Raw genomic sequence first — 59,759 nt, 5'->3', positions numbered from 1 at the left:
GGATCCATTTAAGTGTTTACACTCATTATTTTGAAGTTTTACATTTTTTTTTAAAATAATTTGATGTCACTGTAAAATAATTTTTCGAAAAAATTATCAACATTTCTTAAAAATAATGTTTACATCATATGCTGGTATTTTTAATTCTATATTTCAAAGCAGAATATTTTTTTGGAGTATTTTAATACATAAAAATCGAATTTCGAATAATTAGTTAAGTAAGGATAAGTGTTAAAAGTTGCGATAAGTTCACTTACGTTGGTCCAACATTTACACCTAACTCTGCTGAACATTTAAATTAAAAATACTTATAAGTTATAACTGATTGACTAACTACTCGTTTGAAATTCGATTTTTATACATACTGTTATCAATATACTACGAAAACTATTTTGTTTCAATTATAAAATAAAAAATATGTTTAGTCATTTAAAAAAGTGAAACACTTAAAAATTTAAAAAAAATGTTTTATTTTAAAAAAATATCAAATTATGTAAATAATTTTATATAATTTTTAAAATCATGATTAAAGATACATAAATGATTCATCTTGCATATAGATGACCTTTTATTGTCTACCTGAAATATATAAAGATATACTATTAAAAGAATTTAATTTATATTTAAATTATTTATTTAATTATAATTTTGTATATATGTATTTATTAGCTGTAATTTTATAAAAAATATTTACCACAAATTGATAGAAATTTGAACGAAATAGTCTCAATTTATTTATATGTAGAATAAATTTAATTTACACTGACAACGATATTTGATGAATTTATGTGGTAGTAAGATATCTATGAGATATGACAAAATATGGCGGTATTGTCATGTTTTTGTGTGTGGAATTGGGAAGTGTTTATGCGGGAATGGAAAGTGTCGGTTTTAATAAACCAAATTTACATCAATTAAACAATATTATAGATAACTGAATGTTATAATTACAATGTAGAATTTTGTATTTGAAATATTTTGATACATAAAATGCCTACAAATACATTATTGTATTACATAAAAGTGAATATTTTAAATAGAAAAAAAATACGATGTTTAGAAAATGTTATAAGTAATAATTAGCTTACCCATATAAAAATAATATTATTCTAAACCAATTTTAATCGTACAATCACTTAAAATAAAAAAACGAAAATAATAAATGTAGTAATGTAGTATTTGTTTCTAGCCAGCAATAATATAAGTACCCGGTTAATTTATTTGTAATACGTAACAAAATAATAATATACATTTACTTATAATTACTGCTCTACGCCTATTATTATTTTTATTACTGTAATTATTATTGTCACCGTCGTTATCATTGAATTATTTAAAGGTTGTTGTCCGGCGATATTTTATCGGTAAGCTTAGGAGAATGTTAGCACAATATTTATTCATCTCAAATCCTCAGGCAACATAGATACAACGGTATGTGTTTTGTTAAATCGTTTTATTTTTTTTTTATTAGTAAACTTAGAGAAAAATCACCTGTTGCAAAAATTGTAGAGTACCTATGTTATTTTTGAGGATTAGACATATTGGTTTGATATTTTAATATTATTTGACTTAAAAATTAAAGTTAAATCTTTTAAATTTTAATGGATAGTAAATTGTTTTGATACAATATTTAGATTAATTGATATGTCAAATCCTTAAAAATATTATTTTCTGTATATTTTAAAATGAGTGATTTTACTTAAAAATTACTCAAATTTATAAAATAAATGATTTTGCGTGAATGCGTTTTTTCTATGTTGGACGAGTGCCAAAAAGAGAGTGAAAACAAACAGTGTGCTGACAATCTTTTAAGTTTACTGTTTTTTAATTGTTCACATTTAATAATCATTTAAACATATTCCTTTTATATTTTTATAACTTATAAGAGTCCGTTTGCGTGTACACAGTTGCAGTAATGATCGTATATCTATGGAAATTATTATTTATTGCCTACTATATTGAAATTTGTATTTGGACTTATACTTTATTGTGATTTACCATAATATATTAGATTGTATAATATTATAATATTTTTACTGAAAATAAATAATTGTATAATTTATTTACGTACAATCGAGATTTTTCGGCGAAAGTAGCCGACATCCAAAAAGTATTGTATAATACGCTATGTATTACTTTTTTGAATTAAATATGTGATATAGACATTTTAAAAGGTTTGATGTACGATTTGAAACTATGCAATTTCTGTTAGGCTTGGATCACACTATGCGTTTTGTCGGTTGCCGACTAGGTATCCAAATGACGCCTATGTTTTTAGATCTGAGTTAAATATATTGTTTAAAACGTAAATTCTATATTATTGATATTTTTATATCTAAAATACATTTTATGCAATTAAATTGTTATCTGTTTAATTTAGGCATTAGATGAGGATGATAATAACTGATAACACATCAATTACATAATACATTTATAACTTACATTATTTTATCGTTGAAAACATTTAAATCGTTGGCATACCTACCTAAATTTATTAGTTTATCTAAGTTTTAATAGAAGTTTAATATTGACAGATGTGATGAAAATAAAAGACCGTAATAAACAAAAAAGATAAAAACTCAGGTAAAATGCTTTTAGATGGGAATTATTTATTGATATAATTTAAATAAAAATTAATAAATATTTTTTAACAACAGAAAGAACAGAAATGTACATTGTATACGCATTTTATATTAACATTTTAGTATATTTTGATACAAAAACCGATGTGGCATTTTATTTAAATTTAAATATTTCATATTTATCTCCATGTTATAGATATTTAAAAATATTGTTTATGACAATATTAGTATAAGTAAAAAGTGTATAAGACAAAAATTGGTTAATATTATACAATGTTTATGTGGTTGAAAAAGTGGTTCATTTATAGACACTTCATGCTCAAAATCTTTTGTTTTAGATAAGTTAATTAATTTTGAAGTATTTAATTGGTTACATTTTATATACGAAAATTATGTTGAAAATCGCTTGATCATTTAAATTTAACTAAGGAATTTATTTATAGTTAGAATCATTAAAGTATGTGTTCGTTAACTTCTGTATCTACTTAAATGTACATATTTTTTTGTTGTTCAAGATAACAGCTAATTAATCATTTTAAATCAATTAGATATTTTTATTTATTCATTAATTAATTATATCTTATTTATTTATCAGTGTATAATTTAGAATACAATTTCCATATTATAATCGACACACAATATCGTTGTATTGTCAAGGTTGAGGATAGTATAGTTAAATTAGTAATAAATGAATATATTGCTACAAGGCTATTATAAATATTATATTTTAAAGCATATAAAAACGCTTTTATTATTATATGAATCCCTGTCCATACTTATGCATTTATTAAGCATAAGCTATATATTTATAAATATTGTTTATTTTATCATTGCTTTAAGCATTCATCGCATGCAGTGTTTATAACATAATAGAACATCTTAAAATCCATAAATAAATAATATTGGCCATTTACGAAATCGACCAGTGATTTATGATTGAAATTGTTTTGATTATTGACATAAGTCGGAGTTAATAAAATAACCGGTGAATAATAATGTTGAAAATGTATTTTGATAATATTATTTTTGCCCGCAACTCTCAATTTCATGGAACTATAACTATTTCCCACGTTAGCCATATTTCATTTCGTCAACAAAATATTATATAAATACTTTTTTAATCTTAATGTTAATAGTAAAAAACTTTATTTTTTTAAATTAATTAATTTTTTAAATTTAAAAATATTTAACTGTATTCCGTATAACTGTTATTGTATACCATAATTAATATGACGAGTCACTTGAAACAATGGTGCATAAATGGTTATCATTTAAGTGCAACTTTTCAGTTGCTCACAGAGTTACCTACTATAAAAACCAAAAATGTCAAACCACACGTTGATGTTTCCATGAACTAATAATAGTTAAAATACAGTAAGAACTAAATGTTTAAACGATAACCTTCGACGATACTGCAAAAGTTTTATTGTTACAATAAATTACGTATCATTGCTGTATTGTTGGTAAAAAAATATATTTATTAAATCGATGATTTAATTATTTAATCATTATTATCATTATTATTTTATTATTTATTTATTTATTTTATTTTTTATTTTTATTGGTATAAAATTCAATATTAATAAAATATTTATTTAATTTGTTTAATATTTAAATTATTTGAATGTATATTAACTTAAATGCCTTTTCAAAAATATGTGCTCAGAATTTTCACGCCTGGTGTAATTTTATTTGCCTCCTTCCATATTCATAACTGTCATTATTCTATAATTAAATAACAAGATTACAGTACACAGAATATATATCTTTTACATTTATCGTTTCATGATTTATTGGTGTATCATGATTCATGATAACAAGATTAATAAAAAAAAAAATAAAGTTTCCAACAAGATCAGCATATTATTTACAGTAAAAATTATAAACGCAAATTCACCTATGTAAAAAGTGCCGTTCAGACCAATCACCATCCTCAACTCTATTAACCCCTTATATAATATACATCTGAATATGTATACCTACAGATTACATGGTGATAATTTAAGTACCCCCAAACAAATTTTGTGTTTAAATTATGCATATATAAATATAAATATATATATATATATATAAATTCTGAATTTTTGATTTTTGGAATCTATTTGTACAAACAATTGAGTACTATTTATTACTTTGTTAATTGTTTCAATATTATCAATAATATTATATGATTAATTTACCATTTCGCAAATATTTTCAAAGATATTTATTTGTTAGAAAAAATCAATGTTAATTGATTAAAATAAATCTATAAAAGAGTATTTTAAAATTAATAAATTCGTAACAGGAAAAATAAAATATATTAATATATTAGGAAATACTATAACTGTATGCCATATTATATCATATTTTGATACATAGGAAGGTATTAGATTACAAAAATTTTAATTGCTTTGATAAATCCAAAATAATTTTGTTGTGGAATTTTATATAAAAACATATTGGGCACACCTCGACGCACCCCACACTTGGCTAGCCTTGGGAAATCATTGAGAACACTCGTATATGAGACCCAGATTCTCCAAATTCATTTCTCTACTTTAGGAAATCTTACTCTTGCATCTCACCATGTTGAAAAAGGATACTTCTTTTATTTTTTCTTTTAAATAAATAAAAAGCGTGGGACGGAATACAATAATCGGTGCAATATGATTGTGCATTTTTCACTTTTTTATCTTAAAAAAAAAAACACAAAACGATAGCGTTTTTAACTTTTTATACTTGAGAAAATATACCTAATACATAATTTTGCATGTAAAATATGTTATACTGTTGATTTAAATTATTATAGTTTAATAAATTCACCAATAGTATATTTAGAACATGTGTATGGTATTATATTCATGCTACCATTATAATTTTTAAACATGAATAATTTTACTAAAATGTAATATAAATAATAATATTATCAGATATTTTAATACAGCTATATTTCATGTAGACATAAATTATATAATAAGTATATAATAAGTACATATTAGTATTGCAAGCAAATCATTATATATATTATAAGATAATAATTATCCTTGTATCTGAATAATTTTTATTATGATTTATTTAAAATTGATAATACTAAATATTTGTTGTGTTACGTCTTACAATAATATATGATTCAGCGGTACTTACTTACTAAACATCGAATTCCAACGATGTTGTGACGTCGCCAAAAGCATGCTGTTTCTTCGTTCTTCATGTTTACACGTGGTAATGGTTGTCCGTATTTTACGTCGTTCATATACTGTGTTTCGTATGGTCGCTCAACCAACGACGACTCATCATCGTTAATGAAATCAATATCACGATTTCCCGCGAGCTAAATCTCGTTTGCCGTGCACAGGTGCTTGTTAAATATTATGATCTTAAAGTCAAGGCGCATAAAACTCAAAGAGCTTAGATTTTAATTAATATAATTTGTATTTTATTATTTTCACATAATGATATAATATAAATGTCGGGAGGTATTATTAGTTAATTGTCAGAAGGTAATATTTTGAAAAGTTTGATTCTATAAATGTTAAGTTTTTTAACACTTTCTTGAAAATTAAAGACAAAATGGCCATATAATGGGTTTGGGAGTGTTGTATACATTAAAAATTTTACCTTGAGGTTTGTATTTAAATTATTATTTAAAAAAAGCGCTAAATAGTATGTGAAGCCGATTGTTAATAACCGAGGTCTCTTTATTTATTGAGCTCAAATTGGGCGACAATCTAGTACTATAATGATATTTTATAATCAAAGGGGCTTAACTCTCAAAAAAAATTGTCCGATAGATGGCAACACTTAATTTGTTTTGTCATTGGCATTTTAACAACTATTTTTGTGCTGCTGTAATTATTATTCTTCAATAAATAAAGTTTAGTGGGTTAAGCTGTTATGGTTCTATATCTTTACGTCTTGGTGGGAAAAACAAAGAATAAACAATTTTCATCAGGTTATTTCATCAGGTATCGGTAAACGGTAATACATAACATAAAATTAACAACTGTAGTGTAAATAATTTAAGGATATCGAATAAAATTTTAATGTCTTATCATAAACAGGGGGTCTGTTTTGCCTATGCTTTTACGGGACAGCCGGAAAAGGGTTTCTAAAATAGTTTTGCATAGGTCACGACACCTGAAAATAGTATTTTTGTGATATTGTTCACAGGAGTGAACCAATTGTATCAAACGGTGACTTTAATACAATTAGTGAATTTTAATAGTCACAAAGCAATAATTATATGTTTTTTTTTCAAAAAATATAATGGTATATTTATAGAAAATAGCACGTACATTTACCTAACTCAATAACAACACGTGAAGTGATAAAAAAATGCATAATTTATAATGATATTAAATTATTTTTATAATGGAGTAGGTTCCATTACGATAAATATTAATTTATTATTATTATCAAATTTAAGTAAACGCAATGCAGTCGTTCAAATTCATAAGAAATTGTATACAATTCTTAATTGCGGGTTTATCTAATAATATAGGTAAGTATTATGTTTATAAAAATATTATTGTTTAGTAAACTTTGTTGTATCTATTAAGGCATCAACAGCGATCGTTATTAACTTACTTTTAGATTATATATTATACAATTTATAGATAAAATAAGCTAAAAATAAATTACACATTTTTTTATATTTATATTATGGAAAAATAAATATATTGCTTCCGTGTTTTTTTAGTTAAGTGTATATTTGAGTAAGACCGGGTTAGTAATGATTCTTCATGCTTTGGTGAATTTTAGTCATTTGTTCACAATGAGATTATGATTGTAAGGTTTTTGTTAAATATGTCACGTTTAGGGGCCAGTTTTTGGTGATAAGGAAGGAGTGGGTTAGATTAATTTACCCTTATTCTAACTAGAGTGATTATTACTTTGCCTATTGATTTTAGAGTAAGCGGAACTTTTTATTTTATATTTTAAGGTTTTATATTTATTAATTTGTTTGTAAGTTGTAATTCATTTTAATTCTTTATTTTTCCATGCTTCCTTTGGTTTGTAGTTGATAGTATTTAGAGTTTCAGAGGTCGTGGTTAAGTTAATTTTTACGAAATATTGAGATGAAGTGGTTTAGTTAGCAGTCCTATTTTTAACTTTCAGGTATCTCAACATGTTAAGGTTATTAATGGACCAATATTTGGTATTATATTGTATTTTTTGTGTGATGCCTAACATTTAAGTATAAAATAATAATATAAATATAATTTTTATTGTAATGATTAAATAGGTAATACACATTGAAGTGGAAGATAATAAATTTATTGGTATCGTCTAATATAAATTCTTAATTTAATTTTAATGATCGTTTCAATTTATTCTATTGAAACCCTATCGTATGGAAATATTGCGACAATAATAATAACAAACTTAAAAGAAAAAATCCTGAAGCATTATTACGGCACTTCTACACGGCACGCTGCCTGCACGCACGTGTCCTAATTAGATTATATAAACGTCGAACGGCCTCTAACTCGTATAATTGTGATCGTGTCTGGCCATATTGCACGCATATGATAAATTATAATATGACGAAGACTTATCCAGGGAAATGTTAAATAAAATATAATCTTTTAACTCAACGCCTTGATATTATGGTATTATACGATAAATATTGTTTTATCGATTTTCGCGGGTTTTTTATTTATTATATTGTCGATGTAAAAGTTACTGCTCGTGATTTAGAATAATTTTAAATAATTTTAAAATTACAGTTGTTAACTTCAAAATATCAAAAAATTTCATGTTTATATGTACGATATAAATATAATTTTCAAAAAAAAAATAATTCGATTTTCTTTTATTTCTGCAGTATTGGTGTAAGAGCATTTCATTCAGTAGTCAATCGTAAGTTGTAACAATTACATTTTTAAAGGAAATGTTTCGCAAAAATAAATTTGTAAGTAAACTCCATATTATAAGCGTAACTAGGTGTTATTTATTAATCGAAAATTTTTGTGTATTAGAAAAAATATATAATTTTACAATATTTATTTTTTTTTTTTAGTCTTGATTTTGCGGCTTAGTGTGAATAGTTATTACTCGGCAGTGATAGTTCTTTTTTTTCCAACGTACAATACATTTGAGTGATCTTGTTTTCCCAGTTTCCCGTGGCGTAAAGCCGGTGAGACACGAAAACACCGTGACCCAACTAGTATACATAATACTATAATAATAATATAACGTATTACAGAGGATAACGTTGAGTGTGATTTACGTCCGAAGAGCAAACATACCCATTTAAATGATCCGTCGAAAAACCAATTACTCATCTCTCGCGTCGTTGTAATAATACGATATACTAAATACGCACATATATCGCTGAGTGCGTTTTTTTACCATCCAGTATCCACCCGGTCGAGGACATTGTGTGGATCAAGTAGAGTGTGACACATAATATTATTATAGCACAGTGGACGTCGCTTATAAGATTTACTTAGAGAGCAGTACTAAGTAAGTTTAGTAACCAAATGAACTTTATAAGTGAAATGTGTGTGTGTGTTTTTTTGAGGAGGGACATTTTAAACGAATTATCAACTTTATTTTGATATTTTAATTTTACATATTTATTTAAAAATTTTGTTTGTTTTTTGTTACTTTCAGCCATTGTGGCATTAATATACAGTTTGTACTCGTATTACTTATTAAAATGAGTGCGTCAGTTAAATAAAATGCAATAACGATTGCTAATATATACAGCATGGTTTGAAACATAACATAAATAATTTAAAAAAAATTATATATCTCGAAACTTAACCAAAAATGCCAACATTTTTTAAACAATTTTTTTGGTAAATTAAATGTTTTTAAATAATAACCTTAAGAAAAATTTGATTGATGACGAGAAACATTTTATAATTGATTTTTTTTTAATGTAATTGGATACGTCCAAACTATTCCGGGGAATTTCGAGTTTTGTAAGCGACCGAGTTTATATCCGCGAATCGTATAAACACTATAAGCGACGTCTACTGAATTATCATAACAATTAGGCATTGATATAATATTACCAATACTACATTACTAGTACTACATTAGATACCGAACACGTGTTCGATCCCGGGGTTTTTGGAAACCGAATTGGTCAATTCCAGATGAATTACAAAATGTATTCAATAAATACTCATACTAAAAGTTTTATAAAAAAACTTTTAATGTTATTGGTAATATTATGGTGTCGTAATAAATTGGTGATAATTTCCAGTATTTTAGTGAACTAAACAATAAAAATTATTACCCGAAAATCAGTCATTTACTGCAGTTCAATGTCACACGTATCGCACTATTTCATAAAACCACGATTTCGCGATATTACGGAACAACGCGGTATTAATGATTTTGTTTCAAGACCGTTAAAAATGATTTGGAGACTTAACTTTTGAAGGTATAATAATGCTTTGAGTTGACATGTTACTTTTGACTGGTTTCGATGGATCTCGGTTAGAAATGACTTGCAACGTCTTGGGCGACCTTTAACACAACGATGATACCACATTACTCTTGTTCGAGAAACATAAGACGTTCGACTTACTATATTATTACTGTGAAGTAACCTAGAAGTTAGATCACCAATTATCGGTTCTCGTCACATTCGATTTGAACAGATGAATTGCGAGGTATGAGAAAGGTGTCCGGAAAATTAGCACGCATATGGTGTGTAGGGGTACACTAAAACTGTCAACCGATGACCAAACGGTAGGTACATCGCGTCGACGAGTGTTTGGAACTGATTTCCAATGACTCAAATTCCATAAAATTAATTATGACCCGATGGTGAAACATATCGCAACGGATAAGTGATCCCGACCGATGTCCGATGGTCTAATCCGAGGGCGTTGTTAGAACGACGAGATGACCGTAAAATGGGTGACCGCCGCGGTGTTTGTGCGCGCAGAGTTTCCTTCTCGGACGGCACCGCGGCCCTCACGTGCCCGTTGACGTCATCGCCACCATCGCCGCAACGACGCCTCTGTCGCCGCCGCCGCCACCGCCGCAACCATCGAACTGCGCGCCGCGTAGCCGTGACCTCGGTCCGATATTGGTGTGGTCCAGGGGAAGGGGGGGACGGCTAGCGGCGCATCATCGGTCTTTATATGCACCGGCGGACTCGCGGGGCTGGCCAATTGTCGCGGAACCGTTGTCGTACATACTGCAACCGTGGTATCATATTTATAACTGTTGTGTGTTTGTTTTGCGCGCGTAACCGGTTTATCCGTTCGAGTCCCGTACCCGAGATCTCAGCATAGATCGATAAAAAGTCTGTCCGACCGTTTTTATTTTGTTTTCATATTATACTGTTCGCATTGGATTTCTTCAGATTTTTTGCGTGCCAACGATTGACCATCGAAATAAATAGTAATTAACCATCCGAAAACAACCACTCCCGCAAATTAACGTCAGATCGATCACGCAGAGAATTTCCTTGAGCTGTCCATACGTTGTCGCATCGTCGCTCCCGAACCGGTAAGTCGAACGAGAGACATGTCGCTATATTTTACTATACGCTTTAACGTTGTACTCGTTAGTATTATACGCTCGTTCTTTCAAAAACCATTGTTATTTTTAAAAATACGTTTTTATTAATTAGTCGTTACAAAATAACAGCTATGAAAAAATAAAAAAAAAATAAAAACTTATAAATTGTATTATTATTATTGAAGAAGATTAAGTTTATTTTTACTTTTTTAATGAAAGGGTATATTTTTAATTTAATATTTCGAGGTAGAATATTATTTAGTTTTTCTATTTATAAAAATCAAATTTTGGACGAGTAATCAAATAAGTAGAATGGCTTATGTGTTTAAATTTTTTATGAGAGGAGTAGTGAACCGACTATGGATGAGATACCCATGTGGCTATGTACTACCCCACTCCGTTCGGCGCTCATCTAAACTTTAAATATATATTTATACCTACCTACATTCATAGTAACTTGTTAAAAATTCGATTTTTATGCAATAAAATACTCAAAAAAACATTCTATGTTGAAATAAGAATTTAAAAACGTACGTTTTCATTAAAAAAAAGTAAAAAATGAAAACAATAAAAATAGTTAAGAGTATAATTTGTTTTAAAAATTATATATTTTAATGACTTATAAATAACCTGTCTGGTATAGTTGTGTTTCGTGGTAGGCTCTCAATGCATGTCCACCAAATTCTTGTGTTATGAAAACTATAAGGAAGGATCAAACATTACGATTTTAAATACGGAAAAAAAGGTTTTGATTTTTTTTTTTAATCTTTTTAGAAGCTGATAGACGTCTATGAACTGCACATAGTCTAATCGTTATATATCAAAAAACAACACACATGACGTGCACTAATATTCATCTCACACATGTAAAAATCTCAGTCTCCACCTTTATGCACAATTTTTAGAATAACGACAATAATCGTATTTATTTATTATAATAGTAAACGGAACATTATTAATACGTATTATACGTATAATTATATTATATATACATTGGCGATATTTAGTCGAACAAAATTATTAAACCGTCATCTACGAGACTTGGTTATCTTGTTATCAACCGGCACCGACCAAGCGGGTGTGCAACAGATGGCACGTGCCAAAGTTTGTTAGTTGTCGTCGCCTATAAGTCTGCAACGGCAGCTGCTGAGGGCAACGCGTATTCAGACGACCGAAAAGTTTTTCGACGTTTTTGAACAATACCACTTCGCCCCTACTGCTCGATAGGTATAGAATGTATTTTATTGATGTAAGTCGTTTTTGTCAGAAATTATTTCATAATACATTCCACAGTATTACGTGTAAAACGGACTTTTGAAAAAATAAATTTTTCGTTTTTGTCGTTCATTTATTTTTAACCTGTAATCACTACAAACGACGATATTTCTTTCAAAGATTTTTTTTTAATCCAGGATGAAATATATACTATTGTGTATAGATATATACATACTTTCCGTGGTGTAAACAACTAAGTACAGGCTTACTACGCAAAAAATGCGGACGGTTGGAAACTAATTTAAAATATTAATTCACAAAACGAACTGTTTCAGTTCCAGTAATTGTTTTGCAGTAATTAAATTTCATAAAAACATTTTTCCTATTTTACGTTTATTGTTAAATAACTTGGAAAACAATTTTATCGTATTTTTAATTTCTATTTCTATTACAATACTGTGTAGGTGTAGACGTTATACTGTATATAGAGGATGAAAGACAATGTTAGGTATTTGTCGATGTAACGTAATATTTTGCGCAAAATTGTAATTATAATGTTTTAAACAAATTAAACATCATACAGTTAAAAATAATATATCACTTAACTAAAATGTAATTGGTTATAATACAGGATTATTTAAAATGACTTATTCGATTTCAAATACTTATATATTTTTAGTTTTTCGGTTTAGAGTAATGTATACGATACATTAAGAAAAATTATAATATTTTAAATTAACTTCTCTTAGTCACAGGTGCAAAGCATTAGTTGTTTCATTTTGAATATTTACCATTATATAATGTGCGTTTATGTTGAAATTTTATCATAGAGCATGATAATATATATATAAGCTAAAATAATGAATATTAGTTAGCTCTTTTGATGTTGGATAAACATATTATATGTTATAATAATATGTGTCATATTCGTATAAATTGTAATTATCTTTAATTTATAATTGTACAAGAATTTCCTATAATATTTATGTAATATATGAATGAATGAATCAACAATATTAACGTAGTTGTTGAAATTAAATGAAATACTCTACGAAGTATTAATTTTTTTCAATGTTTTATCTAATCAAAATAATTTGATAATATAACAAAATAATTTATATAAATTCAGCGTTATTCTAATTAACTTCAAACGAGTATATTATTCATTGTATTAGTTATAAAGATTAAAATAAATTAAAATCTACTATCGAAAGTTAAAAAAACAAAAATAACAAATAATATTTAGTGTTATTTAAATTAGTATTAAACGGCAATTATTAAAATAAACGAACATTTCTTTGTATATTAATAATGCTTCGCTTATGATGTTTAATTGGTTACTTCATTTAATTATTAATATTTGAATTGTAAAAAGTGATTGTAGTTTTAAAATTGAAGTTACTTCTCCAATCTACCAATTTTCAACCCGTCGAGTGAGAGAACAGTCAATTCTGTTTATCCACACGTGACACAGTCATTGAGACTGGTTCCATGATGTTACGATATAGGTTAAGAATGCGCAGAAAAACCGATTGATTCTAATTGATTCGTTTTAATTAAAACTATTTAATTGTACAAAATATTGTTATTTGTTTGTAATTTGTATTTGTATAATTTCATTGCAACCTAAATATGTACATTTTTAATAAAGAATTTAAAAAATGTTCTGGATTTGATATACGTCCAATGGAATAATATAATGTTTACAATATCTAGTCTGGTACCAATGCTAAAATGTAATTGAATATTTTAGTAAATTGTTAGAAATATCTTATTAACATCACTTAGATAGTTATGTTATACCAATAGTAATTGTATTATATACGTTGAATATCTTCGCATTTGTTCCCATTATATGTATACTCGTAGAATCGTAGTAAGTGCGTTTTCAGAATTTTGTGTTTTGGGTGGTGAGTGGATGGTTACGAAGGCAAGTGGTTTATTTTTTTATGTGTTTGTATAACGTGTATATTATATGCTCATAACCACCAAACTACATAATTTACCTCTCTACTACCACTCAGTACTCCATTGACTATAGTATTGCGAAAAACGTGACCACAGCGGAAAAGACAAATCGACATAATATATTAAGACGACCATGGTAGGCATGCGATGTGTTCATGAGCTATCTGTAGAGTTTATACGTAGGAAAACTGAACGAAAACTTATTGAATCGCGTCAGACTGACGGCAGTGCGTTAGACGATTGTAATATTATGATCGTTGGCATATTAATGACGGAAAATATTAAATAGGTACCTGCAGTATTTCCTGCCCACACTACTACAATCGATCTGGTGCATACTTATGAAACGAGGAAAAAATAATATAATAAGTGAGTCCCAGCATGACGGCGTCTCACTAAAATCGTATCCCCTGTAAAAAAGAATAATATACTAAATAAGTTCATTGATTGGGAAACAAACATTTATGTACTAATTGAGTCCTTTGAAAAAGTAAAATACTCGTATATCAATTAAGTCCGTATAACTCATTTGTATTTTATATGTGTTAGAATATTGTGTATTCGTATATTTTCGGTTGAAATATAAATATTAAATTATAGTATATTAACCAAACTTAATAGAAAAAAGTATATCATATTTCAAGAAAAAATAAATTAAAGAAAAATGCAGCTATTTCATATAAAACAAATATCAAAATTTGAATGAAAATAAATATCGCCTTTTTTTAAGTTTTTTTCTATATGATGATGTATATCTGTATATGTAGTATATATTTAAATCAATTTATTTATTATTTTAGACAATATATTATGCATATTCATAAAACGTATTAAAATTTCCAAATTAACATTAAAAAAATGTTAAACATATTCAATTATATCTGTAGAATTTTTCTTACATATTATAGTCTTAAATTTAAAAAAAAAATGAATTTTTTGTCTGATGGTACTTAAAACTTGAGTTTTATTAGTATTATATTTTTAATTTTACTGAACTAAATTTGTAGTATTTACATAAAAAAATCTGGGACTCAATTTTTTGTAAAATGTTTTATTTGGATTAAGTTTGTATATACTTCTGATTGGTTGATCGCGGCATATTTCGACTCTCTGGAAACTGATGATTTGCGGAAGCGGCAGTCGTTCATCCTCCGCACGATGTCGTCATCCGGGGTTCGAGAAAAACTGCAGTGAGGAAGGTGTTTTGAAGTAATTAAAAAAAAACCTATCATCGTTAGATTGATGATTGGGTGGGGTACGAAATAATATAAAAAAAACATCGCGGTTCTATAATATCATAATAGTGTAATGCATTTGATTAATATAATATTGTTGCTTACCGCGACGGTCGTCGTGCACGCGTCGTTCAAGGACGCGTCTGTAACCGTACACAACGTGACCGGGTAGGATTCCCAACTATTACGTTATATATGTACATCGATTGGTCGTGATTTGGTACCACGATATATTTACGCGCGCAACGACGTCCGAAAAATATTATCTATGTATGTTATAAAAATGTTGTTATATTATGGTTAACACGTATGTGTAGCATCTAAACGGCGATATTCATTGTGGCAGTTCATCCCGTAGGTACAAATATGATTGATGTTTTTATTTTTAATTCCGTATTTATAACCGTCAATAGTATTTTATAATCATTCTATTTAATCCGCAACGGGTTGCCGCTAATTTGACGTGGATAATTATTATTATAATGTCGTCGTAGTGTATTACAAGACATTATGTTTGTTTTTATTGAACGAAGTTTACCGCATTTTTAAAAGGAAATTTTGTGACGACAGGTCAAATTTTATAATCAAAAATATTTATCATGCTGTGACTGCTGGATGCTGGAATATTTTACAATTTTGTTTCACATAATAATATGTTAATACTATTAAACTATTCGATTGATTGAGTTTGTTACATACTGTTTTATGTATATATTTATTTATTTGTGCATTAGATGACATATCATGAAAATTAATATTTTACTGGTTATGCTTTCGTGCATAATATACACGCCATGATGATTGCGCAATATTATATCCGAATTGTCGAGAACACTGAAAAGTTGTGAAACGAATAGATACGAAGATATTTTGCATGTGAAAGTTACCGGTTTTTAAGCGTGACTTATATTTTATATTTTCCTTTGTACGATAGACTCGTATAGGGTTATTTTTACGTATATTCAGCCCGAAATTGTCAATTTTTGAAATAAAACTATATGTTAATATAGTCAACGTTCCGAGAATTGTCTGTTTACAAAAAATATCTTCACTTAACTTTTTGAATAGTATACAAATATTGTTATAAGATATACTCATACAATAATATACGAATGTGCCTTAATGTTTTGAAATATGTTATTTGAATTAGTTTATTATAAAATCCTTTAATAATTTAACCGAATAAAAACCTAATTTAGCAACAACTTTTTCTCAATAAAATTTACATTTTAATTATTTTAAGTGATCGTCTCTCAGCTATTTTTATTTTTCGTAGGTATGTGTATATATTATACCTATTAAACCTCCGATAGGTTTATACACAATTTGTAATTGAATAACTATGGATAGAGATAGTGGTATTGCAGTATTATATAAATTATAGTGTCTTATAATTATTAAATAAAAACAAAAGTGAATATAATATTATTATACAATAAAATTTTACCTGATCAAATTATTTAAATGCGATTCGATACAATACATTTAAGTAAATATGTAATCACTTAATAAATAAATAAATAAAATTTAATTTATCAAACAATTTTAAATCGAAGTATTTATAAAATATTTGAACGATACATAGACATGTATAGACACTATATACATACGTAATGCATTAATGTCATTTATTAAAATCATTGCATATTATTATTTTACAATAATGAAAAATAAAATTTTGTACACTTATTGAAATTAAAACAAATTTAACTAAATAAAATATTATACAATTAAATATGTAGTAGTATATGTTTTAAATTTAAATATATGAACAAACATTATTGATACTTTTTATCCACGTCATATTTATCATATTATTATCATCTATATTCTATTTATATGGAGCTTGTAAATGGTAAATAATATTTTGGTATAAAACATTTGAATATCTAGTCAATTCTTTGCAAAATATTAGTCTTATTTTACAGTAAATGAGACTTAAATTAAATTAGTTTATAGCATATTTTAATATTTTTGATTATCAAATACTGACTTGACCTTTACCTTTAAAAGAGTTAAAAAAAAAAGTAGGAATAAAATTATAATTAAGTCTACATCCTGTTCGGACAAAGCTGATAATTATATAAAATAATATAATACTAAAAACGTAATTGTCTGTTAAATAGTAAAATATTATCTAGATACCCACGCTATTACGTTTGTTTGGATATAAAACAAATAATAATAATTGCAATATGGTACCTATTATTTAAAAAAATATATTGAAATGATAAAATAATAAATAAAAGTAAATATATATATATTTATAATTATGTATACATTATAATATATCCTATTTTGAGATGAATCATTTTAAATATACGAGTAGTTGATATATTGTAATGTAATTATTATTATAATGCCTAAATTTAGTTCTAAAATATTTGTATTTTACCCACATATAATATAGTATTATAAATTATGATCGATGTTAATGTTTATTAGAATTTCAACTATTTGGAAGAGACTTAAAAATTCTATAGGATTGATTATATTAAAAATTAATTGATAGAAAAACTTGAAAAAATGTAAGTAAACTAAATAAATGAAATGAATGTTTACAAAGTAATAATCTATTTTCATATTATATACACTTTAAATAGGTTTTTCTTTTCGATATCTAATCGAGTAAATTTATTAACATATTTTATTCCAATATGTTTAATTTATCTATGTTATGTTTTTATAAAACTTTAATTAATTCGCAATGAATATACACAAATGTTTATTAGGCTAATAATCTTAGCTGTTGAATCCTAACTAATTAATTACAAAAAAGTGTTTATCTGAAATTTAAAGCAATTGTATTATATACATAGTCACTTACAACTTTTTAATCGGGATAAGAATAATAATATTTAGGTATTTGTTGACAACAAAAACAATATGAAAAAATTAACTTCCTTGGATTTATCAAAGTCGTCCATGTTAATCTCAAATTAAAAAAAAAAATATTAATCGTATTGCATTTGTTTTTATAAAGAACGTCTTGGACGATGCTTTTTTTAAGGAAGGTACCTTAAGTAAATAACCTATTCAATCATCTGCTTAAATTAACTACTGTAGCTATCCAGCTTAAAATTAAATCTATGTATAAAATGTTTTCATGAAAGAGTGTTGTTGTTGTTAATTATTCTTGTGAAAAACTTATATTCCACTGACTGATTATACGTCATATCCACGGGAAATAAAATTTGATTACGATATTTGAAATAAATAATGTTTCATTAAATGTTATTGGTGTTCGTGATATTCGAAATTGATGAGATAAGCTAATTATGAAAGATAATCAAGCGTATAAACAATAAAAATTAATAATTAAAGGAAACTGCACGGAAATAATGGTGTTAATTACGTTACAATGCTTCACCTTTGTTTAACTTAAAAACATGCTAGTATAGTATTAGGTATAATATATGTATATATAAAAAATAAAAATGAACCGAAAGATTATAATTTGAACTACTTCTTGCTACTATTACTCCAATTAAGTACGGGAAAATGAGCATGAACTAATATAACATACTTTTTGGCGGCGAGTAACCAGTTTAATTAAATCATAATATATTGACAATTCGTAAATAAATAGATGTATTATAATATGTGTAATTATAAAAAAATAAATTAACAAATATAGCATAGTTTAATATGAATCTATTTTTATGAAGATATAACTTGTATATTATTAATTATTAATATCCTCATGTCCATATTTGTTTACACCAGGTTCAACCATCATATGGGTCATGGGGGTAGAGTTGTAGTATATACGAGTATACAACTCGGCATCAATACACCATAAAGTATTTTAGAAACTAGAATGCAGAGAACAAATGGAAAATTTGTATCCATATTTTTTTGTTCAATTTTATGTGTTTTATACAAAAAAATCCCAATTTTTTTTACTATAATATATTGTTTTTGTTGTGATTTCAAAAATATTTTCTTATACAACCATACAGGTGGGTTAAATATGTAGCAGTATATGTTTTAGATTTAAATATACGAACAAATATTATTGATATTTTTTTAGCTTGTAAATAGTAAATAATATATTGGTGTAAAACATTTGAATATCTAGTCAATTCTTTGCACGCCGATGAAATTTTCTCTCCGTACATCATCAGGTCGATTGGATCGTTTACAGACGCGGGAGTCGTGTCTGTCCATAGAAAAGCACGCGTGTGCGCCTCTAGTAACCTGTACAGTATATATATAGTTTATACATTATTTATATACGTGTATATTACAAGTACACGCAGAGAGAGAGAGAGAGAGAGAGAGAGAGAGAAAGACGTTTCAAAACTATATAATAGTTATAATGATAATAATAATAATCGATCGACACAGATATCCGATCCAAGAACAAATCGTCTTCTCTTTAAGATGCAGAGGCTACGCGCGACCGTTAAAATAATAATATTATCATTCGCGATCCCGTTTCGTGTCTTATCCTCCCGCCGCCGCCACCGCCGTGTGTATATTATAATAACATGTTATGATATACCTCCGTGATTAAATATTATATGTATATATTTATTATTGTTATTATGCGAGTCTTAAGTGCTAGTTTCTCGGCTTGCATGCCACGACCCTCCCCGGGGCGCCGCTGAACCGATATTATAATGATATTATTCTTGTACTTTACATAAGCGTCCACGGCTGCCCGAGTATTTTCACGCCGCGATCGACGTTGCGGATCCTTTGAACGTGGGCGAGAAGGAAAAAAATTCGATTTGATAATATGTTCCGTTGAGAAATCATCAACCTACCTACTGATACCTATTATTATTGCGACACAATATTATCGTCGTGACGGTCGTCCCATCACGAGTGCTGCGCTGCCGACAATCGAAATCCTATCATGTCATAATATTACTATGTATATATGTATTATATTAATATTACAATTATTACTGTACATACGTAATTGACTATTGGCCATGCCAAAATTCCTTGTTGGGGAGACCTGAATCTTAGATTGTTCAGACTGCAGAACTTTTGGTATAGAAATAGTTAAATATATAATCGCGAAGTTAGTAATCCGTTGTGTCTTAGTTATTCGTCTTAAATTCGCAAATTTAATTGTATATGGAGACCTAAAAGGTAGCATTGGATTGTATAGTTTGTTTTCTGGCTTGTTTCATACTATCTTATTATCGTTTTGATCTAAAATCTTTGACTAAAAGTGATTTTGTATTCTCTTAGATTACCGAATTTGATCCGTATATCGTGTAAGCTATAAATGTTGTACAAATTGTACAGTAATATTCATAGGACCGAATTTACTGAAAGCATTTATAACAATTTAATAAGACAGTGTTTATAAGTTAGGTTAAGCAATTCACGATATAGTTAACGATAAACCTATAATTGCCATATTCTGAAAATTTGTGAGGCAAGTCTGCATTCTGCAGTGTGTTTACCACTGTTAATATTTTGAAAATGATTTTCGTGTTTTATTAATATGGCATTTGGAATTTTTTTTTTTTTAAATAAATAAAAAAAATATTTTCAGATCATGTTGGCGAAAAGTTTTCCGTCAAACATTTGTTGTCTAGTCGAGAGTTTTTGGTCAATTTTCTTAATATTATTGGCAATTTATTATGACATGTAACGAATTTTTCATAACATAAACTTTGAACTTAGCCACCAAGTGACTACACTATTATATATGGTTGAATTCGTTATCGTGATACTATGTTCTTTTTCACAATCGCGTGTATTACGCGGGTCTGTGGAGAACATTATTTATTTGAAAAAAAATAATAAGAAGAAGAATTCATCCAGGTTGAAGTTCTTAATTTTTCTGACAATTATTTTTATCATTTATTTAATGGAAAATGCGTTGAAAAAAAAGAGAATGAGCGATGTTTATTTTCTTTCTTTGGTTTCTTTTTTTTTACTGTGCCTACGTTTTATCACGCAACGACGTATATTTAAAATATATATATATATATTTCTCGCAAAGAAAAGAAGAAAAAATCGCGTTCCTTCATAAAATTACTGCACACTAATACGCTTTTTGCGTTTTTTATTTTCACACATAGGTACCTACTTTTTTTGTAAATTTTTTTTTTTTTTACGAGCGTCGGCGTTTGCACTTCCACGTATTTCATCATTAATGTGTTTTACCCCTCATACCTAGAACGATATTAAAACTTTTGATGTTTCAATACTCTTTGTTGTTGCACATCATGTACTACTACACACACTACGTACTTCTGTTTATATATATAATAGTGTATTTGTTCACTTTACAGATGGCCCGTGGTTCGTACGTAAAAATTACGAATAAAAAAAAACGATATTACGCATTATTTGGTAATAATATTTTTGTGGTTCATAAATCGTGTTTAATAATATATATAAATAGTTTAAAAAAAAAATATATGTATATAATGAAGAAATATTTATGAATTGAAAATCCAAAATACACTGTAATACAGTGAAATGAGAATTGAACACATGCAGATTGTAATTTACTCCTCATTATCAAAATTTATCAATTTAAATATAATTTTTATCTTCAAAATGCTAATATTGGAAAGATATTACAATAATGATACAACAAAATTATAGTTAAGGTTAGCTAATATAGGAAATCAATTAATATGAGGCTGGTCAATACACAATAATATATTAAGTCCCAATATGCCAATCGTTACACTTAAAATGTTACACTTTATGACATAATAAAAATATGTTATATTGTACATGATAACTGTAGGTGAGAAGGGTTTGTGAATTCAGCCTTCCTTAAATTATTGACATAGGCTTAAATAAAATCGCATAATATAGGGGAGACTATAGACAATCAGGATACGGCCGACGGCCGTTAGGCTATATGAAATGTTAAGGGTCGTATGGATACGTTGATTTTCCATATTTTTAGTTACATAATATGAAATCATATTATAACTATCATATCCGGTTCACCGAGTCACGACCACCAGCTGGCATTATCTGAAATTTCTATATTAAATTTATATTATACTATATTAATAAAATAAAAAATTTTTTCACTAACACAGTAGTGTAAATATATTATAATTTATAATTATAATAATAATAATTTTATGCATTATTATGACAGCGTCGAATTAATATTAATATTTTTTTTTTCGTATTTTAAAAGATCTACTTATTCTATATTATACATATTATATAAATAGAGTGCACGGCTATTTTCACGTAAAGATAAAAAAAAAATTTTCATTTAGTCAGAATAACTAGAAAACTCGTGATTCTCTTGTATAATATGCGTAATTATAAAATAAACGTATTAACTTAAATAGTAGGTATAATCATATTATGCAGATTTTATACTGTGTTCCTTATAAATAAGTTCACATATAATTATTATGAGCCAATTATTCTATGTATTCCATTGACATTAAGTACGTCACAACTGACAATTGATTTACGACAAATCGTGAGCTTGCATATAATATTATATTATACTATTCAATAATATGTACACATGATATTATATTGTATTAAAATAAAATGTAAACACAGCGATCGGCGTGTTCCGGTTTCAAAACCTCATATCCTTATTGTGGCTGCTGTAAACCGTTTTGTTTGCATCGCGAATTTTTTAACCAATGCTTATAAAAAAAAGATAATATTTCAAACAATGTTAACCGTACTCAAACGCAAGCTGAGCGTGCACGTACACGCGAGTTTATCGAAGTCGTTTTCCCACTTTGTCAAACAGTAAATTATTCTTATACGTATTACGAACATAGCCTATTATAATGTATATAATAACATGTTATTATTATTACAATATTATGTACCACGCGCGTGTACAACGTAACAGATTCCGCGTGAATCGAAATTCTTGTAATTTTTCTCGTTTCGTTTTAACGAGTTTATTATTATTATTTTTGCAGTATCGCACGAGTTTTTACCAAAAACCGGATTTATACATTGACGTAGTTGTAATAAACAATGTAGTACCTAAACAATACGTGCACAGGCATCAAAATATTATTATCGATGGATACTTACGTATCTATGTGTCTACTGTCTAATGTCTATGTTGTTTGTTTGCTAATTTTTTACTCCTTTATTAGTACTCATTACGATAGTTTAATTGTTTTGTTTTTACTTTAAAACGTATTTCACAACTATTATTATGTTGTATGAATGTATTATATTATCATCTCGGTAATTTAGCCATGATTTTGTTTTTGTTTGTGGTGGTGAGGGGTGACTGAAAGGGAGAGGCTCAACTGGGATCATTCATACAAATTATAATTTTAATACATTATACTTTTTTAAATTGATCTAATGATACAGCTTCAATTAATATGGCCAATGGCCATTTAGCCACTAATAAATCCATTGAATTATGGAAATTTATTTTCTTTTACTGTATAACTAATTACATTCCAATTATTTTATTATTATTATTTTAATAATTGGACATTATTAAATTAACTATTAATACTATATACTATTGCGTGGAAATAAATTTGGATAAAAAAAATAATAATATTAATAAAAACTGTTTTAAAAAATATTGTGAACATTGTCACAAAAAAAATAAATATATTCATATATATAATATATTTTAGATGTACATCGTACTTCAGTTATTAGGTACATATGTTTAAATGCATCTACGGGTAAAATGTATAAGAAATAACTTAACACGATAAAAAAATAAACATTTTATCTTGTTATAAGTCTTACAACTTATTATCTATTACATATAAAATAATTCAGACAATAATATATTATATCGCATTCTAACACATCTCATCATAGCTATTACGATAGTAAAGCTGTGTCGTAAAATGCAGAGAAAAAAATACCAGTTGTTTACACGTTGCAAGTCTTATTATAATGATAATAGATATTATGAAAAGATCGAATTTATTTATATACGTATAAACATCGTCGTCGTATTATTATTATTATTATTATAAGTGTGCAATATTTTACGTCACAACGAAATGGCAGATAGATGTAAGCGCGCATAATAATAATATGATCCCATGTGAAGTATATGGGATCGTCATCGTGAGAAGTATATGTTTTTCTCAATTATGATCTTATACGTATATAATATAAAACAAACATTATAAAATATCATATTATAATAAATCAAACGACAAACACATGGCGCTCGGATGCGTCACACTCGGCGACAACCAATAATCAGGTCGTTGCTTATGACAGCAGTCTGTCAATCAAATTTAGATTTTTTCGTGGTGAGATGTGAAATATATATATATCACGAATTGATGGTATATTGTCGTGCTGTTATATTTCCGTAAGACTATTTGGTTTTAGGTTTCTTTAAGTCGTATAATATATTGAATACAATATATCTCAATATTATCATGTCCATGCGTGACGTTTCTTCATTTACCATTGGTTTTATTTTAATCTAATATATCATATGGTTAATTCGTTAATAGTTAAATTGAAATTACAGAATAGATTAAAATATTGAATTGGAACGGACGTACAATGCTGTGAGTTGGTTAATATATATATTTATATAGTTTCACCGTGGAAAATAATATCAATAAGTATCAAAGATATGTAGATATTATGATATTTTTTGTTACAAATATGAAATATTTATTTTCCATTTGTATGTTACAAATTATAATATTATGCAGATAAGGTCATCAAATCTCAGGAAATTGTAATGGTGGTCGTTATATAATTTAATAATGTATACATTTTGTTGTTAGAATTAAATGTTGCCGCTTTTCGAGTAATTTCATCGTTCAGCAGTCCAAGATTTGCCGATAATGGAAACTTACGCTTCCATCAGGTTGACAGTGGCGAGTTGACTACTTATCAACCGTGGTTTACATTATAATATTATTTCTTTATCTCAGAGTTTCGTCCGGAATGTGTTTTGTATTCGCTGTTTTGTCCAAGCGATAATATGAATCGAAACAATGGCCGTATATATCGGTATTATTATAATTTATAGTTGTCCGTCTATCATCACGTAAATATTCAGTTTTTGCCAAATTTTTTTACAGACAACAGCGTATTATAATATAGGTATATTATACCTATAAATTATTCTAAATTATAATAATATATACAATAACGTTTGTCTGCTGTTTTAAGTTTTTTGTTGCAAACGACCTCGATGAATTATTATCATGTGACATGTAATTATATACATCAGACTTAAAATTATGTTGCAATATAAAAATATTTTATTTGCTCGCATTATGTGGGAAAATCTGCACGTGACAATTATTGGCATTTCCGTTCAAGTGTATGACCATATGAAAATTGAGATTTTTCATTAAGATCAAGTAGACCGAGTAAAAGTTATTAAATTTAGTTAAAATTTAGCAGTGGTTATTCCAAGATCTGTATATTATAACAAATTTGTAGGCATCATTATGTAAATTCCGAGTTTGTACGATATATTTAAAATACAATCTAAGGAGGTTTCACCAAAAATGTCCACACCGATAGTTGATATTTGACTTTATTAAGTATACATTTTATCGAACTTCCAGTACAAGTATATATGTTTTAGTATTATTTCAATACCGAATGTATCTAATGATTTAAAGTTAAACTAAATTTAAACAGAGTTTAATGATTCAACTCTGTGTTACTTTATTATTATCATTTCAATATTAATAAAAAAATAGATACTGATATTTAAAATGCATTTAGATAAATACAAAATTCTATATCATTACTCAGAAAATTTTTAAGAATAAGAAAATAACGAATGATAAAAAACATATATATATATATATATTATCATTTGTATGTATCAGATATTTTTAATTGCCTTAAAATTTGAGATATTTCAATTTATTCGTACTATTTTTCAACAGTAAAATATATTGAATTTGTTTGTATTCACTTAAATTTCGATATTTATTAATTGATGACTACTATTATTTGATACAACTCAATAATTTTTTTTTTGTAAATTGTACGCATTTTTTTAGAAAAAATATATATATATAAATGTATGTCGATAAAATCTTATTCTTACTGAACGTCCCTGTGAAATTTAATGTAAATAATAATATTTGATTTTTTTCCTGAGTTCTTATAAAGCAAATACTAATCATTACGTCATAAACTGATAATTATTTGATCATGAACTAAGCAATTTAAACCTTAATAGTTAATCAGATTTTCTTATAATGAAGTCTTGAGAAATAGTTTTTATCTTGTGATACAAGTATGATACCTATATAGTAAACGACACGATGAAATGTTATTATTTTAACGTAACACGGAAAACGGTCAACTAGCTGCATTTACGTTTCACCGCAATTGTGAAAATGTTGTGTTAAATTTTCTAAAAATATCTACGCGAACTTCACATCTATATAATAATATGGATATTACGCCAAAAAACCATTAATATACTGCATACGAGTTACAAAGAGTTGTGTAATAATATATATAAATTATATTTTATCATTAGATCCGTATGCATATTATAATAATGATTCGGATGCGAAACAATTTATGATTACGATTATAAAACTCGGAATACCTTATTGGAGGAACATTAGGTTGTATGCACGCCCGCGATTCTACGAATTTAAAATTTTTCCAAATCTGGATTTCGCGCACGAGATATACACATACGTGCTTTCGCCTATACGTAACCTAACCTGATTGATCTGAGAGACCAGATTTACCACCGAAAGTAGATAATAATATACCTTTATAATATTGCGCTGTATAATGATATTTTATATTATAAGCTTATTGTTCCGTTAAATCCGCCCGCGATGAGACTGCAATAATAATAATATTATTATTTTGTCTGTTGCGTCATAAAAAGTCAGTCGTCTTCGTCGCGTGGCTATCGAATTTCGAGAAAACAGCCCGAGATGATTTTATTATTATTATGTCATCGGTATTCTATGACTTTGGTATTGCGGTAATATAGAGTTTATGTAATGTATCATACGATAGGGAGGACCACGTTATCGTGTTATTACACGTTTTTATATCCGATCGTACTGTAAAATCAGTTCCGAATCTTTTAGAGCTTAAAATCTTAATTCTAGACGTTCGTTCACCACTACCACCGATGACCTTATTTCATATATTATGCATAATGATATTATTAGGGGCTGAATTTTAATGTAATGCGCATTATTTATTGGGTATAGGTACTTTAATGCATAAAGCATTTCAAGTACATAGTTAATTTAATGAAACAGATGTATAAGATATTAAGATATGAAACTTTTGTTTTTTATTCTTCAGTATTTCCATGCCATTTCATTATTTTTTAGAGTATACCAATATATTGTACAGGATTTTTTAATGTAAATTAGGAAACTAAAAAATTACAACAGAAGATATTGTTTTCATATTTTTTCTCTAATAGTTTTTAGGCATTTTTCATCTATACCAAATATCAATTGTTCTTTTTATAAAGGTGATATTATATCTTTATCTATAAAATATGAATTAATTGATCAGCTTGTGTTACATCACGTATATTTTAAGTACCTATACTATTCATTATTTATTGTATTATGCGTGCCTAAAAAAGTGTTAAAAACTTTGAAAGTTATACCGTCGTTTTCCTTTCGTTTGCGAGCTTATCAACGAAATGTAGTTAATTTTTTGACATTGAATTACGTTGAAAAGGCATTTATAGCTATTTTGAAAACTTATTTCTAATAGTTTTTAGAGCATTCAAATTCAAGCCCTTATATTATTATACATTAAACGGGTGTTGGCTGTAAAATATAACAGCGTCAGCGTCTGTGTTGTTATCGGGATTAAGGTTTATTATTATAGATATTTTTTTTATTTTATGATTATGCCCACTACAGCAGTTGTAATGGTTTTTTTTTAATTGTCAGAATATAAAACATATATACATTTTCAACGAGACTGCGATTTTTCACAAAGGAGTAATTTTGAGAGAGAGAGAGAGAGAGAGAGAGAGAGAGAGTGAGTGAGAGAGAGAGAGAAAGTGTATAAAAAATGCCCGATGTTGATAAATTTGTTGTTAGAATAATCAGCAAAAAAATACAGTATGTGTACATTTTGTGTATAATGAATTTATTTCTATTCGTAACGCTGATATGCTAAATTGTCAATACACCACCTACGACGAGTGATAAAAAACATGTCTGATTTTATTGGACTGTATCGGCGTGTTGGGCATAATATTACATAATATCATACGTATTATAGAGATAAAGAATAAGAACATTTGTCTTACAATTTTAGTTAGACACGTGAAATGGAAAAAAAATATTCGAAACTCGACGCTGTAAGATCGATTAAATTATTGTCTTATGGTTTGTTTATAGATCGTAATATCGTCTAGTTTTCAACAATTACCTAAAATATGATAGGTCACACAAAAATGAAGTTAGTATACGTTTGAATTATATTGAGTTAAGATAACTATATATGCAGTGTATATTGTAATATATCTAACGTTCAAAAATATAGAGAATTTACATAGACGCATAATATCTAATGACGTATAATTTGTTTGGTAAACTTGCTGCAAATTACAATATTGTATTCACCGAATTGCAGAATAAAATTTACTCAACGTTGATCTATTCTTGGCATATTTAAGATATATTATACAATTTCGTTTCCAAATTGTTTATAGCTGCGTTGTTTGTTCAATAGCTTCACTATTTATCGTTGTTTAAATTAAACGTATCAGGTATGTATATAGTATTTATACATAACGTATAGTTGTGTATTTAATGTTAATTGTAGTTTTTTTATTTATTGTCTCCATCCAACACAAACGTTTATCTGTTTATTATTTGAATTTACAAACAATTATTGTTATTTATTAAAATATAAACTAAAATATTTAAAAAAATCTTGTGTATAGTATTATGTTGACATATTATATAACAGATAGGTACTTACATAATAATATTATAACCGAAAACACCAGAAATACACAATTCAACTTATATCATATATAATTTAATATATTATGCGGTATACGTATACTATAATATTATAATATTAACTAATAATTTCGTTCAAAATTTTGATTAGATTTGTAGTCAATTCAGACTACAAACTTTCAAGTTTAACTGTAGTGAACACGACCAGTATTTTAGTATATTACTTACGACAGATCGGTTATGCTGAACTATAACGACGACGTTATGTAAATGCTGACTTTGTATTTTTTTGTTTTCAGATTTTGAATATAGATAATTGAAGTCAAAATAAATATCAACAATATGGGAAAATTATCTTTGGCCGTGGTTTCGATTTTGGTGGCTACAGTGACCGCATATCCAAGCAAACCGTCGTTTCTCGGGTGTCAGAGCTCAGAAGACTGCGGCGCGGACGAATGCTGCGTTTTAGGTACGTACTTATATCTTTTACCAACGACAATATTAATAATAATATTGATAATAAATTATTAATCACACAAATATCACAATACATCTCAATAACGTACCATCATCCTCGTAAGTAATAGAATAGTCTTTTTCAACCATAAAATTCGTATGCGTTTAAAAAAATTCAACAAAACAAAGGTGTTATGTAGAGTTAAACAATATTATGTCATGATCTGTTTTATCATTTGGAATATAATACCAATACATTTTTTATCAGAAATAGATGTTTTAAATGTGATAATATTAGGTAATTAATAATGTTGAATTACCCAGTTTAAATTGAACTCTCGACTGCTGGATATTTGACATTGGTTTTTATCATTGAGTCCATTTATATAGCAGCAAAAACAATACATGATTAAGAATGTTTCAGAAATTGCATTGCTTATCAAAATTCCATAGGTATTAAGAGTTAATGGAATATAATAATAGATTATCATGATCTCATTAAAAGTTATTATTGTTTCAATCATAGGTGTAAAAATTGCTTTTCAAAAAAAAAAAAAAAATAAATAAAAAAAATTGGAAAAACTAAAAAAAAAACTCATAAAATGACGACCCCAAGGACACGGACTCAACATCAATGGGATATTTATTGTACGCACGGAAGAAAAAAAATCGGTTTCGATAAAAAAAAAAATCGTGTTTATGCGCCGCCACTGCCTCGTTGTACAAAATTAATTGTGCAAGACGCAAGACGCAAGTCATTCGTGTACGACAGAGCTATAATAACAGTGTTAGTGCAGTACCAAATATCGCAAAATATCGTGTGCACATATATATTAATATAATGACTGTATGAAATTGGCGAGCGTAAAACCATCAATAGCTTCTTAAACGGTTTTTTTCTATACCTAATAGGTACCAAGACTAAAATTAAAAAATATAATCGTGAGAATCGACGCCTCCAATATAATATTATGCAGCACCTACGCGCGGCGGATCTTCATCTCCGAATGTCAAGGAGGTATTGTCGTAGAATAGGTACTGTATATAGTAGTTACGTGATAATACAAACTATCGTATATTGTTGTTACGTTGTTGCCCGATGTTCTTTGATGATGGTTTTTTTCCCGATTGTACTGCGGGACCGGCGAACATTATTATTTTACAAACCCTTTTCAGATTGAGTCAAGATTTCTCTATTTTTTCAATCATATATAAGTAATAATGTTACTATTATTATTATTTCATGGAAGGACGTTTTATCTTGTTTTGTTTTTTTCATTTCGTTTTACCCGTTCTCTGCAGCTTGTACAATACGTTAAAATAGTATTGACTTTTGATTTTCAAATAGCAGTCATAGTTTTGGGTTTCAATACGAAGTCCCGTCGTGTCTGTCCTTCATGAGCTACCGTTGCCGTGGTTACCATTGTTGATTTTATGAAAATATTAATTTACCATATTTTTTGGCTTCAGGGTACATAATATTATTATCATCGCTGCCGTTATTTACAATGTTTCTCATTAAAGTAAATTAATTAAATTATTATCTATCTGCTACATTCATTGAAATATATTATGTTTCATTACATGTTTTATAAATAATAAACTACAAATATTCGATATCTATATTAAATACCTACAAGTAAAAATCTTTAAAAAATGATAATTATAATTTTCAATCAATAATAAATACATTAAATTTAAAAATATCGACCAAGAATACAACGAGGACAAGTTTTATCACAATATTATACTTACCTAAACAAACCACCTAGTTATTCGTAATTGTCTTTAAATGTCTAACGATAGAAGGTAAAATTTAACAAGTATGGTAGTGTAGGTATAAAAATAAACTTTAATATACTATAATATATTATTATTTTAATTGAATGTGTCGTCTAAGGAATTTTTGATTTCGTACACAAGTCAACTGTTAGTGGCGCTAAATTCCGTGCTATATCGGAACCGGTTACCGATATTATTATTATTATTATGATCTCCATCATCAGCATCATCATCATATAACCAACGAATGCTAACGGGCCCATATAATATTACGCGTGGCGTGTAATACGACTCTCGTCCGTCGGGGTCAGCTGTGGCTTGACCTTAAATGGCTCGGGCGCGTACCCGCCACCGCCACCCACGAAAACCGCGTTTGTGAGATTTTTCACGACCTCGGTGATGAGTGGGCGTCATCCGTTTGCCCGTTTAGTCGATTTCAGGCTGACTTAAAATAATATTTAACATTTTCCCCGCACCGTATGTAGAGAAGAACCGCTACAATAAATGCGTGTTTTGTTCCGAAGAACAATATAATCAACAGCCGGTCGTATCCATTATAGTATTATAGGTATACTTCGATACATTTATTAAACATTCACTCGTAAAATTAAAATCTTTAAAATTCGTTAGTTTATCTTTTTTAAATGTTTAAGGTGTAACGATGGCGGATGCTTTCAAAATTATTGCAAAAGGGAGACATTTTATCTTTTTAAATCAAAATAAAGGCCCTGAGGTGTTTGTTTTTTAATGATACTGTGTTTTTATAATTATTTTATGTCACACTATAACATTTTGTGTTTTTATTTCCGCATCGCTGCAACATTTATGTAGCGGTTTTCTTATATGTCAAACAAATGACACGTGCTGATAATTGCGTGAAGATAGGAGCTATAGAAGTCAGAAACTCACTTACAACATTTGCCTAAATTTAAGCTTTCCTACATGCCCTTTAACAAATAACAATACAATTAATTATTAGTTAAATTATTTTCTCGTTACGAGTTAGTGCAATTTTCAAATAAAAAATTGTGATTTAAAATCGTAATTATCGGTTTATCTCATTTTCTCCGAGAATTCCATAGTTTTTGAATATGGCACTCGAATTTAATTTTCCGAACAAAGAATCGAATTTTTATTGATTTGTATATTGAGTTATCAACGATTTCTAAATAAGAAATTCTATTTCAAAATTTTTTATACGGAGTGTAATTTATATATTAGTAGTTGACGAGTTCCATTTGAAATTGTTAAGTAGACGTGGTGACGCAGATGATTCGTCGCTTTAAAACTCGACATAACAACACGCCGGTGGCTCTTGTATCCAAAATAATGACGAACTCCACCGCAGCAAAGTTTTTTCCATGCGTACGAATCGTTTACGTAGGTATACACGTCTGGCTATGCTAGTCACTAGCTGACTATGTTTAATAATATCTTGTTATCAGCCACGCAACATATGAAACAAACAAGCGTAGCTGCAAACAAAAAAAAAAGTATAAAAGTATTACCTACCTAAATAATGGTTGTTATGTTTTGAATTTTTATCGAATAAAAGAGAAAAAATCTCATAGAAATTCACAAACTAATTATTATTTATTATTAAATTAACTGATGTACTATAAGTATAACCTATCAATAATAAAATAATAAAAATATAACCAAAATATTTTATTGTAGTATTTATAATATACAGTTGTTTTGATTACTTACATAAAATTCTCTTTTTCCTTATTTGTTATTATATAGTATACATATATATATATATATATACCATTTATGAAATTTAGAGATACATAAAATATTTGTTTGATTTTACATTTGCGACTACTCAATCAAAAATAAATCCTTGTTTCCTTGTTAACGCATTTTGAATACTCTCTAGTCTGAATAGTATTTTTTTGTTAGACACATCTTTGTTAGGTACTATATATATAGATATATTGCTAGCAATCGAATACTTGATTTCTGGTACTTGGTGATGACTGATGACAAAGATTCGTTTTGATTCCTATTTTATAAAATCTATCGTCAGTAATACTGAATACAACACGTAATATATTTATTTGCATCGACTTTTCTTTTATCAAAACAAGACATGTGGAATTTTCACTGTCGTCTCAACTATCAAAGGTGGGAATTGATTTTCACTCATTGAAAATGGTTTTATAAAATGAAAAAGATTCGAATAAATGTTGAGACCAATTCAACAATGACTAACAGAATATTTTGATGGTTTTCAAACCGAACTGTTGACTTAACTCTGCTAAGTTTACGGGCATAATATTTACGTGACATACGATGTATATATTACACGTAATAATATAATAAGTTATTTGAACGGCAAATTATTAACATCCGTCCAATAGGTGTATCACATATTTTATAAACAAAATACTGTTCTTTACATATCCTGTACATTTTACGTAAATATTATTATAATTTATTCTATTGCTAAAGTGAGTCGTGGTCATTGTATTGTGGTGATGAAATCGTTGTAGGCATCTCCGGGGTGGTGTTATAGTTGATCGCTCGAGTCATATTAAATTTTTTTTTTAGATCAGATTTTGTCGATGTTGAAAATAGTTTTAATATACAATATACGTATTAACGTTCGTGTTTAAAAATACCATCAAAAGTAATGTCTTGTAGACGATTGAACTGTTTCTATAATATGATATGTTTAATAATATATATTTAATATATTATATTATATCATATCATGGTGAAATTAGTAGGCCAATGATTTCGTTTATTGAACGAACCGTCGAGATTTGCTCATTTATTTTTTTGTTATTTATATTGTCGCTGAGGCCGTTTTTATAGTATTGTTACCGAAAACGGTTATGTGCAATATTTGCATATATTTTATTTTTTCTTCAACGATGCAGTTAATCAAAATATAATTTTTATAATTTTTAAATATATCTAAAGACCATATTTTCAAAATTTTCAGATTTTTAAACAGTCTGTATTACTCAATTTAAGTTCTATAGAGCTATAAGCTTCTGTCTTACAAATGAAAATTCCCATTTTTTACTGTAAATTATTTAGTGGACGTTTCTTAGACTATTTGTCCAAATTTCTAGTTAGGAATATCAACATTTTTAATAAAATTATCTAATATATATTTTACAGTTAAAAAGCAAAATTTTTTATAAATAGAAAAATAGATGTTTATATCGCCATAAGATATTCGTTAAGTAATACAAAAACATCTTAAGAAATTGAAATTATGGTCATAAAGTGAAGAGTTTCAGTACATTTATTATTAGACAAAAAAAAAAATGGGGATGAGCAATGCTCAGTGAGCGTGCTTGGTGATTCACACTGTATATATTTAATATTTATATATTATGAATAGTGTTATAATTATCATACTTTTTGTTTGATTATTTATTTGGTCAATGATGCAACTAAGCTGAAACATCAAAATAAAATAATGTTTACTTTTGTATTAATTCTGGGATATTTTAGTAATGCCAATTTGACAATATATCAAAACTAGTTCAATCAGGTAAATAAGCTGAGACGGCAGAATGTAAAAGTTCGTAGAAAAACCGTTAACAGTTTAACACGACGTGTAAAATAAGCAGTGTATCGCTAAGCCGGATGTTTTTTACAAATATATTAAAATTCTTTAGTTATATTCATTATATGATTTTTTGATTAGGAATTAATTTAATTTTTGACATACTCGTACATTGTCATTAAGTGATGGCCATATAACACAAAATAAAAAATACGTGTGTGTGTGTGCTTATAAATTATCACAAAAACGATTATACATGTTTATTAAAATTATTAAAAAAACACTAATATTATTGGTTTCCGGTTTACAATTAATAATATTTTATAGTATCCAATCAAGTAATATGAAACTCAAATATAATTAAGATTGTGCAATTTAAAAATATTTGAGATTTCATTTTTATCTGGTTGAAAAAATTCTGATTATTGTTCTAGATAAAGTGATTTTAATACAACAAATATACAATTATAATACACATATAGTTCGTTGAATTATAAAATTTTTATAGCTAGTGTTAATTATAGTTTAATTACACATATTTTAAGACTATCCATATTGTATACTTGTAGGTGGCTTACGATAAGCATAATATTTGGTTCGTTGGTTTCAATATTACTGAATTTCTAAAGATTTGGATATCAGCATCAAAATACTTCTTCCGAAGATATTTTGCTTAATTTTAAGATTTAGTTTACAATGCCAATGGTAAACATCCAGGAGTCTGATGTCGTGGTAAATATCACGCCGATTCACGCATAGGTAGACTACTCGTAAGTGAGAAGTTATTATTGTAGTAATGTATTATAATTTATAATATTTGATTCAGAAGTAAAACGAATGCACTTTGTTCACGCGGAAATCGAAATTGCGTATTATTATTATTATTATTACGAGTATACTGTTTTCGACATTAATCAATGCTGATAGCAAAAATCCCACGTTGTAATGATCGTTAATGGTAGACGGTATAATAACTACGATATTATTCAGCTCTATTCAATTTTCGCAATAATAGAATAACAACAAAAGTGTTTGTTATATGTACATTTAAATTTACGCGAATTCTCTTTCACCGGATCGAAGGTTAAACAATAAAGATTAAAACGTATAAATTAAAATATAAATACCAGAGAAGTAATTTCGATGAGCCATAAACGATGTATTACCGGAGTTTCGTGTATACCAATATATAGTATCGGAACTAAATGTATTTAACAAAATATTATTTACCTACATTATTTAATGTTTATCATTCGATTATTATGTTACAAAATCATATATATTGACTTAGAATATCTATTTATTATGAACCTTTTTAAGAAACTCATTTTTACAGATAAAAAGAATAAATTATACTACAAAAAACCTACTCATCTTTTAAACCAACATATAGCTTTTTCATACGCTGCATAAAATTTAAAAGCTAAGCTTTAATGGTTTGATAATATTATGATGTTATAATAATTCGCGAGCTTCATTAAATAGACAAAATATAAAGGATAATACATTATTACCATCAACTTAATATAAATCGATTTTCAAATGAAAATTCAGCCTATTTTGCATAATTTACTAAGAATAATTCATTATTAAGTAGTGTACCAATAGGCTTAGTAATCAATACATATAGTTATATTGTAGACAGTAAATTTTCCAAAAATCAATTCATCACGATCAACATAATTATATACAGTCGAAAAAACGTTTTTCTTGATTTATTTAAACTATACGACATAATAGTAATGAATTTCAACTCGATTAAACATTAATAATCTTATTACTATCATAACAATGTGTTTCAAAACTTATCAAGTTTTCAAAATCTATCGTAAACCAGTACTGCATACATGTTCGCATTTAAACATAAAATCGTTAAAACACTTTTGAAATAAAATGTTTTAATCATTTTAAATATAATTAATCAAATCATTCAAACCAATCATTTTAGAACATTTGTATAAAATATACTTCAATATTTTTAAATGTTAGTAAATTATGAAATATAATTTATAACCTTATTATTATAATTATATATATATATATATTTTTATAAGATTTGTTTATTCCGTTAAATTTATTTCCCTTAACAAATTTGTAGTTTGCAACTATTGTTTGACGTATCCGCGATAGCAATATTAACATACGGGCCGCTACCGTATACTTTGTCCAACTTCTTCGTTGGCGGAGTGCCGTGTTTTAAGTTATTTAGATACAATGCGAAAGACCTTGTGAAGCGAGTTGTCATCGTCAGTTTTCATACAATATTTATATTATTGTCGCATAATATTATTATTTGTGTTACTCATCGCACTGTAACAATAAATAACAATACATAACATTTCTGCAGCCAAAAGAACGTTAAATTGTTAGGTATTATGATATCATAATATAGTCGCTCTATGCACGCACGAGTGTAGGCCGGAAAATTAATGAGACGCGTAACTTATATTCGGGAGAAATTCGCATAATAATATACGTAAGTATAGTCATGAGCTATACGCCTACAGGAAATTTTATTTTTCGGCACAACTCTCGGGGACAACACCGCCGGACAATGGATACATTCAGTTCGAACCACTGTATATTAATACAATATACGTTTATTATATATTATATTATACATTATATAGACCAGCTGAGACGGCGTATTTCATTCCACCTACACGTCCATTATACACACGCATCGTTTATATTTATAAATATAATATTGTGACATTATCGCCAGCACTTATATAGTATACATAATATATGTGCGTGCTCGGTCTATCTTAGGGGTATCGATGACTGCGTTCATATCATCATAATATTATTATACGCCGCTACTGCACAGTCGCCTGCATTGTGGTCGTCCACGTAGTGGTTATGCAAATCGTCAAGGATGAGAAGTACACCGAGACTTGACACACGAAATTATACAGTGATTCACCGAGTACGCTCTACCCCATTTTTTATTTAATAATAAATTGTTTAAATTCTGAATTATTGAATTTTTAAATACAATTTGACCATATTTTTTAATTATTAAAATTGATGAGATTCACGTGCCTATAGAAACTTCTATTTTTCAAACAAGAATAACTTTTTTAATGCAAATTATTTAGTGAATATTTTTTTCAAAACTTTGAAGACTCAATTTAAAATTTTAACGAGTAGTTTTTCAGTTATAACATATTTATACTAATTATAACATTCCTTAAAAATGGTTTTAAAACTATGTGCAACGTGAAATATTTTTAAAAATTATAAATGTTGATAGATTATTATTAACTACAACGATTTTAAAGTCATAATAGCCTTCAAATACCATACGCATTGTTATAAACCTATTATTTATTACATCAAGTCAAATGCTTAAGAAATACTCATTCAATTTATGTTGATTTTGATATGTCAACACAGTTTGACCAATTTGATTCAAAAGTATAAAAGAAAAAATGAGTTATAACTTATAATGTTCTAACAAATTAGAATAATTAAACAGCTTTCTAGTAAAATTGTGTGATTATGACTTATTAATTTATTATTATTTAATATTAATTTGATTAAATTAGTATCATATAATTTAGTTAAAAAAATTACGAATGACAAATCGGTTTGTTACACACTTATACTGTTCAATATATAACACCGTGGTTAGGTCACTATACACGGTCTGTATATACAATGTGGATGTTAAAATTGTATTATATTATTATGTATTATATTACAATATACTATATTATAGTATGATGTTTTATGTATTTTTAAGGTTAACGATGCGCTGTTAAAAAAAAAGTTTTTGACTTTTTTTTTTAATTCTTTTCTTTATTTTATATTATATGTATCACATTGGAATTGGACTTACTACGAACGTATTATTCCATGATCATTTATTATTTGTTATTTATTCTGCACGATTGTTGATTAAACGTTACCTTCAAATGACGCGTTGGAAATAATAATAGTATTATGACAGTAAAAACTTGTTAAAACGTAATTTATTTTAGCGTGTGAAAATTGAGTTCCAGTAGAAGGTTACAAATTGTAATAATGAAGAGAATTGGCATTTTGACATTTTCTGAGTATATCTAGACAAATCATCATGATAAAAATTTGACCTATTTAACTGCTTATATTGTCTTGCGATTTATGTACATTCCAAAGATAATCAAGATGAAACATTAATGTAATTTTCATCAGTCCTATATAAATTTCAGTCACGCTTCAAGTAGGTACCTACTATTAACGAGTATATATTACACTTTGACTATTTTCGACGATTATTAATTATAAATAATTTGGATTTTTATTGATATGGGAAATATTAATTTTTATCTCGATATTTTAATATTTTAGGAATGAATTTTTAGTAATGAAACTTGTGAATCGTACTTCTTAATGTTAATGGTTGTCATTGTTTTGCAGTAAAACATTTAAAATGTATATATGTATATAGAAATTTCGGCATCTCTATAATATCACATATTTTTATAGTTATAAATTATAACAATATACGTTTTAAGCATATTGTATAGGCATACAATTACATAATATACATGCAAGATGTACTACAGTATAGGTGGTATACATATGTATGTAATACATATATATCTATTGTCTGGTGAGGGAGAGTTATCGCAAGCTGGTCCCATATTAAATATTACTATTATAATATATAGTACTTTAATTACTACATTATCACAATGTGTCTAATACATGTACATAGTATTATATTAGGTATATAGTTAGTGTTAACAACGAACATCGATCAATTGTTTGCTGCATGGCTGCAAAGTTTGTAGCAGCATTATCTTTAGGTAATAAATGTATATAAATCTGCGAAATTTTCACCCAGTGTCGTATAATTTGTTTGTTTATTATTGTGTTGGTCTAACGGGATGCTACCACAGCACGGTGCATGGACATGTTATAGTGTTATGCTATAATATAATATGCCTACGGATTACAGGGTGATTCATTAAAAACACGGTTCTTTCATTATAATCTCGGTACATTTTGTTATTTTCAAAAGATCATTAGTTTAAATAATTGTTAATATTTCACTTTTACAATTTTTTTTTATTAAACTATAGTATATAAAAAAATACAAAACAATAAATAATTTATTTACCTTTCTTCTATATATACAGAGATTTATTGACTCGTGTATTCATTACAAATAGGAAATACAATTAATTGATACAATGATGCGAAAAGTATTTTATATTATAATATATCAGATAAATGAATATTTCTTATAGTTTTCTTAATATTAGTATTGTTATTATTTATTCTTAGATATTTTTCAATAATATTAAGACAATATTGAAATATGTCGATCCCAAGTAATCAATAAATATTTCTGGTTTACTATACCCTTAAGCAAAAAGCATAATTTACATTAAAATAATGTTTTAGATTTACATGTTACTATAAAGGCATCTAAACTAAAATAATGTTTAATGAAAAAGATATTACATATTTGTATACAACAAATTTAGAAAAAGTATAACCCATTAATTTATAATTTTCTTTAGTAGAAATAACTGAGTATCATTACAATTACAAATAATTAAAATTAAAATAAATCGTTCCAATTTTTGATATTTACAAATTCTTTATTCTGTAAAAAAAAAAAACATTATTTTTTTTGTTTTGTAAAAATCACAAAAATCTTCAAATGAGTAAATTATTGTAGGCAGCTGATTTCATTGGATCGCCCTGTATGTTGTATTTAAAGGACTGCGATGCCCGCGCTGCCGTGAAAGTCCGTAAAATACGACCGCAGTCGCTCGTCGGGGTCCCAAACGGCCCACAACTATCATGTAATATATTATATGTGTTATGTATATCTATATATTTACCTACATGAAGTCTGACTTTCTAGTAGTAGAGTCGAGTTCACGTGCTCTTGTTTTACATTATTTACCGTTAAAAATCGGCTGTATTATAATCACAATGCCGCCGGTACTCTCCAACAGCCGTATAATAGATTTCAAGCAACAATATTTAGGTTAATTTGTAAGTACAATATTATAGTTTATAATAAAAAATCGATCTATTTAACCATTTTCAGATCATAAATCGTTCCTGTCTTTTTAGTGTTTACTGTGCAGAATAATAGTTATCTGAAATCAAAAAAATTATACCTTTTTGAAATCAATGAAACTTGAAGGAGGTGTTTTTTTTTCTATAAATAAGCTTGTTAGTTAAGAAAATGATAACAAAATATTTACTTAGTATCTAAAAAGTATTTTTTATAACTATTTAAAATTAATAAGTAATTGGAACTAGGTTTTGGTTAAAACTTGATTTACTCGTATTTCACAATAAACAAAAAAAAAAAAAATTCTAAGAAAATAATAAAAACAACATAAAACAAATTATAGTTTTTGTTGTAATATATGTAATTTAATATCGAAAATATTGAAAAGTTGGAGCCAATTATTTAAATAAGATTTAAAAAAAAAAATTTCGTCAGGTTAAATGTGAAATTTTTCCAAGTAATATATTGTACCTAATAGTTATTGAATAAGAGCTAGTTATATCGTAGTAGGAAGTATTAAGAATAAAGTTACAAAAGCGACTCTACTTTTAAATTCTCAAATGACTAAAAATGCTTTAATATTGTAATAGCCCGAGTTATACAAATAAAAAATAATAATAAATAATTATAAATTAGAAGTCTCATTAAATATCATATAAAACCATACTATCTTTATTTCACACTTTTCAACTAAATCAAATAGTTTATAAATGTCAATAAGTTTATCCTTATGATATAAATATATATACATCGAAAGTAATAATATAACTACTATAAGAATTTGATTGAGTAATAAAATATGTCCATATATGATAACTAAATATTTTTGTAATAAATACATTTTTTTGTCCAAAACTCTTTATGGGACCGGGATAGTAGAAAAACAACAACAAAAAAGTCCGAAATTCTATCTAAAAATGTTTTTTTTTCAATAAATATTATGCATCGGGTATAGTTTTTCACTATACGTTTATACAGTATTGATAAACATTTTATTAGCTCCAGGCTGATATAATATAATAGGTACTCTTGATATTTTTCAAATATTTACTTACATCAAAACGCAATACGTTGGTATATTATATTATTATTAAAAGGTTCTATTTGTGTTATCATCATAGTATTAAAATAATGACATGCGTTTTATTATACTTAAATTTGAATATTATCATCAATTATGTTGTTTAAAAAAAAAAAAGAATTTAAATAAACGGTTTAATTCTATATTAACGGTACGATTATTTCAATCCTGCATTAATACTAATCTGCATGTACGAGATTCAAATGATGAGCTTTCGAAAGGAATTCGACGTTAACGTATAAACAGAACTTGCTAAACATACATATATTAGGTATTATATGAAAAGTGCGTAAAATGGATAAAGTAGAAAGTCCTGCATTTTGCGGACATTTCGTAACGACCCTCATATAAATGCCCAATTAAATGTGTACATATTATTAAACCCGGGTTGATGTATATAATAGTGCACTATCCATAAAAGTATGGTAAGTGCATACTGTGCACAGTTAGACGGGTGGCGACGCATTAGTTATTACGGTGATAGCATGACCTGCATTTTATCGTAACTGGCGCACACATTTCTATTTTAATTAGCATAATTAAAAGAATTGTATCCACAACATATTTTATATTATTATGTGTGTGACGCGCGAGACAACAGACTAGTACAAAACGATATAGCTACTACGTTACACGGATTATGGGATGAATGAGTATAATATATATATATATATTATTACGAATATAATCATGTTGAAACAGTTTTCTGGGGAAAAAATGAATACAAATTGATTCTTGATACTCCTGTCTGTCATCAAATGACAAAAAGATTGGATTTCATCCACTTGGCCGCTTCATTATATGCATGTCGCGCAATATACATATTATATCGACTATCGAGGATATTACATACCTGGGTACAAGTAATTTGTCATATTATTTACGTTATTTGATAAACCCGACACAACCAGTATTCATGAGAATTGTCACTGCTGGATATTGAATTTGTATGAGTTTTATTTGCCACCTTTATGTACCTATACACATTTTGTTGAAGTTGGTGTTTTTTCGCTTCTAAGGTGCTGTTGTAATAATATTTTAGAGGACCTTGCCCCGTAGCATGTAGGTGCAAATAGATTGTGGTTTTATTATCAAAGCTTAACACGTTTAATATTATGTTTTTCTTATCATTAGTTCTTATTAATTTGATTAATTAATAAGTATTATAATATTTATATACTATTCTTAACATATACTGATTGTGCATCTTAAGTATAGAACTATAGAATAAAGATCGTATATTCCAAATGAATAAAAAAATATTGATCTCAATCATAGTATCTTAATTCTTCTGCTTAAGATCATAAGCAGGATACATTATTATCAAAAATACTAGATATGAATGAATTATTATAAATATTATAACATTTTTTTTTATTAGTTATGAGTGTTATGACATATATGTAACATACACATTGCCCCTCTTTCCCCTTCCACCCAAATAATGGTTTTAGTTAAACCATTATTATAATATGTTTATGATATTATTGTTTTCTACATATAATATTGGTTGTTAACAACGAGTTGTCAAGTTTTCGTCATTTGTTTCTAACGTTAAATTGTTTATTATATCGGACCACATTGTGATGCACAAATACTCGAGTGAAATTGCAATAAATATTATGTGCACGGCACGGCACGTGTACTTACGAAGGAACAACATGCTTTTGGCACAGCATCGTTTGAAATCAATGTTCAGTATAGGGGGCGTATGACCCAAAATGTTCCCAAGTTGAGTATTCATCATTTGGGTGAGAAATTAACCGACCGTTTAGGTGAATTTTAATTTCAAGTTTATGTAAGCATTATAAGCGCACTATTTATTTTCTAAGAATAATCTATTTTCCCCTTAACGCTAAAAAAGTTTATTAAAACTTAATACTTATTAATTTGTATCTTCAATAAGTGAATTATTGATCTATTATAATGAAACTTAAATTTGAAAACATTTTAAACTTTATTTATGTTAATGATACGTAATATTTGGCTTTTTTATGATACATACAACATATATTTTTAATAGTTTACTACACATTATATCAAAACAACGCACTCATAATACGAATTATATTCAAGGAATATTTTTTACTATACCAATTATGAATAACTGAGAGTCCTAACCTCTAAAATAGGAAAATGTATTAGACATATTAAAATTCCGCTAAAATTTCAACTAAATGATAAATTATATTATGCCCAAGAAATTTATTGTAAACAATTAACTATTAACTGTACATGCAATACAAAAATGGGTCCAGCACGTAAAATAAAATATACTTGCTCAAATGACACGTATCATTTTTCGGGTGAACGGTTTTAGGAATCTGTCCAAATGAAAACCGGGCAGTATAGGTACCACAGAATCATATAGTGTATGCCGTCCAGTGTCTTTTAATGTATTACCACCTTAAAAGGAGAATGACTAATTGAAACTATTGGTACTACGACTATTACGTTACACAATAAATTATTGATTTCCGTGTATAGATAGGTTAGGTTATACATATTACATACACCTCGCCGCATCAAACACCTTCCACTATAATATTAACAATACTTAACTGTGACGGGAAAATGGCTCGATCGAGAATGTTAAGCCGGATTCACAACTAAGGCGTCTATAATATCGTATCCAAATATTGAACTTGGTCCAACTCTGGAAATTTTATGATAGATTATGATATTATAAAATAAACTTAAGACACCACGATTTCAACATATTTTACAACGACCAATCGGGATACGATACACGGAACACAACATAACAGACGGGGTCTATGTAAAACCCTAGATATGACTGACAACGTAGCTATGAAACTCAGATTAACAGACACGACGGTGAAAAAGGTAGGTTTCCCTTAGAGTGACTGACTGACGATGGAAATCATCGCGGTTACCCACTCGCGAGTACGCGAGAGCACGAGTTACATTTACACGTGTACCGCGGTCAACAAATTTATACTTTGGTTCGGATGACTGCTGTCTGAAATGTGTTTACGTTACTTGCATGAACGGGTAACTACGATATTCTTTATTGGGTGGTCATAATAGAAAACGGCGATGGCCGTCGACCGCTTTTCTTTTCATCACGTCTGACGGTGCGCATCGTCCGATCATTGATTCTTTTGAGAAGGACGATAATTTTCTCTGCACCCACTGTCGCATTCGATTCACATTTATTTTTATCATTTTCATGCAGTACAATGCAATAAAATCTCAGTAAAACCAAATATCTCTTTAGAATTATAGTGGGCTACTATTGATAAAATTGTAGGTACATGACGTATACAGGTAAATTTTTTATTTAATTCTTTATAATTTCGAAAATAGGTTAGTTTTTAAAACATTTTTCTAAGAATAAATGTATTATAAATTTCTGGTAGAATTAATCTTGGCTTATGAGCATTTAAAACTTAAAATATAATTGGGGCAACATTGATACCCTTTTTAAAATTAATTTAAAATCATGATAGTGCACGTGGAATTTGTTGTGACAAATCCCTTTTTTTGTGATCATTAAATATCGTCAAATGAGGCACCGATGAATCATATAACGACAGACAGTAAAGCGTTGTGGTTGCTTTACTGTATAGTATTTTTACCTTATTGTGGGGGAGAGGGCGGGGATAGAATAGGACCAGGGTGAGAAAATTCTAAATACATCTCTGAAAATTTGATTAAATTATAAATACATTCAAGTATAATATTATTTGGATAAATATATTAAACATCAGACAAATTTTTCAAATTTTTCAAATATTTTATTTGTTATTAATTTATTCTCTCAATATTTATTATACTATTCATATTTATATTTATACGCTTTTTAAGTACGGAAATATGCAAGTATAAAATGTGCAATGGAAGTATATGCGAATATTATAATATTACATTTACAGTATGTGTACAAAATATACAAAAAAGTATCTACGGCCATCTAAAACTGTATCGTATTGTTAAAATATCTACATATTCATTATTTTGCTTTATAATATGTAACTTTAAACAATGTTTTTGTCCAGGCGTATTTAATGAATAGCAAAAATACATACAAATTATGTTTGAAAATGTGTTAGACACAATATGTTGTTTTAATATAAGCTGTTTAATTGATTTAAGTATAAATTTAAAAACACATCATAATATGCACACCCCTAAAAAAATATATTTATGTATATACATAAATTAATAACTGCATAATCAAAATATGTACTCGTGTAGTGGCTGTTTAGTTCATATTATATATTCTAACATCAAAGTATTGTATCAACGGTGACCTTTAACTTTATTATAATATGTAGGACGTAGGTAAATTATAATCATCATATTCACGGTCTTTGCTCTTCGTTGACTATGTTATTGATGTTCGACTGATACCTGGAATTTAACTTAAACCTATTTATTGTTCATACAGTCAACCTTTTAGTACTTAATTTTTGTGCATAATATGAAATTCTAGACCGTAATCATCGTATTTTCCATCCGTGCAGTATTGCGTGCTGTCGTTTCGTATTAACACATAAGGTACGATAAGTAAACTTTTAATTTTAAATAATTTAAGGAAATTAAAAACTTAATTAATTTTATTTATTAAATATTTTTCAAAGTAAAAGTAATCTCAAACCCAAATAATCAGTTAAAAGTTCATAATTTTTTTTTCACCACAACATACAGAAAACTATAAGTTATAAACTTTTTTGAGTAAATTGTACGTTTTATTGTAGAAAAAGTAACGCAGATATACACGGTTATCATATAGTTATGCTTGAAAGCAACAAGTTATGAAACATTATTACACCAACTTTAATTATTAACTTGCTTTTATCACCCAGCGCCAGGGAAGTAGAAAAAATATTTTTCAAATTACTATTTTGACTTTTGTTCCATCATGTCGTCGACGTACAACTGCAATATTTTTGGTTTTTGGTAATTCAACCAGTGAAACTTAATACATTATATAGTAAGAACTTTTTCGGATTCTAACTATCATTTTTATTACCTGGCGATTGACTAAAAATAAATCTATGACACTCTCTGTAGATTAATCGGTCTAACCGATCAAAGTGTAACCAGGGTGTGATATATTTTTTTCTCTTTTCTTATAATATATGTGTATGACGTATCTACCGGTTATGGGTTACCAGAAACATTTGGAAAAATCATACTTTTTATAGCCATTTATATATTTTTGTACGAAGCTACACTGCTTTAAATTACCAAAATACATAATCAGGCAAACAGAACACCGGAATATTTTATAGCACGTGATGTGAGCACGATGAAATACAACGATTTTTGTCGTGTTCAAATACGGTAGTTTAGGGATATAATGTATATTATGATATAACATCCATTTTATATTATTTTGATACGTCACGGTCGTTTGTAAATTTACATTTGAGATTTTATCGTCAGCTTAATTTGCATAAATAAAAATAAACGTATTCGAGAACAATAATTTCACGTTACTGCAGTTTTTATTTGCGTTCGAATATATTATATCTGTGACAATAAACGGGCGTTCAGTAATTTCAAACGATTTATCATCAAAATGCGTCATCGCATAATATAATATACATTTTACATTTTAATATATATATGTATAAGTACTTTGCATTGGTACCTGGAATACTTTATTTTCTATATATAAATCTATTTCAAAGATCCGAAATCAATGTTATAACTATATTTACTCGGTTCTGCTCCAAGATATACTTACTTTGATATTCAAGTCGAAACACAATTATTTCTTATTGTATTATATTAACGTATATGTATGTATACCTGCTATGGACGAATAATATTACGATGCGTATGGGTTATAAGGAATATAGTATGAACTTCCGGTGTAATATATATATTACATTGATGTTTATACTTCGTATATCATTGTTATGATTGTAATCTGTAAATTATTTAAATTATTTGAAAATTTAATTACATACTTTAAACGGAAAATTTGTCATGTCTTATGTGTAGTGAAATTATTAAAATATTATTTTTAAATACTATAATAATGGCGTAATTATATCGATTTGTAAATGATTACAACAATGTAATGACATGCACTAACAAAAAGAAACAAATCTACGAGTATTAATATAAATCGCAATATTTATAATAGCACCGACTATAATACGTATACTTGATACTTATTTTTTCAACTGTCTTATTGTGAAGATATCGTTTATTGGTTTTAAACTAAAACAATAAAATTTGTAAAATAATGATCAAAACATAATTTGCGTTAATGTGCGTGTTCACGAGCGTTCATAAATTGATCGCTACAAATGTAAACATTTAACGAGGTAATAAAATATTGTTGCGTCTTATTATATAGTCGCATAAACTGAATTATCGTTAATTATAAATACACACGTTGGACTCAGTCTTTATTATAAATCTATCTATATTATCCAACTTTACTACTTTATTCGACAAATTAATGAATTAGTGAACCGCACCGACGAGTTGTCGAGTGATCCAATATTCGCGAATATTAATAATAATGTATAATGTATACTGTGCGATAAAAAAAGGAATATATTTATTAGTATATTTTTGTAACGGTTGTTCGATAAAAATACTTGTTCCTCCCACTCTTTTGAGATGCATCTATGTATATATATTTTATATTAGTTTAAGTTACACAATAGAATAATATTGTACACTAGTACAAGTTATAGAGCTATAGCCGTAAATATTTTTCTCTTACAATAGCACTGTATAGTACCAAATAAAAACAACGTTTAATAAATAATAAGTATCCGATGGTTTCAACATAAAATGTATATAATATAATATACTGAAAAAACTTTGGGTCAAGTACCTTAAATACAGTATAATAATGTCATAGCACAATTGGAATTATTTTCTGTTTTTCTCACGTTTATTATGATTGATTGATTTTTAGGCTTATTATTTTATTGTATATAAAAACAACGGAAGTTAAGCTCTTCGTAAATAATAATTATAAGATACAATATTATATCAAAAATCAGCTGACTGGACGGAAAAAAGAAAATAAATTCCAAACGAGTGATACAAAAAAAGAGGGTAGTTTATTAAAAAAAAAAGGCGCAACTGATGTAATCTGTAAGAGAAACGATCATACTCTTTTTTTTTTTAATACCAATATATTTGTTCTGTTGTACGGTTGCACGTTAAACAAATATAAAATTTCACTCATATCACAATACACGAGCCGTTATAATCAGAAATCTATAATGACATATGGGTATGTAATATACTTGCTGGGTACTTCAAAATGTATTTTTATAATATTTTTCAAATTTTTGACTTTTTTGAATGACAAAATACATTTTTAGTATAATATTCCTACCTACGCAGAATATTATTTGAAGTATTTTGATTTATAAAAATCCAATAGACGAGTAGTTCAAAATATAAGTTATAAGTATTTAAAATTTGGATAAGTGGAGTATTAAATTGATATTTTGCAGGGTATCAACTGCCCTCCGCTTATCAAAACTTTAAATTGATCTCAATTAGTTTGAGATTTGCGTTTTGAATTAATTTATGATTTTAATCACATTATGTAATAAATTTTAGTATGGTCTATTAGTAGGTATCCTATTAGATTTTCAAAAGTCGACTCACAAAATCTCCTTCAATAGATCGTAAACAATAATTACAAAATGTACAAATCATCTTAGATTTTCCTAAATCAAAACATTTTATTTTCTTATCATATTTTCCTCTATTTTGAATATTTAAATTTTATGATAAACCCGGTCTGTAATATAAAGTCGAATCATCCAATTATGCATATGCATTACATATTTTTTTTTTATAGGTATGATGCGGTATAGCGTACCCACTTGCAGACCACTGGGTGAAGAGGGTGATACGTGCCGTCCGCATTCTGGCGACGTACAACCTCAGAACATTACCGTCACCTACCCTGACGGATCGTCTGCCGATTTGTATGTCCACACGATGCTGTGCCCATGCGCCACTGGACTCGAGTGCTCGGACGGTATGTCATGTACCGGGTTGGACGGGGCCGGAAAGCTGATGTTGCGCGAAGACTATACGGACGTGGATGACCTCAATCACCTGCGACGATGAACAGCCACATAGTTGCGATATTCCCATCGCTATATTATTTTAATTATTATTATTATTATTATTATTATTATTATTATTATTATTATGATTAATTATTATTTTATTGATTTATTGTTTTCAACACTGGCGCGACACTAAAAAATGAATATTGTAATATCACTGTTATAATATACACGTGCCTAATATTTTTTTTTATAATACCTCCTATAATATAATAATATAGTACACGAGTCCTATATTAGATATAGGTACTATAATACTGCAATGCAAATTACGCAATAGACACACTCCGCTGCAGATCGTCTGACAATTCGTTTGAAAGATTTTAATCTGTATTTTTACTTTCAATATTTACCGAATCAAGCATATTATTATTGGTCGTTATTTTTATAGTACACCTATTTTTATCCACTTTTAAAATTTGAAAAATGACATTAAATTATTTCAATTTGCAAATCTTTGAAAAATGAAAAATGTTTTACGCGTTATCCAAATTAAGATACAAAAGCGAATATGGAGGAGAGAAGAGCATGACAGGTATTTACCTATTAAAATACAGCTTCCACGAATGAGAGGTATGCATATGTTTATACGATCTGCGCGACTGTAATTTAGCCTAAATCGCTTATTGTGTCTGTGTCAATAAACATATAAATTCATAATATCAATATGTTTTCCGAATTTTTCTATAAAATATCTCATCACTCCAAGAGTCGACATTCATCGAATTCAATTCACTTTTTGTGTACTGCAATATTTCAAACGAACATGCTTAAAAGAATCGGAAAAAATCTTTCGCAGTCTGGATAACGCCATTATAATAGCAGCATAATAATATTATCGTTGTAAATTATTGTAATACGACTAATATGTAGTGGTTCCGTAGTCGTCGATTGTGTAACGGTTACACAGTAACCGGACGTGGTAATCGTAATACATCGTAATTATCATACGTGTACGCACTTAAACGCATATACTTATCTACGTATATTATATACGATAGTACGATACAATAATAAATATTTTAATACATAAATTACACGTGTGGTGTGAATAACAAACGTAAGGTAGAACCGGTAACCGCGATCACAGTGGCACGTTTCGATAATTTGACGGGTGCGTCAAACAACAAATTAATTATAATATTATAATAACTCATCACACAAGTATCCCATAATATTATTATAATAGTTATACGCGTAAAATAATTATCGTACCCCATTACACCAAAAGAACACACGCCCAGTAACATTATTACACCAAAATTCATTTTTCGTACCCAAGCCACGTGGCTCTACGGATTTCCGCAACGAGAACATAATATCTTGGTCGCGTTTACCTGGAATTTACAGAAACGATTTCCGTTGTGCTCCTATATACTATATATATATAAATTATAAATATCGAAATATGTGGTGTAGTATTATTTTATAATTTATGTTACAATGTATAAATTAGTATAATCGTCTGCACAACTGCAGTTGCATTGTTGTCGGTCGCAATACAATTCATAATAATTATTTTGTTTTGTTTTTTAATGTATCCATCAATATTATATACAATATACGTACCTACATCTATAGTAACTGAAGTCGACGGGTGATTATCTCCATCGTTTATTATCGTTATTATTATTATGTTTATGTGTATGTATTATGTTTGTTCGCACTTTACGGTCTGTAAAACCGATTTTTTTTTTTTTTTTTTTTTTAATAGCATATAAATATAATATTATTATACCCATTATAATGTGTATAGTGTTATATAATACCGAACGAACAAAAAACGTTTCGTCTTGTCGTCTTATCCGTTTGCCGTCCACCACTGCACGTGCATTCCTCTTCCTATCATTTTATTTTTTTACGCGTTTGTTTTTTGCGCGCCGAACTTGACGTTAAATACGACTTTTTTATGGATCCAGTGTGATGGCTATACGGCAGTGTAATGTAATATTATATTATTATTATATTCTACGGAAAACGCCACGTTCGAAGCTCTAAACATTTATGTGTCCAGAGTACAAGTCGTTATTATTGTCGTAATAGTGTAATACAACTTAAATACAATAATATGTATTATGTACGAAGAATAGGTGCGAGTTCACACTACGGCCCTTGTGGATATTTGCATTTCGTTTTACGGTACAATTTGAATAATACGATTTGTCGCAGCGTAAAAGTTGTTGTGGAGTGCGACGTGTTGTGCACTATTCTGTTATCAAGATTTAAAATATAAAATAATAAATGGTCTACAGATGTCACACAGCTTATGGCAAAAACAGACGCACAACTAAATCTCGTTTATTCGTTTTTAGATAATTTTTAACATGCGATTAAATAGCTCTTTTATTTTTTTCACCGCCTTCGACGCTGATAGTAAAAATAAGGAAATTGAAACAAAACAAAACAATAAAAACGTCGGATGAAAGACATTTAGACTTAAGCGCAGCGATGTCCTCATTCGTAATCTAATATGCAGACATTTGGCCGTTTACGTCGATCGTAATGTGTACATAATATGTGCGGAGTGAAAATATCGTTTGTGGAAAACATTATACGAATATATGGAGGTTAATCGTTTTATTTGTAGAGTGGTGACTTACTGGACAAACACGTCTTACAAAGCCCCATTTTATCGTTTTTATTTAAATTTAAAGTAGATAAATGATCTATATATATACATATATCGATATACTTCGTGTACTCTCCAAACGATCACCTGAGAAAACTTAGATTCACACTGTGACTACGTTACACACGACTTACAATTGTAAATTAATATAAACTTGGCTTGCGAGAATGGGTTGTGTGCAATAAAAAGGTTGATTGAAAACTCGAGTTGACTATATAAATTTATTATAATTAAATATTTAAATATCGTATGTAATATCTTTTATATATTCATTTTTTAATATTATTCCAAATTATTGTATTTTAAAACAGATATGTCCATTGAATAATACGATAGAAAAAAAGATAACAAGTACATATACAATAATAAAAAAAAAAAAAATGAGAAAAATTATAAAATAATTTCTTGTTAGTGTGGTACATTTACTAATAAGACATTATCGTGGCATACGAAAATCATAAATGTATTCGTTTTTTTCTTTTGTTATATATTTTAAAATAATTTAAAAGGTATAGTTTTAAAAAATATATAAATAATGAAAGATCTAAATTTAGTGTAATAAATTATAACTACCTAACCTGTGTAGTTTACACGTATTATTTACTGATTATCCGTTATTTTTACACTTGATATCAGACTCAACAGTGATGCATTTTATAATCTCTAACACCGTTTATAAAAAAACAAAATTCTGCAAATTAAGAAATTCAAGCATATAAATTAAAAATTATACAGAATAATATGCTCACACTAATAGGAACCACTAAATATTTCAGCTGAATGACCTTCGATTTAAATGGGGTTTCGGAAGGTGAAGGAGTACTGAAATACACATTTTGAGAATATTTAAAATTTTTAACACTGCTATGCATAATTTCCTTTTATTTTAAAACAGATCCAAGTAAGTACACAATTAAAAAAAAAAAATTGTACAGAACGTTTTTTCTAATTCATTACCAAATGGGAGTTAAAAACACAAGTATTTTAGTTTTTTATTTTTCTAAATTATTCTAATTTTAATCATTCAATCTTAGAAGTATAAAAATAATGTAAAAATAATTTAAGACATGTAATAAAAATTTTTAAAATTAACACATCACAAATATAGTCCCGTCGATTTCGTCATTTAATAAAAATTAATGTAAATGTGCTTTTTTCTGTGTACCTACAAATTAGTAAAATTTAAGGTTTCTCGAATATATAGAATTCTATTTATGATTAAAAATGATTATTCTTGCAAATATGAAAACTTCGCTTAATTAGAAAAAAAAATTGGCTGTAAAAGTAATTTATAGTTTTTTACGAATTTACAGAAAAAAAAACAATAGGTTCCTATGAAAATAAAATTATATTTTAAAGTTCCTATTCAATTATAAAATGTATTGATATTAATATGATCCATTATGAGTAATCTTAAAACCTAAAATAATTGTTGTACACATTTTAATGCATTTTATAGATGATAAATTATACAATTTAGATTCGTATAAGATGGGTAGTAACAGTTAATACATTGTGCACGTTCAGAACCTAAAATTCGGAAAGCCTAGGTCAAAGGTGGAAACAACAAGCTGTTTTATCGGTTAGAATAGGCCATCATGCTAACATACGTCATTGATAGGACCCATAGAAATACGGGTTGAGCACCTAGCAATAGCTAGGTAGAAGATGGTCAATACTAGTCGGAAGTTCAATGAGCTTACGACTGTGCGCTTAATTATTGTTATAATGTTTAAATAGTAAATTATATGAATTGAATATTCTATTTTATTTTTAAATAAAGAGTAAGAGAGTTTAACTTATATTTTAACTATTCATCTTTCTCAAATATTACTCGAGATTGCGTCGAACGTACTAAGTACGTCATTTAAATAATAATTGTGGTACTTTTCATCCTGCATATCACTACAAGTACATTATAATTTATTATGTTTATAAAAAAAGTCAACGTAAAAATATTTTTGAGTTGCGTATAGTTTTCAAATTTAGGATGTTGTGAGTCAAGTCTACAGCTATCCGAGAAGTCTGTAGAATTAACGGTTGATTACTAAGGTTGTGCCACTTACTCAGGGTCGTGAGTTGTGACGATCGATAACATAAAAGTAATGGATAATGGTTAACACTCAACCTATTATTAATTTTATCTTATTTTTTCGTGTTTTTTTTTTTTAATTTGAATAATTAAGACAATGAATATTACACGTTGTACATTTTTTCTGAACGATTTTTTTTTTGTTATTTTTTACAGAAATATTAATAATTAAAAAAAAAACCTTATAATGTTACATATCATACATTTTTAAAACAGATTACTCAGAATGATTAATGTTACAGTAGATGTGTTCAAAGTAGCAAAAAGTACCTCAGCTTAGTAAGGATTATTGTAAAATTTCACAGTTCTGTTGCAACGTTAACACTTCACCTGACAATTGTTCCTTTAACATATTCATAAAAATATATTCTGATTAATATTACTATTTACTTTGTATTGTATTTTGATAACCCTGGGCCTCTACACGAGTCTTCTCAGCGATGCTTAGAACTATTATGTGAAATCTAATTTAATAAATTATTTTTTTTACGCTGATCGCTTATACATATTATATATATATATATATATTTGATTTTAAATTTTTTAATATTTGATATTCATCGACTTAATTATGTTAATTATTATCGTAACGTGAACATACCACATCGTTTTGTGTTATGCATAATATGTATTTAATATTATATGCGTGTTTGATGAATTTACGACGAAGTTTGTGAAAATATTTTTTTTTTCAGATAAAATATTATTGGTCCCATTTACCCGTAGGGGTATTGTATTTTTATATTTATGGCGCAATAGGTATACAGAAATCCTAGTCACAAGCGCGTGTACATGTGTATACTGAACAAAACTATTTATTTTATTAAAAACATAAAACAAAGTTGTACTATCGGGTGTTTTTATAAACGTAGCGATTTAAAAAAACTACAACCGAGAAAAATGATTGTTCGCGCATCTATTTTAAGGAACATATAAGGTACGGCCGGTACGGGTAGATCTATGTATCGTTGACCGCGATTATAATTCTTAGATATCTTCGTTTTTATATAATTGTATAATATACACGTACCGGAGGCTGGAGAGAAGTTTTTTATTTAAATCAAACAAAATGGAATATTGAAAACAAAATTCATTCTTAAAACAGAAAAACAAAATCGAAAACAATAAAATACAAAACCAATAATATAGATGAAACAAAAGACTATGCAAGTGTATTAAATATTAATACGATATTTTCAACATGTGTACTACCAGAACAAGTACAATTTCGGTGGTGTATATAAAAGTATATTTCCAAATATTGTTGCATTTTTCTACATTTTGTGCAATGTGCGCGTGACTTTATTATTATTATTTTAAGCGCAACCATAATATCACCGCATCAACAAAAATAGGAAAGAAAACTGTATGAAAATGTTCATAATTCCATAATAATAATACAATTTTGGAAGTAAACGAAACTCGTTTTATTTGCGTTGTTTGAAATTCAAAAGAGAATATTGTGATATCTCTGTGAAATAGGATAATAATACTTGTATATAAATTATGTCATTTGAGACATTATTAAATTTGGTTATATTCTTCAACTGTTATTATTATTATTTTTTTGGAAAATCTATATATTTTCAGATATTTTGACCTCTTTCGGTGAAATCGATCAAGTATTAAACAATAATTATTTAACATTGGATTTTATGTACAGTGAGCGTTTTAATATTATATTGTATTCCTGATTATCCTGAATATCGTCGACACGACTAAATTATTTATACTGATTTATAAAAATCTACGAGTTATTGTTATTCGCGTTATTCTCTCTCGTTTTGAATAAAAACACATTTTTGGAAAATTATTATTTAGACATGGTAAGGTTTATTTAATTAAACTAAGTGAATACTGAGATCAAGCTATTGAGTTGTGAATTTAATGTTTTCACGTGCGTGTGTTATTTTTCTTACTTTAATCAAAAATTGATTTACATCATTACATTAGTGCAAATTATAAAAACGCTTTTTGTATGTTTAAGGTTTTGAACATATCTTAGTATAGATGATTAAAATCTTTAATGCGAATAGTTATATTGAAACGTAAGCAGTATTTAGATATATACCATAAATATAATTAATCAATAAATTCAGTCTCTATATTTTATTATAGATAAGCTATCAAATATTATTAAATTGTTAGTCATGGTTTATTAACCTCAAAACAAATGATTATCAGATTAGTATTTTTGAACTTATTATTCGGTACACATGTTCGAAATAATATATGATATGAATTATATTATTATAACATACATTATTTTAGTAGTTTTTTTTTTCAACCGGGGCGAATGCGAGGAGAGTAAGATAATGTCTTGGTAACATTAAAAAGTAATTTATAACATCAATAGAATTCTTTGACGTTAGTACATTTATGCAAATAAATTTACTTCATTACCGCTTAAGCAAAACAAGACATTTTATTAATTTATTTACTATGCTAAATACCTTTAAATTTTGTACAATATATTTCGCCAACGGGTTATTCTTAAAATATGTATATAATGAAAATAAGTAAGTAAGTGGGTACGGCTCCGCTGTACCTTAAGTGTAGAGTCTACCACTGTAAAATATATGTGTTCAATTTGATCCAAATTTAATAATTGATCATTATCATTGTATCTAATGTACCTATGTGTAAAACAATTTCAAACGAAGACATTCTGTTAACTTTTAATATAAATAATATATTTCTTGTTATTTATATTAAAGTAATTAATTTATTATTAGTATTACCATAGTAAATTAAATTATTTTTAGTCGATAAAATTGCATTTATTTTATAATTAATATTTAATAATTGTAAATTTACAAGTATAATATTCATACTAAACAATATTAATTTATTATAGTATAGTTAACCTTTGAAAATAAAGTTTGTTGTTATAAATAATAATTATATATTTCTAAGCAATGTTTGATCGGAATGATTAAAATAAAATACATATTGTTTAAAAAAATATATAGTTTATTAGTAATAGATTATTATTAATATTTAATCAAAATTGTATTTCAATGAATTAGAATATTTTAACGATTTTCTATTGTTCAAAACAATATATATATTATATATAATGAGCAATCTTTACTATAATTAATAACTGATCTAAGGCCTTTCGGTTCAACGATGCTTCTGACACTGGAATTCTACGAGTCCAAATCTTAGACGTGATTTTGGTTGCCTATATCATATGCCGGTAAAATAGACGAGAAGAGATGGAGAGATTAATGCAAATAATATATTAGCACAAAAAATATTCTATCATTATATAAAACCGTTAAAGGCGCAAAAAATAAGCGAAATAATATAGTATAATAATAATAATATTTATTATAATTACTTCTATGCATATCTGAAACGCGGAAAAACACAATGCGTGCGTACTCTGCCAATTGTTGTCGACATACCTACACAGGTCGAGCAGGTCATCACCGCGGAAAAGGCGGCGGTCTCTACTGCCGGATCCGCATGAATACGAAGGTCGTTTTGAAAGTCGACGAAAAACGGGTTTTGCAGAGTAAATCGAAAACATTGTTTCGGAATGATGTCCGACAAAAAATAGAACCACAGCGCAAGAATAACACAATGAAATTACGACGTAATTACTCAAAATCATTGAATTTAAAATAATTGTTTTCCCACGCTGACTGTTTTGTACTTATCTATGCGCGGTAGTGACGTTAATATTGTTTATAATATTTATTAGAGTTTTTTAACGCGCGACATTTTGTGTCTGCGTCAAACGTGTAGTATTCGAAATCAGGTTTTTAGCTTTAAAATAATAGTTGACCCAAAAACGATACACCCACTCTCAGTTATTTAATCGAATATACTTATCGCGATTTTTTTTTATAATTTTTTCATCGCGCGTTTTTGTAGATATGTCATAGTAACAACATACAAATAAGACAGCAGGAATACTAGGGAATAAATAATGTATTTATTTAAACACGACATCTCAGCAATTCTGAATTTATTTCGTGGAAATATTTAATATAATATTATTATATGGTAAATGACAAACAAGTGTATAGATACATTAGACTTGGTAATTCGAATTTCTACATAGTATTTCGTCTCTCGAAGACGAATGTACGAATTCATAAGATTTTTCCGTTCGTAATTTTCCAGAACGTATGGGTAATATTATGTACGTATAGTTCATAATATCGTATTATGCTATTATATTATTGCGACCAAAGCCACCAAAGCGCACAAATCAAACTCTTATTGTGGGCACCGTCTTGTAACAAAGTCGGAGCCTCGTCGTCATTATTATCATTATAAAAAATAGTAATAAAGTCGGGAGTTTCAGATTAGATGTCGGGGATTCGATGATTTTTAGCATGCTGCACAGTATAAAAAACATATACGTCGTCATTATATATCACATATACAGAAACCGGAGTCGTCGATCGAAGTTCTCTGTAATTTGGCGAATTTTTTTCTTTCTCGTGGTAATAATAGTACGGTACGACGTTAACGAGCTTTTGATTCGTTTGACGAGTATAATGTACAATATTATAATAATATTACTATTAAAAATCAGCAGTAACTATTATAATAATATCGTGCGGACGATAACGCATCGCGTTTATTATATTTTTATTATAATATGAATATGTCGTATAAACTATACAGTCAGCGGATTTCGAATAAAATATCTAAACAACATCGGAGTCGTCGTGTTCAGACGGCAGAAAATATTATTGATATT

At 27.7% G+C, this 59,759-nt stretch overlaps 1 protein-coding gene across 1 annotated transcript; it reads left to right on the top strand.

The window, feature by feature from the left end:
- Nucleotides 1–10,692: 10,692 nt before the first annotated feature.
- Nucleotides 10,693–52,024, top strand: LOC113549844 (astakine-like). The gene is made up of 3 exons (XM_026951319.1): nucleotides 10,693–11,042; nucleotides 29,649–29,818; nucleotides 50,039–52,024. Exons 2-3 carry the CDS (start codon nucleotides 29,692–29,694, stop codon nucleotides 50,311–50,313), a joined length of 402 nt encoding a protein of 133 aa, XP_026807120.1. The 5' UTR covers nucleotides 10,693–11,042; nucleotides 29,649–29,691; the 3' UTR covers nucleotides 50,314–52,024.
- The last annotated feature ends 7,735 nt before the right edge of the window (nucleotides 52,025–59,759 follow it).

The sequence above is a fragment of the Rhopalosiphum maidis genome, chromosome 1 (genome assembly GCF_003676215.2).
Source record: "Rhopalosiphum maidis isolate BTI-1 chromosome 1, ASM367621v3, whole genome shotgun sequence".
NCBI lineage: Eukaryota > Metazoa > Arthropoda > Insecta > Hemiptera > Aphididae > Rhopalosiphum > Rhopalosiphum maidis.
This window is presented reverse-complemented; position numbering and strand designations above follow the sequence as displayed.

Excerpts from the sequence above, each read along its gene's own strand:
- LOC113549844 (XM_026951319.1), top strand. The coding sequence starts at position 29,692 with ATGGGAAAATTATCTTTGGCCGTGGTTTCGATTTTGGTGGCTACAGTG. Across the intron at positions 29,819-50,038 it reads GGACGAATGCTGCGTTTTAG|GTATGATGCGGTATAGCGTA; the intron begins GTACGTACTTAT and ends TTTTTTTTATAG.